The 71,719-nt window shown below is 44.5% G+C and overlaps 5 protein-coding genes across 5 annotated transcripts; 2 read left to right on the plus strand and 3 right to left on the minus strand.

Annotated features, from left to right (window-relative positions):
• Positions 1 to 1,085: 1,085 nt before the first annotated feature.
• LOC147980436 (uncharacterized) lies at positions 1,086 to 1,484 on the minus strand. Its single transcript, XM_087515611.1, has one exon. The coding sequence runs from the start codon at positions 1,482 to 1,484 to the stop codon at positions 1,086 to 1,088; it is 399 nt and encodes a 132-aa protein (XP_087371737.1).
• A 2,920-nt stretch (positions 1,485 to 4,404) lies between these two features.
• Positions 4,405 to 5,409, minus strand: LOC147980437 (uncharacterized). Its single transcript, XM_087515612.1, has one exon. The coding sequence runs from the start codon at positions 5,407 to 5,409 to the stop codon at positions 4,405 to 4,407; it is 1,005 nt and encodes a 334-aa protein (XP_087371738.1).
• Positions 5,410 to 31,577: 26,168 nt separating this feature from the next.
• Positions 31,578 to 34,153, plus strand: LOC125545002 (single-stranded DNA-binding protein, mitochondrial). Its single transcript, XM_048708825.2, has 7 exons — positions 31,578 to 31,844; positions 32,153 to 32,226; positions 32,318 to 32,454; positions 32,540 to 32,748; positions 32,872 to 32,972; positions 33,417 to 33,476; positions 33,796 to 34,153. The coding sequence occupies exons 2-7, from the start codon at positions 32,160 to 32,162 to the stop codon at positions 33,810 to 33,812; spliced, it is 591 nt and encodes a 196-aa protein (XP_048564782.1). The 5' UTR covers positions 31,578 to 31,844; positions 32,153 to 32,159; the 3' UTR covers positions 33,813 to 34,153.
• Positions 34,154 to 37,756: 3,603 nt separating this feature from the next.
• On the plus strand, positions 37,757 to 40,826 carry LOC125548702 (signal recognition particle subunit SRP54 2-like). Its single transcript, XM_048712254.2, has 9 exons — positions 37,757 to 38,084; positions 38,180 to 38,279; positions 38,934 to 39,087; positions 39,171 to 39,321; positions 39,408 to 39,556; positions 39,734 to 39,834; positions 39,912 to 40,069; positions 40,200 to 40,314; positions 40,411 to 40,826. Exons 1-9 carry the CDS (start codon positions 37,854 to 37,856, stop codon positions 40,704 to 40,706), a joined length of 1,455 nt encoding a protein of 484 aa, XP_048568211.1. The 5' UTR covers positions 37,757 to 37,853; the 3' UTR covers positions 40,707 to 40,826.
• Positions 40,827 to 44,060: 3,234 nt separating this feature from the next.
• On the minus strand, positions 44,061 to 46,954 carry LOC125548701 (pentatricopeptide repeat-containing protein At5g66500, mitochondrial-like). Its single transcript, XM_048712253.2, has one exon. The coding sequence runs from the start codon at positions 46,759 to 46,761 to the stop codon at positions 45,406 to 45,408; it is 1,356 nt and encodes a 451-aa protein (XP_048568210.1). The 5' UTR covers positions 46,762 to 46,954; the 3' UTR covers positions 44,061 to 45,405.
• Between the last annotated feature and the right edge of the window lie 24,765 nt (positions 46,955 to 71,719).

Genomic DNA, 71,719 nt, shown 5'->3' on the forward strand with positions numbered 1-71,719 from the left:
TCACATATAATTAGGGCCTTCTACCAATTTTGAGCTCATTTGGGCAAAGTTGCCAATGCAACTTTTGTAAACCCTAGAAATTAGCAGAAATGAACTTCTGCAGATCTAGTTGAGCAAATCACTTCCCCTTGATGCACCACTTAGTGTGGTAGCTTCATTTGGTCATGTGAACATGCTCAAAAAAGTTGGGTTCAAGGAGAGAAAGTTGGTAGTATAAAGTTGTTCAAATTTGAATCTGGACAAAGATGGTTTTGGGGCACTTTTGTGAACCAAAACAGTTTGGATTTAGCTGAAACTCTGAAATGTCATCATATTATGTATATGTGACTTGTTAGAATTTTCTTGTATTTTTTTATGAAAATATTTCCTGTAGAAATATTTCAAATCTTTGAAATGGGAAAAAATGGTTTTGGGAGGTTTTGTCCAATATTTTGAACATGACCATGTGTTGAAACTCTTATATATGGAAAATATATGTCCACAGAGTTTCCCTGATTTTTGTCAAATATTTTTGAAACAATAAAATAATTTTTCCCTATTAAAGACCATTTCTGGCCTTAAGAAAAAGCTTTTAAATAAAATAGGAAAATAACTTTTAAAATTATATTTTTGTGGTTTATGGGAATCCTATATCTATTAGGTTTCAAATATACTCTTTGAAATATTTTTCATACCCTAAATCAAGTACTTGTAGTGCAAGCCTCAATTCATGGGGTTTTGGAAAACTAAATTTTGAAAATACTTTTTGGCCAATTTATTTTTTGTAAGAAAATACTATATTGCACTATACACACGGCATGATCATTGGGCAGAAGTTTGGGGCAGGGAGATGAAGTATATAAAGTGGAGTAGTTGATTTTAAAGAGCACTTGAAAATCACAGAGAGAAAACCAACTCCAAATAAAAGCCAAATAATGCAAAAGTTTTTGTTGGTCCAAATTTTCATGTTTTATTAATGCAAATGACATGTTACAAAATGTAGGGTGTGACAGACCTACCCCCCTTACAAGAATCTCGTCCCTGAGATTCCTAAACTAGGCTTTAAAGAGATACGGAAACTCGGATCTAAGGTAGTCTTCACGTTCCTAGGTTGCTTCTGCTTCAGTGTGGTTGCTCCACTGGACCTTGAAGTACTTGATGGTGCGGCTTCGAGTGCGTCGCTCAGCCTCATCCAAAATGCAGATGGGCCTCTCACGGTAAGTCAAATCAGGCTGAAGGTCAATGGCTTGGTGATCGACGTCCTTGTAAAGATCAGGCTTGTCTGGAACTTGGAGACACTTCCGGAGTTGTGACACGTGGAATATGTTGTGCACATCGGATAGTTTAGGTGGCAGTTCCAACTGGTAAGCCACTTCTCCTTTCCGTTCAGTGATCTTGAAGGGGCCGATGTATCTTGGTGCGAGCTTTCCTTTGACATGGAAGCGCTGGGTCCCCTTGAGAGGTGTGACCCGGAGATAGACATGGTCTCCAACTCGGAAGATCATGTCTCTACGACGTGAGTCAGCGTAGCTCTTCTATCTTGACTTGGCAGTCTTCAAACGCTCTCCGACAAGCCGTACTTGCTCTTCTGCTTCACGGAGGATATCGGGCCCAAAGACTAGTCCTTCTCCCGTCTCTGACCAATTGAGGGGTGTGCGACACTTGCGTCCATACAACACCTCAAATGGTGCCATCCGGAGGCTTGACTGATAACTGTTGTTGTAGGAGAACTCGGCGAAAGGGAGGCAATCTTCCCACCTAGCTCCATATGCTAAGACACAGGCTCGGAGCATGTCTTCGAGTATCTGATTCACTCATTCCGTCTGACCTCTGGTCTGTGGGTGGAAAGCAGTGCTGAAGGACAACTTGGTCCACATGGCCTCTTGGAACTTCTTCCAGAACCTTGAGGTAAACTGGGTTCCTCGATCTGACACAATCTCCTTGGGAACACCAGGAAGGCTTACGATTCTGTTGATGTAGAGGTTGGCTAGCTGGTTTCCCTTGTAAGTCGTTTTGACAGGAATGAAATGGGCTACTTTGGTCAAATGGTCGACTATGACCCAGATGGAGTCATGTCCCTTATTTAACCTGGGTAATCCAGTGATGAAGTCCGTTCTGACTTTATCCCATTTCCATTCAAGCACCTTGAGAGGTTGTAACAATCCAGCGGGTCACTGATGTTTAGCTTTGACCCTTTGGCATATGTCACACTTAGCGACGAAAGTGGCTATCTCTCTCTTCATGCCATGCCACCAGAATCTTTCCTTTAGGTCTTGATACATCTTGGTTCCTCCGGGGTGGATGGAATATGGGGTGTCATGAGCTTCTTGCAAGATCAAATTCTTGAGCTCAATCTTATTGGGTACGCAAATGTGATTCCCAAACCACACAATTCCTTGCTCATCCTCTGAGGATCCTGGGGCCTTGCCTGCCTTGATCTTACTCTTGATGCCTTCAATGCTCTCGTGTCCCTTCTGAGCTTCCTTAACATCATCCTTCAAGGTGGGCCTAACTTCGAGGTTGGCCAAGAATCCTGGTGCAACCAATTCCATCCCGAAGCTTTCAAGTTCTTCATACAAGGCGGGTAGCCTTTCCTTAATCATAGTGTTCAAGGAACAAGCCTTTCTGCTTAATGCATCTGCTACCACGTTAGCCTTCCCAGGGTGGTATTGAACCCTGAGGTCATAATCCTTGATCAACTCTAGCCACCTTCTCTATCTCATGTTCAATTCCTTCTGAGTGAAAATATACTTTAGACTTTTGTGATCCATGTATATCTCACACTGCTTCCCTAGGAGGTAATGTCGCCATGTTTTCAGGGCATGAACTACAGCTGCCAACTCGAGGTCATGAGTAGCATAGTTCTCTTCATGAGGCCGTAGTTGCCTTGAAAGGTAAGCTACGACTCTGCCCTCTTGCATCAGGACACCTCCCAGTCTGGTTCTTGACGCATCACAATATATCACAAATTCCTTGTGTATATATGGTGTGGCCAGAACTGGGGCGGTGGTCAGTCTCTTCTTCAGCTCCTGGAAGCTTTCTTCCCACTTCGGCATCCATTCAAACTTCTTGTCCTTCTTCAAGAGCTAGGTCATGGGTCAGGCAATGCTTGAGAATCCTTCAACGAACTTGCGATAATATCCTGCGAGTCCGAGGAAGCTTCTGACTTCCTTCACATTGCTTGGGGATTGCCATTCAGTCACGGCTTCAATCTTAGCGGGATCGACCGGCAATCCTTCTTCAGTCAAAACATGACCCAAGAATCCAACTTCACGCAGCCAAAATTCGCACTTGCTGAACTTGGCATACAGTTGGTGCTCTCGAAGCTTGTCTAGGACCATCCTCAAGTGTTGCTTGTGCTCTTCTTCCGTCTTCGAGAAGACAAGAATGTCATCAATGAAGACAACGACAAACTTGTCCAAATACTCCATGAAGACCTTATTCATGAGATACATGAAGTAAGCTGGGGCATTGGTCAATCCAAAGGACATGACCGTGCACTCATACAGGCCATATCTGGTTACAAATGTCGTCTTCGGAATATCTTGGGGTCTGATTTTTAGCTGGTAGTACCCAGATCTGAGGTCGATCTTGGAGAACACCTTGGCCCCATTGAGTTGATCAAGCAGATCTTCAATCTTGGGAAGTGGATACTTGTTCTTGATTGTAACTTCATTTAGGGAGCGATAGTCAATGCACAAGCGGATGGTACCGTCCTTCTTTGCCACAAACAGAACAGGTGATCCCCAAGGGGAGGCACTAGGGCGGATAAATCCCTTCCTCAACTGCTCTTCTAGTTGCTTCTTCAATTCTGCTAACTCTTCCGATCCCATTCTATAAGGCTTCTTATAGATGGGTCCTGCTCCGGGTATGAGTTCGATGATGAACTCAATGTCTCGGTCAGGAGGCATTCCCGGTAGCTCATCAGGAAAGACATCGGGGTATTCACGTACTACCGGCACTTGCTCCAATCCAACTTCAGTCAGACAGTTGACTTGGGTGGCTTGAGTAGAGGAGGGGTTGGAGGCAAATTTAACTTCGACTCCTTGGTCATTGGTCACAGTGACAGTTTGGTTGGCACAATCTAACAAGCCTTGGTGCTTGATGAGCCAATCCATTCCTAAGATCACATCCAAGCCTTGTGGTCTTAAGATGATAAGGTCTGCTAGGGGAAGTCTACCCCATTAATGACAATCCCGACTCCTTTACATCCTATCTTGGCCCTCATCTCTGCTCCGAGGGTTTGTACCACCATAGGGTTATTCAGGGGTGTAGGGGCCATGCCACTTTTTAATGCAAACTTTTGGGTGACAAATGAATGTGTGGCTCCAGAATCAAACAAGACAGTTGCAAGTGCTGAGTTGACAAGGAAGGTACCTAGCACGATGTCCGGGTCTTCCTGGGCTTCTTCTGTAGTGACATGATTCACACGACCCTTGCCATTGTTGGGTGGGTTGCGGGGAGCTTGGTTCCTTGGTGGCATCCCACGGCCTTGGCCTTGGTTCTACGTATTGGGGTGTCGGGCTTCTTGTTGGGGCAATACTTGGAGTAGTGTCCTGCCTGACCACATCCGAAGCAAGTGACTTGATTGGGGTTGTTGCTCTTGCCGGCATTGTTATTGGGGTTGTTGAAAGCTGGCCTGGGGTTGGCATACTGTTGAGGCTGATAGTTGGTGCGAGGTGCAGGGGCTCTTGGCTGCTGATAGGTTGGCTTGACCGGGGCTGGCTGCCACGGGCGAGGCTTCTGGTTGCTGGAGCTACCCTTGCTGATCATCTTTCGCTTACGAGTATCGTCCAAAGCACGTCGCTTGTCCTCAATCATGAGTGCCTTGTTCACCAGATCAGGAAAGGTTGGGCAGTCACACACAACAAGCAAGTACTGCAGAGTCTGGTTAAGGCCTTCCATGAAGCGCTCTCTTTTGGCAGCATCAGTGCTGACATCTTCAGGAGCATATCTTGACAGGACACTGAACTTCTGCATGTACTCCTTGATAGTGCTACTACCTTGCTTCAGGGCTCGGAATTCACGCTTCATGGCCATGATTCCAGAAGTAATGTGGGCCTTGCGGAATTCTGCCTTGAAGTCATTCCAAGTGATGTTTTGCTCAGCATGCATGGCCTTGAATGCATCCCACCAAGCTCTGGAAGTTCCCCCGAGACAGTGAGCAGCATACGCCACCTTCTCATGGTCCTCAGTGCATCCGACTAGTTCCAGCAGATCCTCAATGGTGCGGACCCAATCGTATACATCCAGGGGTTCAGCAGTCTCGATGAAGGTGGGTGGTGCATGCTTCTTGAACTCCGCCAACATGGAACGTCCATTGCCGTTCCCCGCCGGCTGGTGATTGACAGCTTGAGCAATCATCTGGAGGGCTGCAGTGTTGGCTTGGCGTTCCTCTCGGAAGGCTTGGAGAAGCTGAGCCATGTCCATGTTTGGAGGCGGTGGCGGTGGTGGAGCTTGTCCTTGGGTTTGGTCCTAACTGGTTCCTGCTCCGGCTTCTTGCTGCTGGGTAGAGGGACCAGTACGTGTTACAACAGGCATCCTGTTGGAGCGGTCAAGGTCTCATGATTGGGAAAGATGAGGGAAAGCAATATAAATGGGATGCCTAGTAAGGGGGTCGGTATGACACCAATTGTTTTCATGCAAGGGCCAAAAGGCCAAACACATTCATTAAAATCCAAATGGGTGATGTAGTCGCTTACAAGTTCCCGAAGGAAAGTATGACGTTCACCAAACACATCAAAAACGAACAAAACACTACATGGTTTCATATGAACCATTACAAGGACTCGACTTCGCATAGGGGGTACACGACCTATCCTAGCTTAAGGGTTACGGACTGGCCTATCCTAGTCCCGAACGGTGTCTAAGTGGTGGAATGCTCGGTTGCATATTCCGATTCCTCTGGGTCTTCCTCCTCATCTTCATCTATCTCAGTTTCTTCGTCACTTGAGGGAGTGGGGGAGTGGAGGAGCTGAACACGGCGCTGCTTCGCCGGTGGCACCATGAAGAGGTTGCGATATTCCTTCATCGTCATACGGCGTGGCTGAGATGATCCCTTGGCATGCGTAACCTGTGGGGGTCGCCCGCCTCGATAGGCAACAACGGGCTGTCCAGGGGTGCACCATCCTTCTTGATCTTGTCTGCCCTTGCCTGAGCTAGGCGGAGGAGTTCCTTAGTCTCGTGGAGTTCCTTCCGGAGCTCCATCGACTCCGAGGCCAGATGTTGTGCCAGGCTATCAGCACACAAGCTGAAGTAGGTCTGGAAACGGAGGGGAAGCCCCTCGTCCATGGGTGGAGATGGTGCGCTGCTCTTGTCATCACCCTCCTTACGATAAGGCAGGTAATGAGTGGCTGGTTCACTTGCCATCTCTAGCAGAAGATCCCGAAGGCGAGTTAGCGCCTTGAGTGCAGCAGTCTCAACGGCAGGGAGCAGGGTCGCCATCTGGGGTCCTTCAAAGAACCACCTTGTCGGAGAGTCGTTCGCCCTCACGACTACCTCCACGTGATACTCCTTCTTGGCGTTGTTGATCCAATGTTCGTGATAGGAGAAGGTGGGGTCTCGAGTGAATTGGCACTTCTTGAGGCTGTCCTCAAGAAGCACGGGAAATCCAGTGGTCAGGAAGTCCTCGGGTACGACGACCATCTACAAAAGTGGAAGGGGAAGGGTCAATAGAGGAGATATGACCCATGTTTGGGATATTTTTAGAAAACGTAGGTATATATGTAGTTTTGTAGATAGTCTCACTCTAACTAACATCCATGCTAACTAAGGCTTCCTACAGTCAGGATGGCTCTGATACCAGCTCTATGGGGACCCTGACTCGTAAGTCATGATCACCAAATGCACGTGTACAGTGATCCCAAAGATCAATGCTCACTGACACACAGAAGCTGAATAACAAGTCTTACATCCATACATGCCGTCTTACACAAATTATGAGCATTATGGTCAAGTCTTACATAGATAAAGCCATAAGGGTTGAGTACCAAATAAACTTATGCAGCGGAAATCTTCGTCAACAAGTAGAACCCGTGCCATCTGCCTTAACCCTACAGGCATTCTGACTGGGAAACGTCCTAGTTCGCATGTTCGTCTCCAAAGAACTCTTCTTCAAACTCCTATTCTTCCATGCCTGGCCAATTAAATAACCAGTGGCAAGCCAATGAGTACTTTGAATGTACTCGCAAGCAACCCATGTTTTGGCTCAAGATACAACAATGCATGACATAGGTAAATTTTTGCAGAAAGCTAATTTTGTTGTGTTATGGCATGTTCAATAACTGGTAAATCATGCCTCGTATGAATTCAAGTAACCATAGGGACTGGTTACAGATATCAACATAAAGGGAGTGGGCTCCAACCCAACTCATCCATGTCAAGTCCTTGGACTTGACCCAAGTAGTTCTTCCCACTTATCCAAACACACACACACTGGTTTGTAAACATGTGGACGTAGCCCAAGAGCGGTTACCCAACTGTCCTTGACCGTGGACACGGCTATTCGAATAGTTTTACACTCTGCAGAGGTTGCACACTTTACCCACAAGATCCGGGGAACTTTCGTGTATTCCACGACCCGCAGTACCTCAAGTACCCGGGGTAAGCACCCGATCACTATCTTTCCCTAGACGACACTAACATAGAGTCCACTTGATTGGTAGTAACCCCCGTGCCCAACATTATCACATAACACTTTCGTGGAGCCATGCTCCATAATCATCTCACATCACAAGCACGGGGTACCAACGGTGTGTCCGGTGCCCTGTGAAAGCAGTCATGGCCGCCCTACCTGGCACGACCCCGTCTCGAGAGAGCGCAACAACAACTCTCCCATCACTAGTAATGCGGGCTCCAAGCTAGTATCGGCCTAGGTAATCAATAATGCCCTTCCCCATATAAGGGTAGAGTGGTTGCGCATGTAAGGTTGGAATAACGGTCGCAACTTAAACCAATCCGTTTTGAAAACAACACACACACTTGCCTCGGTACACCACTTCGTCATCAAGTGGTTACCCAACTCATTATCTCCCTCGGGCATAAGTGGCACCCGATGGGGTTTTCGAAAAGTTTTTTAAAACAATCTTGCTTCCATCACCATGCATATACCCAACCCATTTGCGTAGCAGCTACTTAGCATCCTAACTATGCCCACTCGCATAATCCTCATAGAAAGGTAGGGTCATCCATCATGCAAGTGTCAACGAGAAAAGCAACGGAGGCAAACCACCTCAAGTGGTCACCATTTTATCATGACTTCGATGCAAGCAATGAAAGTGACATATGACATGCATAAAAAGGGTTTCTTAGACATGGTCAAAGGGCTGCTTGCCTGGCTCAGCAAAGTCTTCTGGGTCTTCAAAGTCTTCTGGTCCAACTCCTTCGTCAGCAACGCAATCTATCGTCACAAAATAATAACGAGAAAAATAAGGCAATAATAAAACAGAAAAACCAAAGTACTCAGAAAAATGTCAACTTATTTTTGTTAAATACTAGGGTGAAAACTAAGAAGGGGGAAATTCATAGTTTCGGATTTGGAGTGGCAGAATAGGAGAAATGGATTTTCAGAGGGGTTTAAATATATTCATATTTGAATTTGAATATGAACAGTACATAAAAGTTGGTTGGACATGAATGAAAGTTATACCATTAAATAGGTGGGATTTTTAGAAAAATATGGGAGTTGGAATTATCGCATTTGGATGAATATTTAAACTTGTGAAATTTTTGCAAGTCTAATAGAAAAGAAAAAGGAAAAGGAGCACTGTGCAACTGGGCCAGAACAGCCGTAGCGCAGCAGGCCCAGAGGGGAAAAGGCCCAGGCGAGCCAGCGCGCACGCCAGATTTTCAAACCTGACGGGCGGGGCCCGGGCGTCAGCGGGAGGGAGAGGTGAGGATGACAAGTGGGCTCCACCTGTCATCTCTAACCTCACGGCAGAGAGGTCGGCGAGCTCACCCGCAATGCTACAGGGCACGACAGGTCGAGCGGGTAGCACCGTTGGACTCAAGGGGATGTCGCCGTTCGGGTGGTGGTGGAGGTGGTCGCCGGGGCAGCCTGGTTCACCGGCGACGACGTCACGCGGCGGAGGTGCTTCGGGCGTCGGTGGTTTTGGCCGTTGCCAGCTGCAAAAGAGTGGGGGAAAGGGTCAGTGATGCCGTGTCATTCCAGATCGAGAGAAAACGGGACGGAGGAGGCCTATACTGCGCGAACACCGACGAGCCGAGGCGGCGGAGCTCGAGCTCGATCTTGAGCTCAGGCGGCTCTGGAGGCAAATGGGTGGTGCGGGAGGTTGATTAGGAGTGTGGGGGAGCGATAGGGAGTGAGAGAGAGGCTCGGGGTCGCCTTATATAGGTTGCCCGAGGTCCACCGTAGGCGCGGCCTACGGGTGCCCGCGGGATCGGCCCAGGTGGCCGTTAGAGATGGAATGGAGGGCTCGGGGTGTTCGTGGGAGTGGTCTAGGGTGCCAGGGAGAGAGAGGAGGAGCGGGACGAGCTGCGGGTGGGCCACAGGGGCGGCGCGAGCATTGGCCGAGCGGGGCGGTGTTCTGGCGCGAGCTGCAAGAGAGAGAGGAGGGCGCGGGAGCAAGTGGGCGGCCTGCTGGCGTGGAGCGTACGTCGAGGGGCATCGACTGGTGCACGGGGGAGGCTCGAGGCGGTCGGGGGACGCGGCGTCAACGGTCGGGTGCTCTGCCAGGCGCTCCAGAGCGCGACTTTGGCCGGCATCCGCGGTTTTCCCGCGTCCTCGCGGGTCCACTTGCGTCTGGCAACTGCAGGGGGCGTGGGCAAAAGCTGGGGAGAGCCTTGGATGCTCTGGAAAGCTGAGGGGAGAGAAGGAGGCTGAGAGAGAGGGACAATTCCACTGTCCAGAGAAGAAAAATGGGGCTCTCCCCCCTTCATCATTGCTTCCTTGGGCAGCAAGGCACACAGGTGCTAGAGGGGGACTAGGAGGGGTCGTGGTAGAAAGTTGAGCCTACGGAGATTAGAGGAAGAGGCCAAAAATGGGATTTTGGTAAAGTGGCAGAAGGTGTTTGATGCTGGTTTGGGCAAGTAGATGATTTCCATTTGCCATGAGACTCCATAGGGTGAAATTTCACATATAATTAGGGCCTTCCACCAATTTTGAGCTCATTTGGGGAAAGTTGCCAATGCAACTTTTCTAAACCCTAGAAATTAGCAGAAATGAACTTCTGCAGATCTAGTTGAGCAAATCACTTCCCCTTGATGCACCACTTAGTGTGGTGGCTTCATTTGGTCATGTGAACATGCTCACAAAATTTGGGGTCAAGGAGAGAAAGTTGGTAGTATGAAGTTGTTCAAATTTGAATCTGGACAAAGATGGTTTTGGGGCACTTTTGTGAACCAAAACAGTTTGGATTGAGCTGAAACTCTGAAATGTCATCATATTATGTATATGTGACTTGCTAGACTTTTCTTGTATTTTTTATGAAAATATTTCCTGTAGAAATATTTCAAATCCTTGAAATGGGCAGAAATGGTTTTGGGAGGTTTTGTCCAATATTTTGAACATGACCATGTGTTGAAACTCTTATATATGGAATATATATGTCCATAGAGTTTCCCTGATTTTTGTCAAATATTTTTGAAACAATAAAATAAGTTTTCTCTATTAAAGACCATTTCTGGCCTTAAGAAAAAGCTTTTAAATAAAATAGAAAAATAACTTTTAAAATTATATTTTTGTGGTTTATGGGAATCCTATATCTATTAGGTTTCAAATATACTCTTTGAATATTTTTCATACCCTAAATCAAGTACTTGTAGTGCAAGCCTCAATTCAGGGTTTTTTGGAAAACTAAATTTTGAAAATACTTTTTGGCCAATTTATTTTTTGTAAGAAAATACTATATTGCACTATACACATGGCATGATCATTGGGCAGAAGTTTGGGGCAGGGAGATGAAGTATATAAAGTGAAGTAGTTGACTTTAAAGAGCACTTGAAAATCACAGAGAGAAAACCAACTCCAAATAAAAGCCAAATAATGCAAAAGTTTTTGTTGGTCCAAATTTTCATGTTTTATTAATGAAAATGACATGTTACAAAATGCAGGGTGTGACAAGTAGTGGTTCACGTGACGGTAGTTGAACTTGACGCTTGCTTTACACGGGTCTACGGCGACGGTGCCGTACATGGTTCGGAGTGGTACTTGCTTCTTCGGACTTATCGGTCCGGTCTAGGCGTAGATGTACATGGCAAACGTAGTGGTACTATGCGTCGATCGTCGAGGGTCCTGCCGATGGGGTACTTGGTGACATTCACGGGATCAGTAGTTGTACATGGTCTTCGTGTTGTAGTTTGTCTTGGCGATTCCAAAACATTCATCGGTAGTGGAACTTGGTGGTCTCGACGGTCGTCGTGGTACTTGACGTAATCTGCGCAAACGGTGCTTGTCCAAGCATCGGTCTTGACGAAGGTGTACTTGACGAGTTACCCGAACGCGTTAGTCCTCGGACTTGGGCTCCGGAGATGGTGTCGTGGTGGTCTTGCAGCAACAGCCTCCGCAAGGGCGTTGGGGGAGGAGATGGTCGCGACAAAGGACGAAGACAAGGAGCAGCAGCGCGAGGAGGGCCATGGTGGGCGTCGGGGTTGAACTGTGGCTGCTCGCGTACTCCGGCACGGGTGGAACCTGCAGCGAGGAGGAGAAGGGAGCACGGGCGCGCGACTAGAGGAGGTCGCTGAGGCAAGGCAGCAGCTTCAGCGGGTCCGGTGGTGGACTTGGAGCTCTGGACATCGGCGCGACTGGAGCACGGGGAGGTGAAGCAGACGTCGAGGCAGGGGCGACGGGAGCCAGTGGGGATGCGGGGTCGCGATGGTGGGGCAGGTCGGCCTGGTGGCGTTGGCGCTCCTGCAGGCATTCATGGCGACGGCGACGTGGTGAAGACGAGGGCGTGGCGCTGCTCTTTCTCTCCCTGCGAGTGGCAGCGCCAGGAGGAGAACGAAGGGAGAGAGCTGGGGATTGGGTCGAGAGAGAGCGAGATATCGAGAGATGGGGAATCGGGCACCCTAGCGCTGTCATTCCCTCTCTCTCTGGCGGCGCTGGAAGGAAAGATCGAGCGAGGGGAGAGGGAGACTGCTAGGGGATCGAGCGATGCGGGCCTCTAGCGGCGCGAGGGAACGAGGAGGAGGGGTGCGGATCAAGCTAGCTAGGGTTACCGCGGGGCGCGGTTGGGCCTTGGAGGCCGGCCCAGTAGAGAAGGGGGTTACGCCTAGGCGCAGATGGGCCTAGATCTTGGCCGGGCTCTCTCTCTCTCTCTCTCTTATTCCCTTTAGAAGAAGAGAAAAAATAGAGAGAGAGGTCAAAATAAATAAGAGAACAAGGCCATCAACAAGAATTAGATGGTGGGACATATTTTGTAGGGCTTAATGGATTATTTCCAACCCAGCAAACGTGGTTCCGACCAAATCGGGGAAGTTAAATCCAAAATTATTTAACTTGCCTCAAAGGAGTTGAATGTAGACTAGGATTTAGGAGTGGCCAAAAATGTTGAGAAATTAGACAGGGCCTCGATAAATGGAGAAAGAATTATCGGCAAGGTTTGGAGGCGAAACTTGAAGCAGAAGAGGCATGGAACTGAAATGCAAGTGTGTTATGGATAATTCCAAATTAATGGAATATTTTATAATAGCTCCCTAAATATCGGGAGGGTATGTTATAAAGAGAACTCACCATGTGAATTCCCTAGATTTAAATGGATCAAAGATCCATGCCATTTATTTAGTTGAGTTAAAAAAATGACATGATGGCATGATGACATGATGCAATGCACATGATGCAAAGATGAATGCAACAGACAAAACAAATTACCCGATGAAACTCAGAAAACCAAGGAAGGCATCTAAAGCTCCGGTCTTGGGGTGTCACAACACTCCACCACTACGAGAGGATCTCATCCCGAGATCTAGGAAGGCACCGGAGAGAAACGAAAGAGGAAGAGAAGAGGTAAAACTAAGTTGCTTCTTTGAAAAATAAGTGAAAACAAAGAACCTTGAGAGGCTGAACAACTGGAAAGAAAGAATACAACGGAGATGAACAAAGTTGAAAACACTCCGTTAGAAAAGGGTAACAAGGAACATTACGGAAAAACTGTAGGTTGAAAGGCATAAGAAAAGGGGTTGCAATGGACAAGAAGTACATGCAAGAACTCCAGCTGAATGGATAAGCACGAAAAGAGCATGGTCCTCACCATCCGAGATGATGAGTGAAGAGAGCAACATCACAATGCCTCCATAAGAAAGAATAGAAGATAGCTCATTGGAATAAAAGAATGTAGAAGAAAATACCAACTTCAGCCACAAATGAGCTTAAAAAGCATCCTTGCGAAGAAGGATTGCACGAGGTTGTTGGAAAATCAACAACGAAAAGAATAAGCTTGTAGTGGGCTTATGGAAACATCTCAACATTATGAGGTGACAAACGGCCACTAATGGAAACCATAGATTGGATTGATATCAGCAAGGAGACGAGAACCTTGTTTCACCGGGAGGATAAATGAAGAACTTGGGTAATTTATAAGCACCATAAATAGCAACAATCCTTAGGGAAAGCTTAAGGTGAAATATGACACAATATAACTCCAACGAAGAGATTGATGGATTGAGAAGAGCTCATGCTCGAAGAAATTGATGTGTTTAACTATCTCATTCCTGACAACTTTTGAATCATGAAACATGAAGGAAATTGTCAAAAATGACATAACACCATCTCAAAAGATGAGATACGAAAGAATTGCACTTCGGATGCAAGATGAAGAATGCTTGAACTCCTCAAAACAAACATGTGTTGAGCACCACATTTAATTTAGAGTATGACTTAGCAGATCATAACTTCGAGAGAAAATCTTGAGGACAATTGAAGAATGAAAGGAATCCTTGACGAACCACCATGTAGAGCCTCCATGAAGAACTCCGGTAATAAAAGGGAAGAGAGATTGAGAACACAAGGTGAAGCCTTGCGATGATTAGATGAAGCTTCGCGATGATATAATTGAGATATCTTGGAACTCCCGGAAAGAAAAGATGAAGCATCTCGAACCGACAAATTTGACATGTTGAACAACTCTGGAACGAATAAACTAGATCACTTGGATGAAACAATAATAAGAATTACATTATGCGTATCCTTCACCAATTTAAATTGATGACAAGCAACGGATTTGGCAAACTACTTATTCTCATAGAAAGGATAAGAGAGATATAGCGCAAACTTGAGAAGGACTTCAACGAACCACTGGTAGGATTGGAAAGAACGAATGAATTGATACGATAACAACGGAAGAGGAATATTGAACAAACCACCATAAGAATTGAAAACGAATGAAGAAAAGATAGCGAAACACCGGGAAGAATTGGAGAATGAACGAAGATACTTTAGGGGTTTTAGATACATGAGAACGAAGAGATCATGATCTGATTAGATCATACTTGAACGATGCACCGGTAAGATTTGGAGAATGAGAGCTGAAAATTGAAATGAATACTTCTGAGATGATGGGCTCCGGAGAATCAAACTGAAAAGACTCCTTAATTGCTCTGGATGGGTGAAAAGAATTCTCGCAATCGAAAACAATTATGAGAGGATGGCATAAAGCTAGCACCATGAATCTTTGAAATAATGGATAAGATTTGGAGGAAAACTCTTCTTCGGTCTTCAATTCTGAGAATGATGACGAGAAACACCACCATGCATTTGTTGACACACTCCGGAATGAAAATTAGAAAGGTTGAACCAACGATGAAAAGAATTTGAAAGATCTTGGAGAAATACATTTGACTGATGACAAATCATTCTTACATCAAACATTGAAATGAATTTGAGAATAACCCCGGAAAAAAATTAGAAGAGTCAGGTAAGATCCTGGAAAAAGACCTGTGGGTTAGGGCCCACTCAAAAGATACACCGTTGAACGATTACTTGAAAGGGAGATTGCGTCGGTTCAATTAAATGGCTCAAAAGAGATAACATCCTCGAAAGAGCTTGAATGAATGCAGAGTGGAAACACGAATCTTCAAGATATCCTCAGCACTCCGGAACAATGAATAGAGAGAAGTTAATGATTAAGAGGTGCACCAACATGAGGAAGCATTTGAAACGAGGCAAAGGTATGATCGACAAAGCTTGAATTGAACCCACTGGAGGAGAAATAGAACGAAGAATGATGAACTTGAAGCTCCGTTAGTATCTTCCTGAGAATCACCGGATAACAACATTGACGGAAAAGAATGGAGAGACTTCTCATTAATAAAAGGATATTTGATTAAGAAATCTGAGTCCTTGAAGAAAAAAGGATGGGAGGGTGGGAAAAACAAAGACAACTTGGCACGGATGAAACAAACAACGTTGAGAAGACTTGAGTTGATCTTGCGGATGTTGAAAAAGATCGGATCCACTTGAAGAGAATCGCACCGGTAGAAAAGGATTGACAAAACAATCTCGATGATCGAAAGGATTGGCACTCCCATAGAAATATGAGAACACCGTTTGGGAAAAGGTATGGAATCAACACTTGACATTGAAGCAACTCGAATACCACAAACCAAAACAAAGCAAAGATTGGCTTGCAGAATAAGCCGGAAACAAACATATGATAGATCCCATATCGTATCATGTGTCTGTTGGAAAGATATCCTACGAGATACTTGAATTCCCACTTATAGACTCCCGAAACTTTCTGGTTATGCAATCAGGTGTTGGGGATACAAGGGAAGCATCATATCTCACCCAAAACTAGCAAATCCTACATCCAGCTGTATCCATCCGTCAACACATAACCAAGAAACCTTCGGAAATCATTTACCTCAACCTTCGAAAAGCATCCGTTATACGAGTTATGGCAATACTCCCGAACTCCTGCCCCAGTACTGGGTGGCGTCGAGGTTATCTCACCAACAACTGCATAAAAGAGATTTTCAATGTCGGCGAACTCAGGTATTCTAGAACTGCAACGATAAAATTGTGATGACAACACCTCGGAGCTCAACTCCCCGGGACACTGCCACAACCCCTAAATGTCAGGAGGCACCAAGAACAATGTTCTCATCACAAAACCATCGGAATGATTCCAAGATACCCGTGTGATCCTAAATTTTTTTTCGTGAAATTTGAGAAGAGAAGAGTCAAAACTCTACGTCAGGAGGCCTCACCAGAGCGACGAAGGGACTGAGGAGTAAAAAGAATCCTACTCTCCGATATATATAATCCTAAGACTCAAAACATTTTGTTCTAGACTCAACAACATCAGCGATTTGATCAAGCAAAGGGCTCCTAAGTCGGGGATGGCTCTGATACCAACTTGTAACACCCACAATGCAGCTATATCTCCCACGTGTCGGGGCACGACTTAGAGGCATAGCCGCATGGTAGGCTTGTCGCAAGAGGGGTAATCTTTACACATCCCATGTACTGAATAAGAAAGGGATAAAGAGTTGGCTTACAATCGCCACTTCACATAATACATAAATAATCCATACATCATATGAAGTGCAACCAAAGGTCCGACTACGGAACCAAAATCAAGAAAGACAACCCCAATTGCTAGATCCCCGATCATCCCAACTGGGCTCCACTACTGATCAATAGTAAACGAAGCAAACAACGACTAAGATCTTCATCGAGCTCCCACTTGAGCTTGGTTGTGTCACCTGTACTGGTATCATCGGCACCTGCAACTGTTTGGAAGTATCTGTGAGCCACGAGGACTCAGCAATCTCACACCCGCGAGATCAAGACTATTTAAGCTTAAGGGTAGGAAAGGGTAGTGAGGTGGAGCTGCAGCAAGCACTAAGCATATATGGTGGCTAACATACGCAAATAAGAGCGAGAAGAGAAGCAACGCAACGGACGTGAACTAGAAGTGATACTGAAACTACTTACGTTCAAGCATAACTCCAAAACCGTGTTCACTTCCCGAACTCCGCCGGAAAGAGACCATCACGGCTACTGATACGTCTCCAACGTATCTACTTTTCCAAACACTTTTGCCCTTGTTTTGGACTCTAACTTGCATGATTTGAATGGAACTAACCCGGACTGACGTTGTTTTTAGCAGAATTACCATGGTGTTATTTATGTGCAGGAGCAAACGATCTCGGAATGACCTGAAATTTCACGGAGCCACTTTTTAGAAAATAAGAAAAATACCTGCCAAAGATGAAGGCCATGGGGCCGCCACCTTGCCACGAGGGTGGGGGCGCGCCTGCCCCCCTAGGGCGCGCCCCCTACCTCGTGGGCCCCCTGTTGCCTCTCCGACTCCAACTCCACCTCCATATATTGAGTTTCGATGAGAAAAAAAATCAGGGAGAAAGAAATCATCACGTTTTACGATAGGGAGCAGCCGCCAAGCCCTAAAACCTCTCGGGAGGGCTGATCTGGAGTCCGTTCGGGGCTCCGGAGAGGGGAATCCGTCGCCATCGTCATCATCAACCATCCTCCATCACCAATTTCATGATGCTCACCGCCGTGCGTGAGTAATTCCATCGTAGGCTTGCTGGACGTTGATGGGTTGGATGGGATCTATCATGTAATCGAGTTAGTTTTGTTAGGGTTTGATCCCTAGTATCCACTATGTTCTGAGATTGATGTTGTTATGACTTTGCTATGCTTAATGCTTGTCACTAGGGCCCGAGTGCCATGATTTCAGATCTGAACCTATTATGTTTTCATCAATATATGAGTGTTCTTGATCCTATCTTGCAAGTCTATAGTCACCTATTATGTGTTATGATCCGTTAACACCGAAGTGACAATAATCGGGATACTTACCGGTGATGACCGTAGTTTGAGGAGTTCATGTATTCACTATGTGTTAATGCTTTGTTCCGGTACTCTATTAAAAGGAGGCCTTAATATCCCTTAGTTTCCGTAAGGACTCCGCTGCCACGGGAGGGTAGGACAAAAGATGTCATACAAGTTCTTTTCCATAAGCACGTATGACTATGTTCGGAATACATGCCTACATTATATCAATGAACTGGAGCTAGTTCTGTGTCACCCTAGGTTATGACTGTTACATGATGAATCGCATCCGGCATAATTCTCCATCACCGATCCATTGCCTACGAGCTTTCCATATATTGTTCTTCGCTTATTTACTTTCCCGTTGCTATTGCTATCATCACTACAAAATACCAAAAATATTGCTTTTACTATTGTTACCTTTTCCTACCGTTATCACTACTATCATATTACTTTGCTACTAAACACTTTGTTGTAGATATTAAGTTTCCAGGTGTGGTTGAATTGAAAACTCAACTGCTAATACTTGAGAATATTCTTTGGCCCTCCTTGTGTCGAATCAATAAATTTGGGTTGAATACTCTACCCTCGAAAACTGTTGCGATCCCCTATACTTGTGGGTTATCAAGACTATTTTCTGGTGCCGTTGCCGGAGAGCATAGCTCTATTCTTTGAGTCACTTGGGATATATATCTGCTTATCATTATGAAGAACTTGAGAGATCCAAAAATCAAGATCTATCCCTCAACTACGAGGGGAGGTACGGAACTGCCATCTAGCTCTGCACTTGATTCACCTTCTGTTATGAGTAAGTTTGCGACACCTACACCTGCTTCTGCTATTCGTTCTGATATGTCGCATGTTATTGATGATGCCACTTCTGCTATGCATGATACTTATGATGAAACTACCTCTATGCCTGATACTACTGTGCCACTTAGTGATTTTCTTGATGAACAAATTGCTAGGGCTAGAGAAATTGAAAATATTGAATCTGATGATACTGATGAAAGTGATGATGAAGAATCACTTGTTATTGCTAAGGGTTATGTTTTTGATCAAGAAGCTTCTTTCGCTATTCTAGCTTGCGAAAATAGAAATGAACTCAAAAGGTTATTAGCTAAATGGAGTAAGCAATCTTTAAATGCTAGAATGAAACCTGACCCTGCTTTTGCTACTTCACCTATCTTTGTTACTGATAAGGATTATGAATTCTCTGTTGATCCTGATATAATTACTTTGGTTGAATCTGATCCTTTTCATGGTTATGAATCTAAAACTATTGTGGCACATCTTACTAAGTTTAATGATATAGCTATCCTGTTTACTAAAGATGAGAGAACTCGTTACTTCGACATCCTTAAAATATGTCCATTCTCATTAAAGGGTGATGCTAAGATATGGTTTAATTCTCTTGATCCTGGTTGTGTGCGTAGTCCCCAGGATATGATTTATTACTTCTCTGCTAAATATTTCCATGCTCATAAGAAACAAGCTGCTCTAAGGGATATATATAATTTTGTGCAAATTGAAGAAGAGAGTCTCCCACAAGCTTGGGGAGGCTTCTCCAATTACTTAATGCTTTGCCTGATCATCCTCTTAAGAAAAATGAAATATTTGATACCTTCTATAATGGACTAACTGATGCCTCCATAGATTACCTGGATAGTTGTGCTGGTTCTGTTTTCAGGGAAAGAATACCGGATGAAGCTAAAATTCTATTGAATAATATGTTGACAAATGAAAATAATTGGACACCTCCGGAGCCAATTCCTGAGTCTATTCCTAAACCAACTCCGAAGAAGAGGGGTATTCTATTTCTTAGTCCTGAAGATATGCAAGAGGCAAAGAAATCTATGAAAGAAAAGGGTATTAAAGCTGAAGATGTTAAGAATTTACCTCCTATTGAAGAAATACACGGTCTTAATTTACCGCATGTTGAAGAAACATATGATCTTGATCCATCACCTATTGAAGAAACTAATGGTCTTGATAACTCGACACAGGTAGTAAAGGTAAATTCTCTCAATAGATATGATAAAGTTGAAATCCCATTTACTAAATTTGCTAGCCCATGCTTAGATGAGTTTGATAAATTTATGGCTAAGCAAGAATACTTTAATTCTTATTTTGGTAGACAATTGAAATACAATTCAAATATGCTTGAACACTTGGGTGATTATATGGCTAATGTTAAAGGTGAACTTAAACTTATTAGTAAACATGCTTCTATGGTTACCACTCAAGTAGAACAAGTACTTACAGCTCAAAATGATTGCTCAATGAATTGAATAATAAGAATAATGATTATGCTGTTAGAGTGGCTACTAGAACTGGTAGAATGACTCAGGAACCTTTGTATCCTGAAGGCCACCCTAAGAGAATTGAGCAAGATTCTCAGAGAAATAATATAGATCCACCTAGTTCTTCTAAAAAGAAGAAAAAGAAAAATGATAGGACTTTGCATGCTTCTAGTGATCCTATTGTTGAAACACCTGAGAATCCAAATGATATTTCTATTTCTGATGCTGAAACACAATCTGGTAATGAACCTGAGACTAGTGATAATGTTAATGATAATGTTCATAATGATGCTCAACCTAGTAATGATAATGATGTAGAAATTGAACTTGTTGTTGATCTTGATAACCCACAATCAAAGAATCAACGTTATGATAATAAAGACTTTGTTGCTAAGAAACATGGTAAAGAAAGAGAGACTTGGGTTCAGAAACCCATGCCTTTTCCTCCCAAACCATCCAAGAAAAAGGATGATGAGGATTTTGAGCGCTTTACTGAAATGATTAGACCTATCTTTTTGCGTATGCGATTAACTGATATGCTCAAAACCAATCCTTATGCTAAGTACATGAAAGATATAATTACAAATAAAAGAAAGATATCGGAAGCTAAAATTTCCACCATGCTTGCTAATTATAATTTTAAGGGTGGAATACCAAAGAAACTTGGAGATCCTGGTGTACCAACTGTACCATGCTCCATTAAAAGAAACTATGTTAAAACTATTTTATGTGATCTTGGAGCCGGTGTTAGTGTTACGCCTCTCTCTTTATATCGTAGACTTGATTTGAATAAGTTGACACCTACTGAAATATCTTTGCAAATGGCTGATAAATCAACTACTATACCTGTCGGTATTTGTGAGGATGTGCCTGTTGTAGTTGCAAACGTTACTATTTTAACGAACTTTGTTATTCTTGATATTCCCGAGGACGATAGTATGTCTATTATTCTTGGAAGACCCTTTTTGAATACTGCAGGGGCTGTTATTGATTGCACTAAAGGCAATGTCACTTTTCATGTTAATGGTAATGAGCACACGGTACACTTTCCGAGGAAACAACCTCAAGTTCATAGTATCAACTCTATTGGAAAAATTCCATCGATTATATTTAGAGGTTTTGAATTTCCTCTTCCTACTGTCAAGAAGAAATATGATATTCTTATTATTGGGGATGTGCATATCCCCGTTGAGGTAACATAGTGTTATTCGAAATTTCTCCGGTTCCATGTTATTCGGAATGAGTTCGTTAACAAAACTTGATCAACCTTGTTAGAGGATTCCTTTTGATGATCATGAGATGGATGAAACTAGAAGGCACAACCTTCTGTACCCCACTTTTACTTTCTGTTATTTATATTAAATAAAATAAAAATAAATATTTTTCTGTCTGTTATCTGATTATTCGTGCAATATAAAAATACCTCAAAAATAAAAGTTCTCCAAATGCCCTGAATTTAAATATGATTTTTATAGAATATTTGAGGATTTATAGAACTGAGAACACACCAGGGGGGCCAACCACCTGCCCACGAGCGTGGAGGGCGCGCCCACCCCTCTAGGGCACGCTCCCCTGCCTCATGGCCCCACGGTGGCCCTCCTCCACTTATTCCTGCACCCACACACTTCATCTTCCTCCCACAAACACGAATAACCAGCTCAAACCCGAGTTCTAGCTCATCTTGTTGCCATTTTCGATCTCCTTGCTCAAAGCACCTCTCACAAAATTGCTTGGGGAGATTGTTCCTTGGTATGTGACTCCTCTATTGGTCCAATTAGTTTTTGTTCTAATGCTTTATTCATTGCAAATATGTGTTGCTTAGGTGACCCTGTTCTTGAGCTCGCATGTCAAATTTATATGGTCAAAAGTAGTTTTGATGCATGATATAGGCCCTAGGCACTTGTAGGAGTAGTTACTATCAATATTATTGAGTTTGGTTTACTTTTATTTTGAAGTTACTAAAAAATTTCAGAATTTTTCAGAGGAAGAAAAAAATGCTTAGGAAAATGTTCCAAGGTGATTCCTCAAGGAAGCAAGGATCCAGGCTTACAATGCGTGATGCTAATGAACAGCCACCAAGAGACGCTCCAGTGCGTCCTTGTGAGTGGGCTTCTGAAAATTTTATGGATCGAGTAGGAATTAAAGAAGAATTTAACACATATATGCGTAACGCCGATCTCGTGAGCTTCGAGGAGGAGAAGTGCAGCCAGTATCACAACCTCACCAGTACCTTCATGAGGAGGTTTGAATTTTCAACTTCACGTAATTCTCCAACTGTCCTGTTTGATCTTTATGATAAATCTTACACTATGGACTTAGAGGATTTCACCACTGCATGCAAACTTCCACAATGGGGTAGTATAAGGGATCCTCGCAAATCTGAATTTAGAGATTTTCTTGCTAGCATAACTGTGGGAGAATCTAGAGATATTACACAAGCTACCATAGGGAGCATTCACTTTCCTGCTATACATTATTTTGCTCTCTTCATAGGTAGGTGCATTAATGGTAAAGATGAGGCCTGTCACATGTGTGTCCCCGATCTCAGTATTCTTAGGAGTGCTGTGTTAGGAGACCAATCATATAATTTGGGAGCCATTGTTGCACATAGGTTGCACCTTAATAGATATAATGGAGATTTCTTTGGAGGAATTTATGCAACCTGCATAGCTAATTTTCTTGGTATAGACATACACGAAGATGATATTGAATTACCACCTGCTTACCTAGACTTTAATGCTATGGTTCATCACCAGTTTGTTGAGAGGAATGAATCACCTCTCCAGTACCGACTAATCTTTGACAGACATCGTGCTGTCCGTATTACTCTCCCAGCCCCTGCCTTTTTTGATTATCAGGCAAGAGGAGGATATACTATTACCAGAGAGGAGGCAGATGAGTACGAGAGGAGAGAGGAGGCTGCTCGTCGCCACGCTGCAGCTCAGCAGGCGATAGCCGCTGCATCGCAGTACGACCCCAACTACTATTATGGATATCCGCCAGGCCAGCCGTGGCCATAGACCAACTTAGGCCAAAAGCCTAAGCTTGGGGGAGTACGTATTTCCCACCGACATTACATTTATGTTCACACACTCATTGCTAGATGTCGGTGCTCATACTTTTTCATTGTATCATCCATGCTAGTTTATTTTCCTTTTTATGCTTTCTTCTTGTGTGCTTAATAAACCTTAAGAAAAACAAAAAAATACTTGTAGCTTTTAATTAGTTTACTTTCCATGCTTGTAGTAGTAATTAAAAAGAAAACCCAAAAATATTTCATGTTCTTCTTTTGCTTGTTGGGAGCTTTCCCGTGTAAATAGTTTTGTTTCTTTTCTTTTCTTTGGGGGTCGATAGGAGAAGACCATAATTAAATTGTTGAAGTGGCTCTTATATGCATTATTATTGATCTGACAAAAGAGCCCATATTGCCTTGTCTTCTCATGTTTATTGAATGCTTGCAGATTCCATCTTAGTCCAATGCACGTGCACTATTATTATTATTATTATTCACACTATTCGGTCGTGCAAGTGAAAGGCAATTATGACGATATATGATGGACTAACTGAGATGAGAAAAGCTGGTATGAACTCGACCTCTTTTGTTTTTGTAAATATGATTAGTTCATCATTCCTGATTCAGCCTATTATGAATAAACATGTTTGCAATGACAACTAGAGATCATAGTTTCTTATGCCATGCTTGATTAGCTATGAGTTATAATGGTTTACCTTGCATGCCAACATGCTATTAAAATGGTTATGATGTGGTATGATAGGGTGGTATCCTCCTCTGAATGATTTAAGTGACTTGACTTGGCACATGTTCACGCATGTAGTTGAAACAAAATCAACATAGCCTTCACGATATTTATGTTCATGGTAGATTATATCCTACTCATGCTTGCATTCGGTGTTGATTAATTTTAATGCATGTTCATGACTGTTGTCGCTCTCTAGCTGGTCGCTTCCCAGTCTTTTGCTAGCCTTCACCTATACTAAGCGGGAATACTGCTTGTGCATCCAAACTCCTTAAACCCCAAAGTTATTCCACATAAGTCCACCATACCTACCTATATACTGTATCTACCTGCCGTTCCAAGTAAATTTGTATGTGCCAAACTCTAAACCTTCAAATAAATATCTTGGTTTGTATTCTCGAATAGCTCATGTATCAACTAGGGTTGTCCGTATCTTCCATGTTAGGCGGGTTATTCTCAAGAGGAGTGGACTCCGCTCCTCACTCACGAGATAAATGGCTGGTCATCGGGATTCCCAGTCCCATGCTTTATGCAAACTAAATCAAAATAATTGCAAACAAAACTCCCCCTGAGACTCTTGTTAGTTGGAGGCACTCGTTGTTTCGAGCAAGCCATGGATTGATGCTTGTTGGTGGAAGGGGGAGTATAAACTTTACCATTCTGTTTGGGAACCGCCTATAATGTGTGTAGCATGGAAGATATCGCCATCTCTTGGTTGTTATGTTGACAATGAAAGTTTACCGCTCAAAATATTATTCACCTCTATTTCAAAACCGAGCTCTGGCACCTCTACAAATCTCTGCTTCCCTCTGCGAAGGGCCTATCTATTTACTTTTATGCTAAGTTGTCATCTTCTTATTAAAAAGCACCAGTTGGAGAGCACCACTGTCATTTGAATTCATTACTGTTAGTTTACATTGAGTATGACTTGACTGGATCTCTTTTACCATGAATTACAATGTCTAGTCAGTCCTTGGTCTTTAAAGGTGCTCTGCATTTATGTTTTGCAGTCTCAGAAAGGGCTAGCGAGATACCATCTTGTTATATCATATTATGATTGTTTTGAGAAAGTGTTGTCATCCGAGATTTATTATTATTGCTCGCTAGTTGATTATGCTATTGATATGAGTAAACTTGAGACCTAAGTGTTATTGTGAATGTGGTTAGTTATAATCTTTGCTGAAAACTTGAATGCTGGCTTTACATATTTACAACAACAATAGCCAATAGAATTTGTAAAAGTTTTTCTTTATCACTTTCATTTTGTCAACTGAATTGCTTGAGGACAAGCAAAGGTTTAAGCTTGGGGGAGTTGATACGTCTCCAACGTATCTACTTTTCCAAACACTTTTGCCCTTGTTTTGGACTCTAACTTGCATGATTTGAATGGAACTAACCCGGACTGACGTTGTTTTCAGCAAAATTACCATGGTGTTATTTATGTGCAGGAGCAAACGATCTTGGAATGACCTGAAACTTCACAGAGCCACTTTTCAGAAAATAAGAAAAATACCTGCCAAAGATGAAGGCCAGGGGGCCCACCACCTTGCCACGAGGGTGGGGGGCGCGCCCCTCTACCTCGTGGGCCCCCTGTTGCCTCTCCGACTCCAACTCCACCTCCATATATTGAGTTTCGATGAGAAAAAAATCAGGGAGAAGAAATCATCGCGTTTTACGATACGGAGCCGCTGCCAAGCCCTAAAACCTCTCGGGAGGGCTGATCTGGAGTCCGTTCGGGGCTCCGGAGAGGGGAATCTGTCGCCATTGTCATCATCAACCATCCTCCATCACCAATTTCATGATGCTCACCTCCGTGCGTGAGTAATTTCATTGTAGGCTTGCTGGACGGTGATGGGTTGGATGGGATCTATCATATAATTGAGTTAGTTTTGTTAGGGTTTGATCCCTAGTATCCACTATGTTCTGAGATTGATGTTGCTATGACTTTGCTATGCTTAATGCTTGTCACTAGGGCCCGGGTGCCATGATTTCAGATCTGAACCTATTATGTTTTCATCAATATATGAGTGTTATTGATCCTATCTTGCAAGTCCATAGTCACCTATTATGTGTTATGATCCGTTAACTCCGAAGTGACAATAATCGGGATACTTACCGGTGATGACCGTAGTTTGAGTTCATGTATTCACTATGTGTTAATGCTTTGTTCCGGTACTCTATTAAAAGGAGGCCTTAATATCCCTTAGTTTCTGTAAGGACCCCACTGCCACGGGAGGGTAGGACAAAAGATGTCACACAAGTTCTTTTCCATAAGCACGTATGACTATGTTCGGAATACATGCCTACATTATATCAATGAACTGGAGCTAATTCTGTGTCACCCTAGGTTATGACTGTTACATGATGAACCACATCCGGCATAATTCTCCATCACAGATCCATTGCCTACGAGCTTTCCATATATTGTTCTTCGCTTATTTACTTTCCCGTTGCTATTGCTACCATCACTACAACATACCAAAAATATTTCTTTTACTATTGTTACCTTTTGCTACCATTATCACTACTATCATATTACTTTGCTACTAAACACTTTGCTGCAGATATTAAGTTTCCAAGTGTGGTTGAATTGACAACTCAGCTGCTAATACTTGAGAATATTCTTTGGCTCCCCTTGTGTCGAATCAATAAATTTGGGTTGAATACTTTACCCTCGAAAACTGTTGCGATCCCCTATACTTGTGGGTTATCAGCTACACACGCGGTTGATGCATTTTAATTAAGTCAAGTGTCAAGTTCTCTACAACCGGACATTAAAAAATTCCCATCTTCCCATAACCGCGGGCACGACTCTCGAAAGTTTATACCCTGCAGGGGTGTCCCAACTTAGCCCATCACAAGCTCTCACGGTCAACGAAGGATATTCCTTCTCCCGGGAAGACCCGATCAGTCTCGGAATCCCGGTTACAAGACATTTCGACAATGGTAAAACAAGACCAGCAAAGCCGCCCGATGTGCCGGCAAATCCTGATAGGAGTCGCACGTATCTCGTTCTCAGGGCACACCGGATGGGCAAGACGTCGGGTTGGCATAGACCCTGGTTGTCCAGGGGGCGCCGGACATCACCCAGTTTGGACCAACACTCAGAGGAGCACTGGCCCGGGGGTTTAAAATAAAGATGACCCTTGAGTCTGCAGAACCCAAGGGAAAAAGGCTTAGGTGGCAAATGTTAAAAATCAAGGTTGGGCCTTGCTGGAGGAGTTTTATTCAAAGCGAACTGTCAAGGGGTTCCCATAACACCCAGCCGCGTAAGAAACGCAAAATCAAGGAACATAACACCGGTATGACGGAAACTAGGGCGGCAAGAGTGGAACAAAACACCAGGCATAAGGCCGAACCTTCCACCCTTTACCAAGTATATAGATGCATTAAATAATTAAATAAGAGATATTGTGATATCCCAATATATCCATGTTCCAACATGGAACCAACTTCAACTTCACCTGCAACTAGCAACGTTATAAGAGGGGCTGAGCAAAAGCGGTAACATAGTTAAACAACGGTTTGCTAGGAAGGTGGGTTAGAGGCTTGACATGGCAATATGGGAGGCATGATATAACAAGTGGTAGGTAGCACGACATAGCGATAGAACGAACAACTAGCAAGCAAAGATAGAAGTGATTTCAAGGGTATGGTCATCTTGCCTGAGATCCCGCAAGGAAGAAGAACGAGTCCAAGAAGAAGACAAACAGACGAAGTCGAACGGATCCTCACAAATGCGACGTTACCGAAACTAACAAGAAGAAGCAACACCGGAAAGAAGCAAACAACATGGTAAACAACCATCACATAAACATGGCATGATGCACAACCAAGTATGATGCATGTCCGGTTTAATGAGGTATGGCATGGCAAAGTGCACAAACAATACTACAAATTAAGTGAAGCTCAATATGCAACGAGTTGCATATTGACGAAACACCACATGACTTATTTAGTTCCCTCTCGGTTATGTACTCAACAATATTAAATGTTGTTAACATGGCAAGAGGTGAAACATGAGTAAAATACACAGTTAGGCATTTTAAATGAGGCCGAAAACATCAAACAACAATTCCGGTAAATCCTCATGTGCATTAGAAATTGCAAACAACAATTTTAACATTTTAAATGTTATTAACATGATGCGGATGACATATGCAAGTTTATGCAATTTTAATGAAAAAGTTGATAAGAGCGTTATGAAGCATTTGTCACCGTGGTGGAAAGAAAGGGTGCCACGACGACGAATCCGAAAATGATGCCACGGCACCATATCGGTTCCGTTAGCTCACGGAGATACCGGTGCAAAGGAAGTGTGACGGGAGCGTGCAAAAGATGGTGGGGTGATCCCAGCTACCGGGTTCCCACGGGTGGACGGCATGGCAACAAGGAGGAACAACTAACGTTCATGGGCGAATACAACAACCAACCATGCATCTCATACAACACAATCATTCATCCACAGGCAGTCGTTCTCGGCAATTATACCTCCAAAGCGTGCGTTTCGAAGCGGGTCGGTTCAATGGGATGTCGGCGGAAGTAGACGTTCACGCGATGTAGTGGAAGTAGTCGTTCACGATAGTAGAAGTAGTGGTTCACGCGATGGTAGTTGAACTTAACGCTTGTGTTACACGGGTCTACGGCGACGGTGCCGTACATGGTTCGGAGTGGTACTTGCTTCTTCGGACTCATCGGTCCGGTCTAGGCGTAGATGTACATGGCAAACGTAGTGGCACTGTGCGTCGATCATCGAGGGCCTTGCCGATGGGGTACTTGGTGACATCCACGGGATCAGTAGTTGTACATGGTCTTCGCGTTGTAGTTTGACTTGGCGATTCCAAAACATTCATCGGTAGTGGAATTTGGCGGTCTCAACGGTCGTCATGGTACTTGACGTAATCCGCTCAAACGGTGCTTGTCCAAGCATCGGTCTTGACAAAGGTGTACTTGACGAGTTACCCGAACGCGTTAGTCCTCATACTTGGGCTCCGGAGATGGTGTCGGGGTGGTCTTGCAGCAACAGCCTCCGCAAGGGCGTTGGGGGAGGAGATGGTCGCGACAGAGGACGAAGCCAAGGAGCAGCAGCGCGAGGAGGGCCATGGCGGGCGTCGGGGTTGAACTATGGCTGCTCGCGTACTCCGGTGCGGGTGGAACCAGCAGCGAGGAGGAGAAGGGAGCAGGGGCGCGCGACTGGAGGAGGTCGCTGAGGCAAGGCAGCAGCTTCAGCAGGTCCGGTGGTGGACTTGGAGCTCCGGATGTCGGCGAGACTGGAGCACGGGGAGGTGAAGCAGACGTCAAGGCAGGGGCGACGGGAGCCGGCGAGGACGCGGGGTCGCGATGGCGGGGCAGGCCGGCCTGGTGGCGTTGGCGCTCCTGCAGGCGTTCATGGCGACGGCGGCGTGGTGAAGACGAGGGCGTGGTGCTGCTCTTTCTCTCCCTGCGAGTGGCGGTGCCAGGAGGAGAACGAAGGGAGAGAGCTGGGGATTGGGTTGAGAGAGAGCGAGATATCGAGAGATGGGGAATCGGGCACCCTGGCGCTGTCATTCCCTCTTTCTCTGGCGGCGCTGGAAGGAAAGATCGAGCGAGGGAAGAGGGAGACTGCTAGGGGATCGAGCGATGCGGGCCTCTGGCGACGTGAGGGAACGAGGAGGAGGGGTGCGGATCGAGCTAGCTAGGGTTACCGCGGGGCGCGGTTGGGCCTTGGAGGCCGTCCCAGTAGAGAAGGGGGCTGCGCCTAGGCGCAGATGGGCCTAGATCTTGGCTGGGCTCTCTCTCTCTCTCATTCCCTTTAGAAGAAGAGAAAAAAATAGAGAGAGGTCAAAATAAATAAGAGAAAAAGGCCATGAACAAGAATTAGATGGTGGGACATACTTTGTAGGGCTTAATGGATTATTTCCAACCCAGCAAAAATGGTTCCGACAAAATCGGGAAGTTAGATCCAAAATTATTTAACTTGCCTCAAAGGAGCTGAATGTAGACTAGGATTTAGGAGTGGCCAAAAATGTTGAGAAATTAGACAGGGCCTCGATAAATGGAGAAACAATTATCGGCAAGGTTTGGAGGTGAAACTTGAAGCAGAAGAGGCATGGAACTGAAATGCAAGTGTGTTATGGATAATTCCAAATTAATGGAATATTTTATAATAGCTCCCTAAATATCGGGAGGGTATGTTATAAAAAGAACTCACCATGTGAATTCTCTCGATTTAAATGGATCAAAGATACATACCATTTATTTAGTTGAGTTAAAAAAAATAACATGATGACATGATGCAGTGCACATGATGCAAAGATGAATGCAACAGACAAAACAAATTACTCGACGAAACTCGGAAAACCAAGGAAGGCATCTGAAGCTCCGGTTTTGGGACGTCACACATGAGAAAGATAAATGATAATGCTTATGTGATAGATCTACCAAGCGACATGGGCATATCCAACATTTTCAATATTGCGGACTTGACTCTCTACCATCCAGAAGAAGCGCTCTATGAAGATAACTTAAGAGCGAGTTCCAAACAACCAAGGGAGAATGATGAGGAACACTAGATGAGAAAAAAAATCGTATGTCAGATTTGTTTGACTACTTCTAGATGCTTCCACTCTAGTATAGTATTTTTTTTCTTTTATTTTCTATCCTACCTACTGTTTTCTAGAGTCTTCTAGTTGTGATACACTTACACGTGCATTAAGGCATGAATATGATGACATATGAATAAAGATGCTTCATGAGAAAAAGTAGCTTAAGCCATCTACGTTGATTTTTTTTCTTCTCAGCGCAAGCCACCACTAATGGGCCTCGTCAAACAATACACATGCATGCCATGCATCTGTACTTTCCACTTCAGTTTTTCAGCTTTTTCACCGGACCATACTTTCTCTCCCCAAGCACCCACCTCATGTTGCTACACCATCCAAACATACTTTTCCTGACATATGATTCTACGTGGCATGCGGGGCATCACCTTGGGGCTATGTATTGACCATGCCCTTAGAAGCCTTTTAATGGTTCGTGGTCCCAAAAGGGTTTAGGATTTAAGCATGCGCACGCGTACCCCTTCGGTTGCGCTCTAGCGACTTAAGGCGATTAGGATTGCTCGTCTCCTGCCAGCACCGCCGCAGGTCTACCCCGTCTCTTGTGGCCTTAGGCCATGAAGGAGTGGTAGATCTCGGCCCTTGCCGCGCGGGAGGGATCCAGTTTCGTTTTTAGGTGTCTTTTTGTGTCCACTTAAGGTTTGTGTTCTGTTCAAGAAGGTGAGATGGTAGCGGCTCCCTGAAGATGGAATAATGTTCTCCCTGCCTAGGCCTCGTTTCGATGATGTGTCTAGCCTCATCGGAGAGCGCGTGGAGGTATATCTCTAGCGGATCTCGTGGGATTCGGTCGGCGCTTGTCTTTGGTGGATCCGGTCTTCTTTCGTGTGTGTCCGTGTGTCTGCAGATTAGATCTTTCCGATCATGCTTCTCTTCATCGTTGGCGGTTGCTGTTTTGGTGCGCTAATTCTATGAAGTCTTAGCACAACGACTTCCCGATTGTCGATTACAACAATGTTTGTACGGCTTTGATGAGAGAGGTGCGATGATGGCAGCGCGTCTTCGGCTCGCCCTAGGTAGTCTAGACACCTGAATGTAATTTTTATTTTTGATGTTCTATAAGATATTATTACATCTATCTTATACAGTATATATGTTTAAAAAGAAGGTAAAATCAAACCTTTACTTTCCATCCGCGAAAATCCATTTCATCCACCCCGATTTTCTCTCTTGACTTACTCAGCCCGTCCCTTCTTCGATCTTCCTCGCCTGACCTAATGCTTTGACCTAACGAAGTTTCAACCGGGCCAATTGCGGAGTAAACCCACCCTAAAATCTTCCGCCGGTGCCCCTGAGCTGCCGCCGCCGTAGCTTGGCGTCAGCGCGGAGGCCCGCTCCCGCTCGCCCACCCAACCCCTCCGCCTCTCACGCGCGTCGCCGTCGTCGCCGTTTCCGTTCTAGCCCGTCGCGTCCCTGCTGTCTCCACCCCCGTCCGCGGTCCTCGACATCCATTTTTGAGGTATGACCGCCGCATAGTCACCCACCCAGTGATCAATTGAACCGACCTCTACAAGTTCCAGGATGAGATTAGTACATCTAGATCCGACCCTGTCAACAGAGGATTAGATTTTGAGAGATATATAGTGCCCCCTAAGGGCAAATCAAGCAATAAGTAGTTAACATTTTGCTGTGCGTTCGTGCTACATCACTGGCTTTCCGATGAGAAGCTTTTAGGAATTACACACAAGCTAGCCGCATTCCTTTGTTATTGAGGTTGTTTAATTATGTGATTATGTCATTTCACCCCTTTCCCCTTTATGTATGTAGACCTACCATGAGCACGAAATTGCTCAACAGCTTGAGCCTGACGAGGCTCTTAGGACTGCGAAGAAACCCAATTGGTGGGTACAGCGTATTTATTTTGTCTTATTTGATCATGGAAGGTGCTCATCACATATATGACTCCTTGCTTGTGTATTTTTTTCTTGCTAGACTTATACACAGCATCGCGAGCATGGATCTCTAGCACATCATTTTCTGGTGTTCATGAGAAGAATGGCATGGGCGTCGAGGCAGATGGTGATCTTGCAGATTCTTGGAAAGATGCTGACTTCCGTGGTGTTTATCGGGTACTTGCTTGATATATCCTATTAGAATAACTACCCGTATTTTGGTTCTCATGTTGACACTCGGTTGACTTGTTTGTTTTGTTAGGCCATTATTTGTGGCTGCGTTGGACAAGTGCCTGTGCAGAAAAAATTGAGGAACGGGCATACTGTGACTGTATTTACTGTCGGGACTGGGGGCATGTTTGACCAGAGGAGGGTAGGTGCTGAAAACTTGCCAATGCCAGCTCAGTGGCATCGCATAGCTGTTCATAATGCGCAGCTTGGTGCATATGCTGTTCAAAAGTTGGTTAAGAAGTATGTGCTTTCTACTCTATAGCACGTGATTCTGTTTTTTTCCTTGTGATGTGAAGTCAAAACTAAAGTTCAGATTCTTAATTCACCAAGGATATACCGTGCTTATTATTATGTCTTATTCAGTGCTGCAGTGTATGTTGAGGGTGAGATTGAGACTAGAGTCTACAATGATGACATCAATAATCTAGTGAAAATCGTACCTGAGATCTGTGTGCGGTATGATGGTAAGTTAATCTGAGGTTCAAGTATTTTCTCTTTCCTTTGGCAATCTGTTTTGTTGTAAACATTCGTTAGCCAAATAAACTAATGCAAATGTCTTAGCTGAGCACAAGCTACCTGAGTTATTTCTTGAAGAATTCCCTGCTGATTTTTGTTTTCTTGCGGTACCCCACCCATCCCTACCAAATGCAGCTTAGTTAGAAAACAGACCTACCTAAAGGGAGTGGGACTAGCTCTCCTGTTGCTTTTCAATAAAAGGAGAGACAACTCTGCCTGTGGAAACAAGGACTAGATGTAGTTCTTCATGCAGCTTAATTTGGACTCCCCTCGCTCTCAGTATATTGTGCTATCATCTCTGAATTCATGTCATTTTCATTATTTACAGAATTTTTGGTTTTGTTCATTTCCATTTGTATGATTTTGATGTATGGGAAATTTAATCTTCTCAGGCAAGATACACTTGGTTCAATCTGGGGGCAGTGATGTCAGCAAATCATTGGAAGAGTTAAGTAAGTGCAGTCTGTATCTCATTTTTTTTTCTTATATAAGGGAAGGCATCATGGCATATACTCCCTCCGTTCGGAATTACTTGTCGCAGAAATGGATGTATGTAGACGTATTTTAGTTCTAGATACATCCATTTCCGAGACAAGTAATTCCGAACGGAGGGAGTAGTAAATAAGTGCAGACCATCGGACAGGCCGTGTTGTTGTTCTTTTCAGTGCTCTTCGCTATGTCCGTGAACAGACTTGTGTGCATAAAGAATCACATTAACCTGTAACATGTGTTCATCACATAAGATCGTCATAACAGCCTTCCTTTTGGCAGGGGAGGGGCTATTTTAGTTGCGACCTGAGGAACAATGAGCAGCAGGAGGAGTTGGCCAACTGGAGTGTTAGATTCAGGGCAACTTTGCCAAAGCACTTTTATTAGGTCCATTGATAATAACTGGACTGGAGAACTGAAAGCCCTTGTAGATGCAAGCGGTGCTTTCTCTGCCTTTTTGAGCGTATGGGGGCCTCTTCTGGTTGTTGAAATCGAGTTTGTAATGAGCTGCAGGAGAGAAACGGTCTATTGAGACCTCTGAAGATGCTTTTATTTTTCACAGCTACTAGTACTGATGCCCCGTGCTCGTAACAATGACCGGTCTCAGTGTCTATTCATAAACTTGGCATCTTTGTTTCAAGCCCTACGTGCTAGCATACCATATCGAAGTTAGTTCGCTCATATCTGAATTTACTTCTCTGCTGCAAAAATACAGATCCTGATGCCCCTGTCTCTTTTTGTGTTGGTCTGACTGGCCTGTCTAGAGCGTTTCCATTTTCTGGTTGCTCTATCTTTTATTTTCAGTTTTCTACGAGGTAAATACACTGGGAGTCATACAACTTACACGTGACAGTCAGTTTGGTGTATAAATTTATAAAATACGTGATTGCAGTCATTAAACTTGCGTGGACGTGCAAATATGGTTACATTTGCTTGAGTTGCATGCCAAGGCCCACTGTCAGTGACAAAACCCTCAGATTTTCTTTGAACTACGAACAAAAGCCCATGGGGCCCACATGTCAGTGTACAGTATAAATAAATTTCGCTGGAAAAATATGAAGAGCGGGAGTTTTCTTTTAACTACGCAGAAAAGCCATGGGGCCCACATGTCAGTGTACAGTATAAATAAATTTCGCTGGAAAATGTAAAGAGCGGGAGTTCAAACCCACGACCAGATGCAGAAATGCGGCCGTCCTTGCCACCGAACCTGATGATTCTTGATGCCAGGACTGCTAAATTATATATATCCTTTAGTTTAAGATCACTTTTTTTTGAATCCAAGTACACATTTAAGATGGGGCTTAGACTAGCAAACTGACTTGGACTTCCGAACTAATCAAACTAACCGTACTACACTAGCGCAAAAGGTCTTGAATTCCGAAATGGCAAAAAATAGATCGACAAATCAATGATTTTTTTAGTTCAAATAATTTTTAAACTTAAAATTTATATAAAATAAAATATAGTGTGAAATGATTATACATATTTTTTTGGACAAATCAGTGAATTTTTCATTTAAATTCAAGTAATTTTAAATTTAAAAATCTATATAAAAGGAAATATAGTGCAGAATGAATGTATGTATTTTTTCTAACAAATCAACTAAAATTTTGTTTGAATTTAATAATTTGAAATTAAAAATCAAGATAAAAGAAAATATTAGTGCAGAATGAATGTACATAAGTTCTTTTGGACAAATGAAACATTTTTTGTTCAAATTTGAATAATTTTAAAATTTGGAACTCTAGATAAAAGAAAATATAGGTCAGAATGAATGTACGTAGAACTTTCTAACAAATCAATGAATCTTTTTTGAATTTGAATAATATTAAATTTAACAATCTAGATGAAATAAAACATAGTTAAGAATGAATGTATGCTAATTTTTGGACAAATCGGCATTTTTTGAATTTGAATCAATTTAGGTTTAATAATCTAGATAAAAATATAGTTCAGAATGAATGTACATAAATTTCTTTTGGACAAATCAATGAAAATTTTAATTGAGTTTGAAAAATTTTAAATTTTAAAATATAGATAAATGAAAATATAGTTCGGAATAAATGTAACATTTTTTTAAGTGAATTGAGAAAATTTCACTGACCCTCATTTAGAAAATAAATTTATCTTCACCAGCTGACATTTTGTTTGTTGGTTAGACTAGCCATAGTGGAGAGTAAGTTACACTAGTAACATAAACGCTTTTCTAGACTATGTTACTATCTTCATAATGGGTAGTAACATATGTGTGGTGTCATGCAAAGCTTTATTTATTAGGTTATAGACTCATATTGTATTGAGATATGTGATTGTACGGTAACTAGCTAAGTTACTCAATTATCTCCATCCTCATTAACTGAGTGTCACATAAGCAAATCTACTGAGTTGAACCCAATATTACTCCCGAAGTTAATCCCACTATGGTCAGTCTTAGCCCGGCTCTCATTTATTCGTTTAAAACCAACTTTAATGTGTATACTGCTTAAAAGAGAAATAATCCTTAATGTGTGCTTCGGTCGTAAAACATACTATAAAAGAGAGCCGTCCACATTGTGCACCAAGCATCTTCTGATTGGGTGGCCATGTCGTCAGCTATAGACCAACAGGTTACGGGTTGCACGCGACTTAATTTACACCGTCTGCTGACACATGGGACCCAACAGGCTTTTGTATGAGGTTAAACAAAATCCAATTGTGTTTTTGCAAAAAAAATATCACGTGCATCCGCACCTCAGCTGGTACCAACCACTGACAGTGGGGCCTCATCATGCTGGCGTGCTGTGCAGGCAACGTCCGCATACGGGAAATGTGATCGTATTTGCACGCTCGAACAAGTTTGATGACTGCAATCATGTATTTTACAAGTTTGTGTGTCAAACTGACCGCCAGATGCAATTTCTAAGACTTCCGATATATTTAGCTCTTTTTCTATGTACTCCCTTCGTCCTAATTTACATGCCATCTTTCTTATTTCATGATTTAGCTTACTGCCAATTTGACCAATAATGTAAGAGTCATGTGTCATAAATATCATACTATTAGAAATAAAAAAAAATTGGGGGGGGGGGATAGAAATTCAATGGTATAGCTTTTTTGGTACTTAATAAATGTTTTATTGGTCAAAGTGATGGTCAAACTTAAATATGAAATGCGTGGGTTCCACACAAACTTGGACGGTGAAGTACACAAACTGGAACAAATCCATACGTTCAATGAACATTTTTATATAATATGTACATGAATAGTTTTAATATATAATAGAATGAAAAATAGGAAAAATTTGTAGCCTTTTTGTTTTCTTTTCATATTAGGAACGATTTTGTACATATTTTTGCATAATATACATAATGATATAATTTTAAAATTTTGGAAAATATAAAAGTTAAGAAAATAGAGCAGCCAGTTTAGAAAACTGACCCACATGGTACCCCTACGAGTGCTTGGCTATAATCAAGGATATCATTTGCACTTTTCCACTCAATCATCTCTCTCGCTAGTGCAATATCCTTTCCTTCCCGCTTCCCCTATGTTCCTTCTCTTCTTCTTTGCGGACTTGAGAGGAAGGGGAAAGTGCTTGGTGCCATTTTTGTGTGTATATCTCCTCATTGTTGCACCCCTAGTGGTAGTTGCTGCAATGTAACATGGAGCTGCTCATTGGCTTGGAGGTTCCGGTGCCTAGCTTGCCTTTTTTGTGTCCCGGTCCGTGCCTTTCTCTTTGTTGGCCTAGAGCTCCCGGTCTATACCTTTCTCTTCGTCGGCCTAGAGCTCCTGGTCCGTGCCTTCCTCTTCATCGGCCTAGAGCACCTCCTAGTCATGCTCGCATCTGCTCTCTCTCGCTTTATGATAGTTTGTCGAGGTTTGGGTGGAGCAGATTCTGGGCCATACATCATTTCCTGCTCCTTTTTTATTGCTTCTTTGCTCGCATGGCGTATTCACGGCATGCTGTTCACGGTACACAGCAAACGCCATACACGTTTGCAGCATGCCGAAACACCGTGTGCAACATCTCAAAATCTCGATTTAACCAGAGGAACGCTCATGGCGAAGAGCGACCGGACTAATCTTTCCCTCAAACAATTCACAAAAGAAAAATTCCCTAAAAAAGTCGCAAAAGGAGAAAACTCATATCTCCACATGGACACGGGAAGGCCAAACCGCAACGGACTACGTGAAAGGCACATCATACATACATAGCCCCGCGGCCTGCCCTCGAAACCCACCCCCAGCATTGCCACACCACCGCGGTCCGCGTCTTGCCCCGGTTCAGTTCGCCCCGAGCCCTAGCCAACCGCTCGCCGCAGAGAGGAGAGGAGAGCCCCCGCCCCCGCGAGTCCGGCGAGATGGTGCTCGCGCAGCTCGGCGGGAGCCTCTCCCGCGCGCTGGCGCGGATGACGAGCACCACGGTCGTCGACGAGAGGGTCCTCGGCGACTGCCTCAACGAGATCACCCGCGCGCTCCTGCAGGCCGACGTCCAGTTCGACATGGTCCGCGGCATGCAGGCCAGCGTCAAGCGCGCCATCGACCTCGGGACGCTCGCCGCCGGCACCGACAAGCGCCGCGTCATCAAGGGGGTAATGTCCCTTCTCTCGTGTGATTTCGGGGAGAGGTTTTGCATGCGCGGTCATCTTGATTGAATCGCCTTCCGTGTGTGTCGTTGTTGCTGTAGGCCGTCGTCGATGAGCTGTGCAACATGTTGGACGCCGGGAAGCCCGCCTTCGCTCCCAAGAAAGGGAAGCCGTGCGTGGTTATGTTTGTTGGTTTGCAAGGTCAGTCTACCCTGCCTGCTGCTTCGTTATTCTGTCCAAATTCTGTTTTGTGGTATATATACCTGATGTTTAGCAATTGCATCCGCACAAATGAACATATATATGCAGCATCTGTTATTCCTTTGGAGGACATTATTTCACGGTAAAATTTTAGGAGAACAATATTAACTTTCATAGTGACTTGATTAATTCTGATTAAGCTGTTTACCAACTTGTTTATACGTTCATTTAACGGGGGGCAAGCCATGGAAGCAAATTATCATAGGTCAAGCTTTAGTCACCTTCATGTTACGTTTACTTTGTCGAGCTACAGCTACTGGCATATGATTCTCTCCAGCTGATTTTTTTGGTGATGCAAGAAGCCATGTAAATGGAGTTGTAGTGATCAAACATTCTTATGTTGCTTTGGGGTGGATACCTGATATGTTGCAAAAGAAATATATACTATTGCAAGTTTTATCATCTTGGATGGGCAGTTTGTAATTAGTGAGACATTTTGGTGATTAGATTGCATTCTTATCGTACTATTTGGCTTCGGTGTGGGGCTTCTGTTGTTTAGTTGACTGACTCACTAATGATCGGCTATACGTCTTCTGCACGTTGGTTGCAATGATTACAATATCCTGTTCACAAGGCAGCATCTTGTTCATGGAGGTTCTGGGAAAACTACCACTTGTATGAAATATGCTCATTATCATCAGAAGATAGGATTCAAACCAGCACTGGTTTGTGCTGATACATTCAGGGCTGGTGCTTTTGATCAGTTAAAACAGAATGCGACAAAGATCATGGTTCCTTTTTATGGAAGGTACACTAGTACCTCTTATCACTTCAACTGCTAATATTATGATTTGTTATCTCTTGTTTTAACTAATTGTTGTGTCACTGCAGCTACATGGAATCTGATCCAGTAAAAATTGCTGCTGAGGGCGTGGAGAGGTTTAGAAAAGAAAATTGCGATCTCATAATTGTAGATACAAGTGGAAGGCACAAACAAGAAGCAGCCCTCTTTGAAGAAATGCGCCAAGTTTCAGAAGCAACGGTAATACGCTCAGAACTCTTACTTTCAGTTATAACCTGAACCAAATGAAAAAAAAATCTCACCTGCATTGTGACGATATCATGCAGAAACCAGACCTGGTAATATTTGTGATGGACAGTAGCATTGGTCAGGCTGCCTTTGCTCAGGCCCAAGCATTCAGGCAAAGTGTTCCGGTTGGTGCTGTAATTGTTACAAAAATGGATGGCCATGCGAAAGGAGGTGGCGCACTTAGCGCGTTAGTATTCACTTCCCTTTTCTTACACTACCCTCTTGGTGCCATTTGCTCTTTCTTAGTTTATGAATTGAATAACAAATTAACAACATTAACATATCAGAACCTGAGAGCACTGTAGCGTACATAACATCATTAACATTTCAGAATAGTACACCTAACGTTCTTGTTTCTCTTCAGTGTCGCAGCAACGAAAAGTCCAGTGATATTTATTGGAACTGGAGAACACAAAGACGAGCTAGAAGATTTTGATGTGAGACCATTTGTTGGTCGCCTATTAGGTCAGTGTAAATATTAGGTGTGGCGTCTTACCTGTGTTTTCCCTTTAGCTGGCCTCCTTACATTGTGCAATTGGCAGGTATGGGAGATTTGCCGGGCTTGATGAAGAAGGCTCGTCAAGTCGTACCCGCTGATCAACAACCTGACCTTATGAAGAGACTGATGGAAGGAAACTTTACTCTGAGACTTATGTACGAGCAATTCCAGAACCTTGGTAAAATTGGCTCTATTGACCAGGTAAGCTTGCTTTAGTCTTTCAGTTTTCTTGGATGTATGGTGAAATGTAATACCGCAGTAAATCAAGGGCTCGATTGCTGTTTGATATAGCGAACAACATATCAAATGTTGACTATTTTTATCTTTGTAGATCTTCTCCATGTTGCCTGGATTTAGTTCTGAATTGATGCCACAAGGACATGAGAAGCAGGGTGAGGCCAAGATAAAGCGGTATATGACGATGATGGATTCCATGACAGACGCAGGTAAGTTGGGTTGGTGGGCCGACCCATGCGTATTTATATATTACTAAGACCAACACCCTGGTGGTTTATTGTGCTTACGTCCAAATATCATTGTAGAGCTTGACAGCGAAAATCCGAAGCTGATGAAGGAATCCCGAATTATTCGGATTGCTCGGGGATCTGGTCGGCCTGTCAAGGATGTCTTGGACATGCTGGAAGAATACAAACGGCTTGCGAAGGTGTGGACCAATGTAATAAAACGGCTAAGGAAGTCAAACAAAGGAAACACGAATCCTCAGCACATCAGCAAGTCTCTCCCTCCAGAGCTACTGGCTCAGATAGGCGGCATTGGTGGATTACGGTCTCTGCTGAATCAGACGGTCTCAAAAGAAATGGGCGGTGGTGATAGGTAACTTGAACGGATTATAAGTAGGTTGCAACTGTCAAATCTTCGAGACTCTACATGCAGAGTTTTGAACTAGAGGGTACACGCGCGCTAAATTGTAAATTGGTTTGTTCATGGTAACACTGTAGCCCCCAATGGTTCTAATATAAAGTTATTGAATGAATTATCTGTTGGTAAAGGCAAATCGGGAGATATTTTTCCAGATTGATCCACTTAAAAAAGATTTTGTGCTAAACTTAAAGCACTTGAATTAACCTAGTTTTGTTTTGTTAATACCTGGACTACATATGTAATTGTTCTGCCCGTTGATAGTCATTGATGGTCATCCCAAAGTTTCCGGTAAAGAACAATCCCACATTATCTGCAGTTCAGTATAGAACTAAACAAAACTAAGCTAAAGGAGTGTAAAAATAGACTATTATGTAAGTGCAATGGTTGGCTATCTCTATAATATTTCATCAGTAAGCTTGATTTTTTTAAATTCGGAGCTAAATATCAATTTATCTACATACATTCAAGTCGGACGATTCTGCAGTCAAATGTTAGTTGATTCAAGTTGTGGAATATATACTTTCTGCGTATGTTTTGCAGTCCGTGTCAATGTACAATCTTTGTCCAGTAGTATAACTTATAATTGTCTCAGCAGAGACAAACATGAAAAATGATACCACTAAATATGACCAAAACATGAAGAGCTTAATTCATGGAAATTGAACAGACTATCTACATGAAGCAATGTTTTCTTACCACCTTTTGGATCTCTGTTAAGTAGGCATGAGAAGAAATATCACATTGTGAAACGGTACACGAGCATCTGAGAATTTGACAGAAGCATCACTTTAATATTTTAACGAAGGCTACAGAATTTGGAAATCTCAGTTAAACTTCTCCTCTCCATGATTCCCTCCATAGACTGACAATGTTGCGGTTAATTTTTGAAAATGTAGACAGATAAGAAAATCTTAATTATCCCTACACCTTTTCATTAGCACTGACATTCATTTCTTCTTGTGTGGCAGATCGAAAAATTTCCAAATTCCCTTGGTGCGAAATCTAAAAGAGTGTGAAACATGTTGCTCCTTGCAATCAACATCATTGGATGCTTTGCAGGATATCATGAATCACCACACAACATGTGTAGAAGAAGCATCAGTTTTTATATTTTAACGAAGGCCACAAGATATTGAAATCACAGTTAAAACTTGTCTTCTCCATGATTCCCTCCATAGACTGACAATGTCAAGGTTTTGTCGAGGTTAATGTTTAATTTGTGAAAAAGGCAGTACAGATAAAAAAATCTTTATTTTTCCTAGACCTTTTCACTAGAAAAAAAGGGAAAACAGAAAGAACAGTAGACGACGAGCCTCTCCTTCTCACCACAGTGCCAATGCTCACCAGAACCCAAGCTTTGGTGGTGGCGTGGTGCCATGGCTGTGAGTCTGTAACTTAGGAAGGTCAGGTACTAAGGAGTAGGAAGGAGAGACCACAAGATCACAAGGGGAAGAAAAGAGATTAGCTAGAGATCGCTCAAGTTCGGGACGGCCAACCCCACGGCAATTCATTGGTGGTGGCAACAGCAAGCAGCAGGCAGTGCGTGGTCGAGATGAAGGACCGTGAGCAGCAAGAGGCACACAAAAGGGGTGCTGTAACACCATATCGCCATAGGAGCATACCAGGACTGAGACCGTCGCCACCTGCTGACCACATCGATGCCTGCGAGGATAAATTACACGGAGCTACGCAACCAAAATTGATCCCAAACCAATAAGGTAGAACCTTGTATTTGAGGGCAGCATGCATAGGTTCTTGCGTTTGCTTGTGTCTTGTTCTGCTGCATGATAAGGGCATCTCCAGCCGTTTGCCTCCCAGGAGGCACCTTTTTTCGCCTCCTGGGGGGCTGCCGGCGAGAACTTAGGCCTTGGGGGCCAAACCACTTCCACTCGTTGCCTCCCCACGAGCAGCGTTGGACTCCCACAATCGGAGCGTCATTTCGTCGAGCACCTTGACCGCGGCGGCGTCGACGACCTCCAGCCAGCGAAGGAGCGCGAGCGTCGACGGAGGCCTGGCGGAAGACCACACGGACATGAGCACGAGCAGCGCTGGGCTCCCACGGAGGCAGCATCATTTCATCGAGCATCTTGACCGCGGCCGCGCCCGCTGCTCGCCGCCTCGACGCGCCCCGTCAGCGGGCTGCACGGGGACGGGGCGGGCGCCCAGGACGCGGTGGCCGGCGGGCATAGTAGACGCGTCCCGCCCGCGCCGCGCCGTCCAGGCCACAGCTGCGCCCTACCTCATCATGGCGTCCTCCACTGTCTCCTGCTCCTTCCCGACGACGGCGTCGCCGAGGCACCGCGCGAGGACGACGGCGTGAGCAACAAGGAGGAGGAGGAGGTTGCTGGTCGCTTGCCTTGTAGACGGGGCCGAAGCCTCCTCCTTGTTGCTCTCCCGACGACGAGGGCGAGGACAATCGAGCCCACAGCCGCGCCCGTCCGCCCAGGCAGCGCCGCGCCCGCTCGCCCGCCCGCCCACACGCCATGGCCACACACAGCGAGCTCCGGCCCGGCCACGCCACAGCCACACGCCGGCGGACGAGCTGCCGCGGCTCCGGCATGCCGCGGGGGCGGAGTCGGGCGCCCGCCCATGCCGCGGCGCCATGCAGTCCAAGCAAAGCCTTCCACCCGAAGCAAGCAACACAGCCGCGAGAGCGCGAGCCAGAGCACGGCGGGGGAGGCGACCTGGCGGAAGGGGCAAGCGCGAGCCAGAGCGAGGCGGGGGAGGCGACCTGGAGGAGCAGAGGAGGGCGCGAGCGCGAGCCGGCGGGGGAGGCTGCGGGGGCGGAGGCGAGCGCGCGGGCGGAGCAGGCGGGGCGGCGAGCTCGGCGGGGCGGGATGGAGAAGGCGGGGCTGGGCGAGGGAAAGATTCCCACATGCACGGGTGCGCCTAGCAGGAAAAAGAGGAGAGAGAGTGAGGAGAGAGGCCGACATGTGGGGGTTTTGCATGCAAAAAGGAGCGCCGGCGCCCCCAAGTGCCCCCCGGCTTTTTGGGTTTGGATCGGGATCGCCGAACGTAACTTCGGCCAAATCCGGCGCTATTTGAGCTCTTGGGGTCCCGGCTAGGAGAAAAATTAAGCGCCGGCGTCCAAAAAGTGCTCGTGGGGGGCATCCGGGGGGCCGGCTGGAGATGCCCTAAGGAAGCACCAGCAGCAAGAGTACAATGATATATCGTAAACTATCATGATCCATTGCATAAATGTTACTTCAGAGACAAGTTTAGTGAGGTGTGGTGAGAAATAGCATGAAGATTAGCCCGAACTCACTTAAATATGTAAACCAGCAATGGTATAATTAAATTACATTGACCTGCAACTTCAAATAGTTGATTGCATCATACTCCCTCCGTCCCATATTAATTGACGCTGAAATGGATGAATAATTAATATGGGACGAGGGAGTAGATTATTGTGTGGTTGTGGATACTGAAATATCCAATTTCATATCCATCGTAAAATCTTCTAGGAGCAGATTACATTGCATCTGTTCTCATATTTTTCACCTTTTCTTCTCAAGGCATCACATAGAAGTAAACTACAGGCCAAGGACAATATTATATTATCATGTGTTTTGTGTTTCAGTTCAATAGACTGATCAAAGAAATACATAACCATGTAATTTCTAAACTGTCATAGCAGTAGGCTAAAGTCAAGAATAGCCAAGTTGCATGTCATGTAAGCCACGATCATGTAGTATCTTGTTCTTGTCAACATGCATGAGGATAAAATTAGACAATTAGTTCATCTTGTCATGCAAAGTAGGTAGTGATTCACAGCATGTTCAAATACAAGGTGTACTCGTCATGATATTGATTTGTAGACTACAGAAGCATCTATAGGGAATTATTTCAACCAAGATCACTACCTGTTAGCACATGTACCTTTACGCTGATTTAACAGGTTCACATGCACCCTATCTATGAAAATACTAACATGTCCTGAAACTTAAAGCCTCTGTGGTGTTGCTCTGTCATGTGTATTGTTAGATGCTTGTTCTGAACAAAGGGATAAATGGAGTAATTATACTGCTAGGAGGACCAGGGAAACTTGTAAAATGAGGCTTTTGTCAGATAAATGACTGCACTTTAGGATCCAAATTTTGATTACACTTCACCATTATATTCAGAAAAGGACATGTACTTCAGTTAGTACCACCAATATTAAATTTGACGATTAATTTCAGAATACTGTCATAGCCTATATTCATGTACCAGCAGAACTTGATCTCCAGGAACCATCAAGCTAAGCAGATGTTGAAATTGGTTATTTCACCTCTGTTTTGGTGTGCAAGTTACACATGCTTAAAACCTAAACTAATCTGTGCAGGATAGAGTTTTGCTGAAACAATTTTTGACAATTCCAGATGATGATCATGTGACCTCACTATGCTGGTTCACATTTAGTCCTTGTACACGTATCAAATAATCGCAACTGTCGTAGGACCCAGTTAAGCACTTAAGAACCAAGATAAACTGAATGTTTCAGGCTGGGTTCAAGCAATAATAGATTTTAAATATAAAAAAAGGCCCCGCCACGAACCAGTTAGCAACATTGATTTGTAGGTTTGTTTTAAAAGAAAAAGCAATTGTTGATTACACTCTTATAGTGTATGCAGGTAAGTCGATGAACTGTACCTCCATATTTGTGTAAATTAATTTTAGCCAATGGAGACATGACTACTAGCTGCTTCTTTATTGAGACCCTTGTCCATTATAACCTTCCTTGATCCATCTGATATAGACCATTGTTCAGCAGCAGCGTGAAAATTTGATATTAACACAAGATTTCGAGGATTCTGTGGATCAACCTCCATAATATGCTCAGCAACCATGTTTCCTCTTGCCACATCCATGTTAGCCATACATGCATTCAGCATAGCCACACAGATTGCACCATGGAGCTGACTTTTATTCGAATGTAAACAACAGTAGAGATCCCATGCCTCATCAATCAGTCCTGCCCGGCCTAACATGTCAATAAAACATGCGTAGTGCTCTGGTCCTGGATCAATTGCATACTTTCTTTTCATCAGATGTAACTTGGACCGGCCTTCATCCACAAGACCAGAGTGTCCACAAGCTGAGAGAACAGCAAGAAATGTAATAGCATTAGGCAAGACAATGGGTACAGCTTTCTCCATCCCCTCAAACAAATCCAAAGCCTCTTTGCCATGCCCATGGCGACTATAACCATCAATCATGCTAGACCAGGAAACAATGTTTCTGCAAGTCATCCGATCAAACACCACACGTGCAGCCGTTGTCCGCCCACACTTTGCATACATGTCAATAAGTGCATTGCATAGGACAGTCTCAGAATCAAACCCGCATCGGAGAACCTTGCAGTGCACTTGAAGGCCGTATGCCAGATTTGCTGCGGCTGAGCAAGCTGTGAGAGCGCAAGTCAGTGTGATTCCATTGAGTTCAATTCCCCTCAGCATCAAGAAAGCCTCCCGGAACTGGCCATTCTCCACGCATCCTGAAAGAACAGAGTTGCACAGCGCCACGTCCTTGGGGCAGTCCGTGTGGATAAACAGCCTCTTCGCCTCCTCGACACAGCCGCAGCTCATGTAGAGATCAACAAGAGCTGTCGTCATAATGACATCACCGTGGCATGCAAGAACTGTCCGCGCATGAACCTGGCGGCCGGGGCGGACTGCGCGGGAGGAAGCACAGGCCTTGAGCATGGTGCAGAGGGTGGCGGCCGTTGGCGCGAACCCGGCAGCCGCCATGCCGCGGAAGACTTCAGCGACGGCACCGCAGCGCGCATGACGGACATGGCATGCAAGGAGCGCGTTCCAGGCAACGGCGTCGCGCACGGGCATTTCGTCAAACAGGCGGGAGGCGGCGCCTGGGAGGCCGGCTTTTGCGTAGGCGGTAAGGAGGGCGGTGGCCGGGATGGGGCTGGAGAGGGAAGATGACTTGAGCAGCGCGGCGTGGAATGCGGGGGAGTGGGAAGGGCGGGAAGAGAGGCCGCGGAGCAGCGCCGAGAGCGGAGTGGTCGTGCGAGCCATTTCCTGCCCTGATTAACGGAGCAACGGCCGACGTAGAGGGTGAAAATTGAACCCTATCAGAAATTTCAGCTGGCTGGGGCGAGGTGGCGATGGGCGCCGGGCGGGGAGGAGCGGCGAGGCAGGCGGCGACAGCGACCGACGAGCAGGTAGCGAGCCGTCGTGATCAGAAGCGGCGGAGGCAGTGGCGCGCAGCCCAAATCCTAATTGGCGCCTTATGCGCTACTTACATCCACAGCACTACATATCAAAATGGGCCAGCCCATGTAGGTCTTTTTGTCACCGTTTTTTGGGGAACATTCTGCCGGTTTTTCTGGGCGGGTTTTCTCGTTTTTTCCCAGCATGAGTTTTCCGGTCTCCTCCTTTTATTTTCGTTTATCCTTTTTATTTATTATTATTTCATTGTTCGCTTTATTTCGTGAACTTTTCAAGAATTTGAAAAAAAAATCAAATTTGCGAACTTTTTTTTTTCAAATCAGTGAATTCTTCTTTGATCCTTTTTTCCAAATTTTGTGAAAATTTTCAAATTACAGAATTTTTTCAAATCTTGTGAACCCATTTTACAATTCATTTTTTTATTTTTGTGAACTTTTAAAAAAATCTGAACTTCTTTCAAATTCACGAACTTTTTTTTTCTAGATTTAACATTTTGTTACCTTTTCTTTCTTTTTGTAAAACTCAATAGTCAACTCTTCTTGGTCAAGGGATGATAGGTGACGGTCAACGATCACTGGGCCACCAGTCAATGGATTTAACAAAAACATAGTTGGGCCAATCCATAAGCTTTCGCGTGCGAGTGCCAGTTGGTTCAACCGGCGCCAAGGGCGTTGCATAGGAGCTTCTAGCGCGCAGGCGCAATGTGATTGTTCGTGCGTTTTTGTTGGGCCAGAAGTTAAGGTCGGACGAGATTTGTTCGGCATTTCTTTTTCTCATCCAGCCCGTCATTTTTAATTTCCATGAGCCGATCTAATTAAAATCTTAGGGTGGACAACAACCCACATTGTCCATTTTGTAGATCCACCCCTGCCTAGTGCCTCCCCGCAGTGACTATTCAACGAGTACCCCTAAAAAAGACTATTCAACGGGTACTCCTGCGAGGGGGTCCCGGCAGATGCGTGAGGCCATATGGAGGCCGCCGCATGGTGCGCCAGTCACAGCCAAGTGTCACGCGTTGGGCGCATCCACATGATCATGTTTATTTTCACGTGTTTTTTCTGTTTATTTAGGTTTTTGGATTTTCTTTGGTTTTCCCTATGTTTTTGTTAAAAAAATGTATTTTATTTCTGTTTTTGTCACGTGAAGCATACCTTGTGAAAAGAGATAGTTGCGCTTCACGGAAAAGCAGAATTGTGCTTCGGCGAAAAGCACATTTGTGCTTTCCATGCCTGTACTTTCCAGAAAATAATAAGCACAATTGTGTTTCACGGTGAAGCACAATTATGCTTCCCAGAAAGTGAAAAACACAGGTGTGCTTCCAAAAGATGAAAAACACATATGTGCTTTCGGTTTCTTTTTCTGTTTCCAGGTTTTTTTAGGTTTTCGGGGTTTTCATTTTTTTTTCAATTCTCGGCCTTTAAAAAATGTCTACAACTACTAACATGAGGTCTAGTTTCGAAGATCTTGATCATAAGAAACACAATAGTGAAAATGATTTGTGATTTGGACGTACAGTTCAAGAGATAAAAATATTTTTATGAAACGAATGAACGAAAAAAGCACAAAACTCTCAGGTTGTGACAAGTGTAACACATGTAGTGCGCCACATCGCCACGGGAGAAGGTGAGAGTGACCTTTGCAAGGGATACCCTCTAACTAGTGATTTCGAGTGGCTCTAGCCACCGGCGACAGTCAACAACAATGTCGGCGTTTGTGATGCCCCACACATAAACATAAAGTCGGCGACATATTGTGATGATGTCCCGGCTAGAGGATTCCTGACCACGTTGTCTCCCGCCAGGTGGGTCGGGCCTAAGACCCCAATGGTGGTTCAGGAGCGGGCCACGTCAGGCGGTCCATGGGGAATAAATCGTCTACAACTCATTCTCCATGTATGTAGTCGAGTAGGAGGTAACCCTAGACCCCTGCCCCCGATATTTGTATAAACCGAGGAGAGTGGACTCGTAGGAGACACATAGAATCTCATGGTAGATCATCTGTACTTTGTACTCGACCCAAAAGAAATAAACACAAGCAGTGCGTATGGTTCTCCGAAGAGCCCGTACCTGGGTAAAAACTTGCGTCCTCGTTACCATCATCTCTAAACTCTCAGTTCGGGACCCCCTACCCAAGATCCGTCGGATTTAGCTTCGTCATTGGTGGCCCATATAGGTCCCGCTAAGTAGCCGCAACGATTCAATGTGGATCAGGATCGACGAGCAAATCGACACTGGCATGACCTTTGTGACAGGACATATCATTTTTGGCCACATCACCCTCTTCACTGACTCGACTGGTCACCAAGGCCAGGTCGAAATCTTTACTCTGGGCTGAATTGTTAGATCGGCAATTTGGAGTACACCATGGGTTCCCGCAGAGAGTTGGTCTTCACGAGTTAGGTATGAAACCAGACCAAGGATCAACATGAGATGCGTGCCCCGCCCTCGATGTCAAATCTGGCTCAAGACGAAAGTAAGGGCTCCTCATCGGATCCCACTTTAAGACATGGTTCGGGTTCGCCCCCCGAGGGCCCGATGTCAACTAAGGCCATCTTTGTCGCCAACGTTGATGACTTAACTCAAATCCCTACAAGCGCCTCCAACAAGGTCGACGGCATGGACCAGGAGGTCAGCGCGTCCTCAGACAAGCCACCTACAGCCACCATGCATGCGATTAAGTAGACGACAACCTTCACCTACGAAATCTACATGGTAGGCACCCCAAGCGATAACAACGGTGGAGACAACAACAATGATGGGGGAAAGCAATAATGGCAATAACTGAAGGAAATATGCCCTAGAGACAATAATAAAGTTGTTATTTATATTTCCTTATATCATGATAAATGTTTATTATTAATGCTAGAATTGTATTAACCGGAAACTTAGTACATGTGTGAATACATAGACAAAACAGAGTGTCCCTAGTATGCCTCTATTTGACTAGCTCGTTAATCAAAGATGGTTAAAGTTTCTTGACCATAGACATGTGTTGTCATTTGATGAACAGGATCACATCATTAGAGAATGAGGTGATGGACAAGACCCATCCGTTAGCATGCCATAATGATTGTTAAGTTTTATTGCTATTGCTTTCTTCATGACTTATACATATTCCTCTGACTATGAGATTATGCAACTCCCGAATACCGGAGGAACACCTTGTGTGCTATCAAACGTCACAACATAACTAGGTGATTATAAAGATGATCTACAGGTGTCTCCGAAGGTGTTTGTTGGGTTGGCATAGATCAAGATTAGGATTTGTCATTCCAAGTATCGGAGAGGTATCTCTGGGCCCTCTCGGTAATGCACATCACTATAAGCCTTGCAAGCAATGTGACTAATGAGTTAGTTACGGGATGATGCATTACGAAACGAGTAAAGAGACTTACAGGTAACGAGGTTGAACTAGGTATGATGATTCCGACGATCGAATCTCGGGCAAGTAACATACCGATGACAAAGGGAATAACGTATGTTGTTATTGCGGTTTGACCGATAAAGATCTTCGTAGAATAGGTAGGAACCAATATGAGCATCCAGGTTCCGCTATTGTTTATTGATCGGAGATGTGTCTCGGTCATGTCTACATAGTTCTCGAACATGTAGGGTCCGCACGCTTAACGTTCGATGACAATTTGTATTATGAGTTATGTGTTTTGGTGACCGAAGTATGTTCGGAGTCCCGGATGAGATCACGAACATGACAAGGAGTCTCGAAATGGTCAAGAGGTAAAGATTGATATATTGGAAGATGGTATTCGGACACCGGTGTCGGCGTTCTGGATGGGTACCCCCTCCGTGGTCTCCAAGCGCGCGGAGCCAGGCCTGGTGACGGCCACCTGGTAGATGGTGGGGGTGCACAGCATCGGGAGCGTGCCCGAACCAATGGGGTTGAAGGGGTGGTCCTCCGAGTCGAAGGTTAGATCGGCCTCGGGCGCCACCCAGCCCGGGGGGCTTCTCGGCGCTTGGGGGCGGTGCCGATCCGGCGGGCGAACGGCTTGACGTGATTACTTGAGGGTGGTGCCTGGGAGCCACCCAGGAGAGCTGCGACGACGGGCGGCGCTGGTGCGGCGAAAAGGGCGAGGAAGAGGTCGCACAGCTCCTCCCAGGAGGTGATAGAGGCCGCCGGCAGGTGGAGGAGCCACGCGCGCGGGATGCCGGTGAGGGCCATGGGTAACCAGTTGGCCATCACCCGATCGTCGCCCCCGACTCTAAGGACGACCTCCTCGTACGCCAGCAGGAAATCATCGGGCCCGTCGCGCCGTCGTAGCGCGGCGACATCTCGGGCCTAAACTTGCGCGACCACTTCACCTGTCGCAAGGCAGGGGCCAAGGCCCGGAGCCCCCTGGCCCCAGTGTCGGCATCCGTTGCTGGAGCGGGCGGCGCGTTGTCCGCCATGAGGGCGAGATGCGATGTCGGGGGAGAGAGGGTCGTCAGGAGGGAGGACTCCGACGCACCCCTACCTGGTGCGCCAAATGTCGGATTTCGGGTTCTGGCAGACCCTTGAGGTTCGAACACTGGGGTGCGCGCGGAGATCTCTCCCCTACCGATCTATGTCCAATCTCCTCGCGTGATTTGAGCTGGAAACAACGAACAATGCAAGGGACACAAGGTTTATACTGGCTCGGGCCACCATTGTGGTGTAATACCCTACTCCAGTGAGTGGTGTGGTGGATTGCCTCAGGGGCTGATGAGGATCGGTACAAAGGAAGAACAACCTCGCGAGAGGTGTTCTTGAGCTGGTGCGATGAACTGCTAGGGTGAGTTCAGTCGCCTCTCTCTCTCTCTCTCTCTCTCTCTCTTTGCTAGGGTTCTACCAGATTTCTAGATGTCCTCTCCATTGTGGTGGCTAGCTATATTTATAGAGGCCCTGGGCCTCTCCCCAAATAATGAGCGGGAAGGGCGCCAACAATTGGCCATTTTGAAGGGGAACATATAGTACAAATTATCCTGACCAAAGGTGGTCTTCGGCTGCCAAAAGTACTGGTGATGACGCCGTCTTGGGCTCCATGGTGACCTCTGTCCTGCCGCTCTGCTGGTCTTGGCCTCGTTGCACCAGAATGGCAACCTTTGCCTGATGCCTTGGCCTGTGCTTGCCCCCTTTGCACCAAAGGGGAAACAAGGACATTGCGCAGGCCGGCGCTCGCCTGGTCTCGATCGTCATGGCTTGCGTCATGGGTTCCTCGCGAGGTACCCCTGCCTTGATCTCTCCGCCTCCTCGCGAGCCTGCCTGATGAGGCTGCCTCTGAGGAAGCTTCCTGTCGTCCGCCCCGCGAGGCTTGGCCCCTCGCGAGGGTCTTGAGCTTGAGCTAATGAAGATGGGCCGCGCTGGGCCCCCACTTGAGCAACGCCGCAGGCCGCAGGCAGACAAGTCTGGGGACCCCCGTTCCCAGAACACCAACAACCGGAATGGTTTCGAGTGGTTCGGGTATTTTTTTGAAGTACCAAGGGGTTACCAGAACCCCCCGGGGAAGTCATGGGCCTCATAGGCCACGAGAGAGAGAGGGGACAACCCATAAGGGGTGGCCGTGTGCCCCCCATGGGAGTCCGAATTAGACTAGGGGAGGGGTGGCACCCCCGTTTCCCTCTCCTACTCTCTCTCCCTTTCCCCCTTTCCCACTCCGGAAAAGGAAAGGGGAATCCTACTAGGACTAGGAGTCCTAGTAGGACTCCCCCATGGCGCGACCCTCTAGGATGGCTGCCTCCTTCCCTCCTCCTTTATATACCGGGGTAGGGGCACCCCAAAGCACAACAGTTGTTTTCTTAGCCGTGTGCGGTGCCCCCCTCCACAGTTTACTCCTCCGATCATCGCGTCGTAGTGCTTAGGCGAAGCCCTGCGCAGATCACGTCACCATCACTGTCACCACGCCATCGTGCTGACGAAACTCTCCCACGACCCTCTGCTGGATCAAGAGTTCGAGGGACGTCAGCGAGCGGGACGTGTGCTGAACTCGGAGGTGTCGTACGTTCGATACTAGATCGGTTGGATCGTGAAGACGTTCAACTACATCAACAATGTTAACCTAATGCTTCCGCTTCCGTCTACGACGGTATGTGGACACACTGCCCCCCTCTCGTTGCTATGCATCTCCTAGATAGATCTTGCATGATCGTAGGAATTTTTTTGAAATTGCATGCTACGTTCCCCAATAGTGGCATCCGAGCCAGGTCTATGCGTAGATGATATGCACGAGTAGAACACAAAGAGTTGTGGGGGATAATAGTCATGCTGCTTACCACCAACGTCTTATTTTGATTCGGCAGTATTGTTGGATGAAGCGGCCTGGACCAACCTTACATGACCACGTTCATGAGACCGGTTCCACCGACAGACATGCAATTTGTTTTGCATAAAGGTGGCTGGCAGGTGTCTGTTTCTCCAACTTTAGTTGAATCGAATTTGACTATGGCCGGTCCTTTTTGAAGGTTAAAACATCACACTTGACGAAAAATTGTTGTGGTTTTGATGCGTAGGTAAGAACGATTCTTGCTATAAGCCCGTAGCAGCCACGTAAAACATGCAACAACAAAGTAGAGGACGTCTAACTTATTTTGCAGGGCATGTTGTGATGTGATATGGTCAAGCATGATGTGATATAAGTTATTGTATGAGATGATCATGTTTTGTAAAAGTTATCGACAACTGGCAGGAGCCTTATGGTTGTCGCTTTATTGTATGAAATGCAATCACCATGTAATTGCTTTACTTTATCACTATGCGGTAGTGATAGTTTTAGAAGCAATATTTGGTGAGACAACAACGACGCTATGATGGAGATCAAGGTGTCAAGCTGGTGACAATGGAGATCATGACGATGCTTTGGAGATGGAGATCAAAGGCACAAGATGATGATGGCCATATCATGTCACATATTTTGATTGCATGTGATATTTATATTGTATGCATATTATTTTGCTTAGTACGGCGGTAGCATTATAAGATCCCTCACTAAATTTCAAGGTATAAGTGTTCTCCCTGAGTATGCACCGTTGCTACAGTTTGTCGTGCCGAGGCACCACATGATGATCAGGTGTGATAAGCTCTACGTTCACATACAACGAGTGTAAGACAGTTTTGCACATGCAGAAAACTCAGGTTAAACTTGACGAGCCTAGCATATGCACATATGTCCTCGGAACACTGAGACCGAAAGGTCGAATGTGAATCATATAGTAGATATGATCAACATAGAGATGTTCACCATTGAAAGCTACTCCATCTCATGTGATGATCGGACATGGTTTAGTTGATATGGATCACATGATCATTTAGATGACTAGAGGGATGTCTATCTAAGTCGGAGTTCTTAAGTAATATGATTAATTGAACTTTAATTCATCATGAACTTAGTCTTGATAGATTTTACCTATCTATGTTGTTGTAGATCAATGGCCCGTGCTACCGTTCCCTTGAATTTTAATGTGTTCCTAGAGAAAGCTTGGGGCTGCGATGCTTATGTGAAAAAGCTTCAACCTCATAAGCTCGAACCCAAATCGGAGAAATGTGTCTTCATAGGATACCCAAAAGAAATTGTTGGGTACACCTTCTATCACATATCCGAAGGGAAAATATTCGTTACTAAAAATGGATCCTTTCTAGAGAAGGAGTTTCTCTCAAAAGAAGTGAGTGGGAGGAAAGTAGAACTTGATGAGGTAGTTGTACCTTCTCTCGAATTGGAAAATGGTTCATCACAGAAATCAGTTCCAATGATGCCTACACCAATCAGTGAGGAAGTTAATGATGATGATCATGAAACTTCAAATCAAGTTACTACCGAACCTCGTAGGTCAACTAGAGTACGATCCGCACCAGAGTGGTACAGTAATCCTGTTCTGGAAGGCATGTTGCTACACCATGATGAACCTATGAAATATGAGGAAGCGATGATGAGCCCAGATTCCGCAAAATGGCTTGAGGCCATGAAATCTAAGATGGGATCCATGTATGAGAACAAAGTATGGACTTTGGTTGACTTGCCCAATGATCGGCAAGCCATTGAGAATAAATGGATCTTCAAGAAGAAGATTGACGCTGACGGTAATGTTAGTGTCTACAAAGCTCGACTTGTTGCGAAAGGTTTTCGACAAGTTCAAGGAGTTGACTACGATGAGACCTTCTCACCCGTAGCGATGCTTAAGTCTGTCCGAATCATGTTAGCAATTGCCGCATTTTATGATTATGAAATTTGGCAAATGGATGTCAAAACTGCATTCCTTAATGGATTTCTTAAAGAAGAGTTGTATATGATGCAACCAGAAGGTTTTGTCGATCCTAAAGGTGCTAACAAACTATGCAAGCTCCAGCGATCCATTTATGGGCTGGTGCAAGCCTTTCGTAGTTGGAATATACGCTTTGATAGTGTGATCAAAGCATATGGTTTTATACAGACTTTTGGAGAAGCATGTATTTACAACAAAGTGAGTGGGAGCTTGTAGCATTTCTAATATTATATGTGGATGACATATTGTTGATTAGAAATAACACAGAATTTTAGGTTAGCATAAAAGGATACTTGAATAAGAATTTTTCAATGAAAGACCTCAGTGAAGCTGCTTATATATTGGGCGTCAAGATCTATAGAGATAGATCAAGACGCTTGATTGGACTTTCACAAAGCACATACCTTGATAAAGTTTTGAAGAAGTTCAAAATGGATCAGTCAAAGAAAGGGTTCTTGCCTGTGTTACAAGGTGTGAAGTTGAGTCAGACTCAATGCCCGACCACTGCGGAAGATAGAGAGAAAATGAAAGTCATTCCCTATGCCTCAACCATAGGTTCTATCATGTATGCAATGCTGTGTACCAGACCTGACGTGTGCCTTGTTATAAGTTTAGCAGGGGGGTACCAAAGTAATCCAGGAGTGGACCACTGGACAGCGGTCAAGAACATCCTGAAATACCTGAAAGGACTAAGGATATGTTTCTCGTTTATGGAGGAGACAAAGTGCTTATCGTAAATGGTTAAGTTGATGCAAGCTTTGACACTGATCCATATGACTCTAAGTCGCAAACTGGATACGTATTTATATTGAATGGTGGAGCTGTCAGTTGGTGCAGTTCCAAGCAGAGCATCGTGGCAGGATCTACGCGTGAAGCGGAGTACATAGCTGCTTCGGAAGCAGCAAATGAAGGAGTTTGGATGAAGGAGTTCATATCCGATTTAGGTGTAATACCTAGTGCATCGGGTCCAATGAAAATCTTTTGTGACAATACTGGAGCAATTGCCTTAGCAAAGGAATTCAGATTTCACAAGAGAACCAAACACATCAAGAGACGCTTCAGCTCCATCCGCGATCAAGTCAAGGAGGGAGACATAGAGATTTGCAAAATACATATGGATCTGAATGTTGCAGACCCGTTGACTAAGCCTGTTCCACGAGCAAAACATGATCAGCACCAAGACACCATGGGTGTTAGAATCATTACAATGTAATCTAGATTATTGACTCTAGTGCGAGTGGAATACTGAAGGAAATATGCCCTAGAGGCAATAATAAAGTTGTTATTTATATTTCCTTATATCATGATAAATGTTTATTATTCATGCTAGAATTGTATTAACCGGAAACTTAGTACATGTGTGAATACATAGACAAAACAGAGTGTCCCTAGTATGCCTCTACTGGACTAGCTCGTTAATCAAAGATGGTTAAAGTTTCCTAACCATATACATGTGTTGTCATTGAAGGAAATATGCCCTAGAGGCAATAATAAAGTTGTTATTTATATTTCCTTATATCATGATAGATGTTTATTATTCATACTAGAATTGTATTAACCGGAAACTTAGTACATGTGTGAATACATAGGCAAACAGAGTGTCACTAGTTTGCCTCTACTTGACTCGTTGAATCAATGATGGTTATGTTTCCTAACCATAGACATGAGTTGTCATTTGATTAACGGTATCACATCATTAGAGAATGATGTGATTGACTTGACCCATCCGTTAGCTTAGCACGATGATCGTTTAGTTTGTTGCTATTGCTTTCTCCATAACTATACATGTTCCTATGACTATGATATCATGCAACTACCGAATACCGGAGGAACACTTTGTGTGCTACCAAACGTCACAACGTAACTGGGTGATTATAAAGGTGCTCTACAGGTGTCTCTGATGGTGTTTGTTGAGTTGGTATGGATCAAGATTAGGATTTGTCACTCCGATTATCGGAGAGGTATCTCTGGGCCCTCTCGGTAATGTACATCACTATAAGCCTTTCAAGAAATGTAGCTAATGAGTTAGTTACGGGATGTAGCATTACAGAACGAGTAAAGAGACTTGCCGGTAACGAGATTGAACTAGGTATTGAGATACCTACGATCGAATCTCGGGCAAGTAACATACCGATGACAAAGGGAACAACGTATATCGTTATGCGGTTTAACCGATAAAGATCTTCGTAGAATATGAAGAACCAATATGAGCATCCAGGTTCCTCTATTGGTTATTGACCGGAGACATGTCTCGGTCATGTCTACATAGTTCTTGAACCCGTAGGGTCCGCACGCTTAACGTTTGGTGATGATCGATATTACGAGTTTATGTGTTTTGATGTACCGAAGGTAGTTCGGAGTCCCGGATTAGATAACGGACATGACGAGGAGTCTCGAAATGGTGAAGACATAAAGATCAATATATTGGAAGCCTATGTTTGGGCATCAGAATGGTTCCGGGTGAAATCGGGAGTATACCGGAGCACCGGGAGGTTACCAGAACCCCCGGGAGGTATATGGGCCTTATTGGGCCTTAGTGGAAGAGAGGGAAAAGAAGCAAAGGAAGGGAATCCCCCCCCAAGCCCAATCCGAATTGGGAAGGGGGTCGCCCCCCTTTCCTTCCTTCTTCCTCCTCCTTCCTTCTCTCCTAGAACCAACAAAGGGAAGGGGGGAATCCTACTCCCGGCGGGAGTAGGACTCCCTTGGGGCACGCCTAGAGAGGCTGGCCCCCTCCCCCTCCTCCACTCCTTTATATACGGGGGAAGGGGGCACCCCATAGACACACAAGTTGATCATTGATCTTTAGCCATGTGCGGTGCCCCCCTCCACCATAATCCACCTCGGTAATATCGTAGCGGTGCTTAGGTGAAGCCCTATTCCGGTAGCAACATCATTACCGTCATCATGCCATTGTGCTGACGAAGCTCTCCCTCGAAGCTCTACTGGATCGTGAGTTCGCAGGACGTCACCGAGCCGAACGTGTGCAGATCACGGAGGTGTCGTATCTTCGGTACTAGATCGATCGATCATGAAGACGTACGACTACATCAACCGCGCTGTCATAACGCTTCCACTTACGGTCTACGAGGGTACGTAGACGATACTCTCCCCTCTCGTTGCTGTGCATCACCATGATCTTGCGTGTGCGTAGGAATTTTTTTGAAATTACTGCGTTCCCCAACAGTGGCATCCAAGACAGGTTCATGCTTAGATGTTATATGCACGAGTAGAACACAAAGGAGTCGTGGGCGTGGGTATATACATATTGCTTGCCGTCACTAGTTGATTCTTGATTCAGCGGCGTTGTTGGATGAAGCGGCCCAGACCGACATTACGCGTATGCTTACGCGAGACTGGTTCTACCGACGTGCTTCGCACACAGGTGGCCAGTGGGTGTCTGTTTCTCCAGCTTTAGTTGAATCGGATTCAATGAACATGGTTCTTTCTGAAGATCAAAAAGCAATCACTATACCGTGTTGTGGTTTTTTGATGCGTAGGTAGGTTCTTGCTCAGCCCGTAGCAGCCACGTAAAACTTGCAACATCAAAGTAGAGGACATCTAACTTGTTTTTGCAGGGCATGTTGTGATGTGATATGGTCAATACATGATGCTAAATTTTATTGTATGAGATGATCATGTTTTATAACACAGTTACCGGCAACTGGCAGGAGCCATATGGTTGTCGCTTTATTGTATGAAATGCAATCGCCATGTAATTGCTTTACTTTATCACTAAGCGGTAGCGATAGTCATAGAAGGAATAGTTGGTGAGACGACAACGATGCTTCGATGGAGATCAATGTGTCAGGCTGGTGACGATGGTGATCATGACGGTGCTTTGGAGATGGAGATCAAAGGCATAAGATGTTGATGGCCATATCATATCACTTATATTGGTTGCATGTGATGTTTATCCTTTGTGCATCTTATTTTGCTTAGTTCGGGGGTAGCATTATAAGATGATCTCTCACTAAATTTCAAGGTATAAGTGTTCTCCCTGAGTATGCACCGTTGCTATAATTTGTCGTGCTAAGACACCACATGATGATCGGGTGTGATAAGCTCTACGTTCACATACAACGGGTGCAAGCCAGTTTTGCACACGCGGAATACTTGGGTTAAACTTGACGAGCCTAGCATATGCAGATATGGCCTCGGAACACTGGAGACCGAAAGGTCGAGCGTGAATCATATAGTAGATATGATCAACATAGTGATGTTCACCATTGAAAACTACTCCATCTCACGTGATGATCGGACATGGTTTAGTTGATATGGATCACGTGATCACTTAGATGATTAGAGAGATGTTTATCTAAGTGGGAGTTCTTAAGTAATTTGATTAATTTAACTTTAATTTATCAAGAACTTAGTACCTAATAGTATTTTTCATGTCTATGTTGTTGTAGATAGATGGCCCGTGCTGTTGTTCCATTGAATTTTAATGCGTTCCTAGAGAAAGCTAAGTTGAAAGATGATGGTAGCAACTACGCGGACTGGGTGCGTAACTTGAGGATTATCCTCATTGTTGTATAGAAGAATTACGTCCTGGAAGCACCGCTAGGTGACAAACCCACTACAGTAGCAACGCCAGATGTTATGAACACCTGGCAGAGCAAAGCTGATGACTACTCGATAGTTCAGTGTGCCATGCTTTACGGATTAGAACCGGGACTTCAACGACGTTTTGAACGTCATGGAGCATATGAGATGTTCCAGGAGTTAAATTTAATATTTCAAGAAAATGCCCGGATTGAGAGATATGAAGTCTCCAATAAGTTCTATAGCTGCAAGATAGAGGAGAATAGTTCTATCAGTGAACATATACTCAGAATGTCTGGGTACCACAACCACTTGACTCAACTGGGAGTTAATCTTCCTGATGATAGTGTCATTGACAGAGTTCTTCAATCATTGCCACCAAGCTACAAGAGCTTTGTGATGAACTATAATATGCAAGGGATGGATAAGACGATTCCTGAGCTCTTCGCAATGCTAAAGGCTGCGGAGGTAGAAATCAAGAAGGAGCATCAAGTGTTGATGGTCAGCAAGACCACCAGTTTCAAGAAAAAGGGTAAAGGGAAGAAGGGCAACTTCAAGAAGAACAGCAAGCCAGTTGCTGCTCAAGTGAAGAAACCCAAGTCTGGACCTAAGCCTGAGTCTGAGTGCTTCTACTGCAAAGGAACTGGTCACTGGAAGTGGAACTGCCCCAAGTATTTGGCGTAGAAGAAGGATGGCGAAGTGAAAGGTATATTTGATATACATGTTATTGATGTGTACCTTACTAATGCTCGTAGTAGTGCCTGGGTATTTGATACTGGTTCAGTTGCTAACATTTGCAACTCGAAACAGGGGCTACGGATTAAGCGAAGATTGGCTAAGGACGAGGTGATGATGCGCATGGGAAATGGTTCCAAAGTCGATGTGATCACCGTCGGCACGCTACCTCTACATCTACCTTCGGGATTAGTTTTAGACCTGAATAATTGTTATTTGGTGCCAGCGTTGAGCATGAACATTATATCTGGATCTTGTTTAATGCAAGACGGTTATTCATTTAAATCAGAGAATAATGGTTGTTCTATTTATATGAGTAATATCTTTTATGGTCATGCACCCTTGATGAGTGGTCTATTTTTACTAAATCTTGATAGTAGCGATACACATGTTCACAGTATTGAAGCCAAAAGATGCAGAGTTGATAATGATAGTGCAACTTATTTGTGGCACTACTGTTTAGGTCATATTGGTGAAAAGCGCATGAAGAAACTCCATTCTGATGGACTTCTGGAATCACTTGATTATGGATCACTTGGTACTTGCGAACCATGCCTCATGGGCAAGATGACTAAAACTCCATTCTCCGGAACAATGGAGCGAGCAATAGAGTTATTGGAAATCATACATACTGATGTATGTGGTCCAATGAACATTGAAGCTCGCGGCGGATATCGTTATTTTCTCACCTTCACAGATGATTTGAGCAGATATGGGTATATCTACTTGATGAAACATAAGTCTGAAACATTTGAAAAGTTCAAAGAATTTGAGAGTGAAGTGGAAAATCATCATAACAAGAAAATCAAGTTTCTACGATTTGATCGTGGAGGTGAGTATTTGAGTTATGAGTTTGGACTTCATTTTAAACAACGCGAAATAGTTTCGCAACTCACGCCACCTGAAACTCCACAACGTAATGGTGTGTCCGAACGTCGTAACCGCACTTTTATTAGATATGATGCGATCTATGATGTCTCTCACTGATTTACCGCTATCGTTTGGGGGTTATGCTTTATAGACGGTTGCATTCACGTTAAATAGGGCACCATCTAAATCCATCGAGATGACACCTTATGAACTGTGGTTTGGCAAGAAACCCAAGTTGTCGTTTCTTAAAGTTTGGGGCTGCGATGCTTATGTGAAAAAGCTTCAACCTGATAAACTCGAACCCAAATCAGAGAAATGTGCCTTCATATGATACCCAAAGGAGACTGTTGGGTACACCTTCTATCACAAATTCGAAGGCAAGATATTCGTTGCTAAGAATGGATCCTTTCTAGAGAAGGAGTTTCTCTCGAAAGAAGTGAGTGGGAGGAAAGTAGAACTTGACGAGGTAATTGTACCTTCTCCCTTATTGGAAAGTAGTTCATCACTGAAATCAGTTCCAGTGATTCCTACACCAGTAAGTGGGGAAGCTAATGATGATGATCATGAAACTTCTGATCAAGTTACTACCGAACCTCGTAGGTCAACCAGAGTAAGATCCGCACTAGAGTGGTACGGTAATCCTGTTCTGGAAGTCATGTTACTTGACCATGATGAACCTACGAACTATGAGGAAGCGATGATGAGCTGAGATTCCGCAAAATGGCTTGAGGCCATGAAATCTGAGATGGGATCCATGTATGAGAACAAAGTATGGACTTTGGTTGACTTGCCCGGTGATCGACAGGCCATAGAGAATAAATGGATCTTCAAGAAGAAGACTGACGCTGTCGGTAATGTTACTGTCTACAAAGCTCGACTTGTTGCAAAATGTTTTCGACAAGTTCAAGGAGTTGACTACGATGAGACCTTCTCACTCGAAGCGATGCTTAAGTCCGTCCGAATTATGTTAGCAATTTCCGCATTTTATGATTATGAAATTTGGCAAATGGATGTCAAAACTGCATTCCTTAATGGATACCTTAAATAAGAGTTGTATATGATGCAACCAGAAGGTTTTATCGATTCAAAAGGTGCTAACAAAGTGTGCAAGCTCCAGCGATCTATTTATGGACTGGTGCAAGCCTCTCGGAGTTGGAATATATGCTTTGATAGTGTGATCAAAGCATATGGTTTTGTACAGACTTTTGGAGAAGCCTGTATTTACAAGAAAGTGAGTGGGAGCTCCGTAGCATTTCTGATATTATCTGTAGATGACATATTGTTGATCGGAAATGATACTGAATTTCCGAATAGCATAAAAGGATACTTGGATAAGAATTTTTCAATGAAAGACCTCGGTGAAGTTGCTTATATATTGGGCATCAAGATCTATAGAGATAGATCAAGGCGCTTGATTGGACTTTCACAAAGCACATACCTTGATAAAGTTTTGAAGAAGTTCAATGTGGATCAGGCAAAGAAAGGGTTCTTGCCTATATTACAAGGTGTGAAGTTGAGTCAGACTCAATGCCCGACCACTACAGAAAATAGAGAGAAAATGAAAAGTGTTGCCTATGCTTCAGCCATAGGCTCTATCATGTATGCAATGCTGTGTATCAGACCTGACGTGTGCCTTGCTATAAGTTTAGCAGGGAGGTACCAAAGTAATCCAGGAGTGGATCACTGGACAGCGGTCAAGAACATCCTAAAATACCTGAAAAGGACTAAGGATATATTTCTCGTATATGGAGGTGACAAAGAACTTGTCGTAAACGGTTATGTCGATGCAAGCTTTGACACTGATCCGGATGACTCTAAGTCACAAACTGGATACGTGTTTCTATTGAATGGTGGAGCTGTCAGTTGGTGTAGTTCCAAGCAGAGCGTCGTGGCAGGATCTACGTGTGAAGCAGAATACATAGCTGCTTTGGAAGCAGCAAATGAAGGAGTCTGGATGAAGGAGTTCATATCTGATCTAGGTGTCATACCTAGTGCATTGGGTCCAATGAAAATCTTTTGTGACAATACTGGTGCAATTGCCTTGGCAAAGGAATCCATATTTCACAAGAGAACCAAGCACATCAAGAGACGCTTCAATTCCATCCGCGATCAAGTCAAGGAGGGAGACATAGAGATTTGCAAGATACATACGGATCTTAATGTTGCAGACCCGTTGACTAAGCCTCTCTCATGAGCAAAACATGATCAGCACCAAGACTCCATGGGTGTTAGAATCATTACAATGTAATCTAGATGATTGACTAGTACAAGTGGGAGACTGAAGGAAATATGCCCTAGAGGCAATAATAAAGTTTTTATTTATATTTCCTTATATCATGATAAATGTTTATTATTCATGCTAGAATTGTATTAACCGGAAACTTAGTACATGTGTGAATACATAGGCAAACAGAGTGTCACTAGTTTGCCTCTACTTGACTAGCTCATGGAATCAATGATGGTTATGTTTCCTAACCATAGACATGAGTTGTCATTTGATTAACGGGATCATATAATTAGAGAATGATGTGATTGACTTGACCCATCCGTTAGCTTAGCACGATGATCGTTTAGTTTGTTGCTATTGCTTTCTCCATAACTATACATGTTCCTATGACTATGATATCATGCAACTCCCGAATACCGGAGGAACACTTTGTGTGCTACCAAACATCACAACATAACTGGGTGATTATAAAGGTGCTCTACAGGTGTCTCCGATGGTGTTTGTTGAGTTGGCATGGATCAATATTAGGATTTGTCACTCCGATTGTCATTGAGGTATGTCTGGGCCCTCTCGGTAATGTACATCACTATAAGCCTTTCAAGCAATGTAGCTAATGAGCTAGTTACGGGATGTAGCATTACGGAACGAGTAAAGAGACTTGCCAGTAACGAGATTGAACTAGGTATTGAGATACCGACGATCGAATCTCGGGCAAGTAACATACCGATGACAAAGGGAACAACGTATATCGTTATGCGGTTTGACCGATAAAGATCTTCGTAGAATATGTAGGAACCAATATGAGCATCCAGGTTCTGCTATTGGTTATTGACCGGAGTCATGTCTCGGTCATGTCTACATAGTTCTCGAACCCATAGGGTCCGCACGCTTAATGTTCGGTGATGATAGGTATTACGAGTTTATGTGTTTTGATGTACCAAAGGTAGTTAGGAGTCCTGGATTTGATCACAAACGTGACGAGGAGTCTCGAAATGGTCGAGACGTAAAGATCGATTTATTGGAAGCGTATGTTTGGACATCGGAATGGTTCCGGGTGAAATCGGGAGTATACCGGAGCACCGGGAGGTTACCGGAACCCCCCGGGAGGTATATGGGCCTTATTGGGCCTTAGAGGAAGAGAGGGAAAAGAAGCAAAAGAGGGGGCGTGCCCCCCAAGCCCAATCCGAATTGGGAAAGGGGGCGGCCCTCCTTTCCTTCCTTCTTCCTCCTCCTTCCTTCTCTCCTAGAACCAACAAAGGGAAGGGGGGAATCCTACTCCCGGTGGGAGTAGGACTACCTTGAGGCACGCCTAGAGAGGCCGGCCCCTCCCCCTCCTCCACTCCTTTATATTCCGGGGAAGGGGCACCCCATAGACACACAAGTTGATCATTGATCTTTAGCCGTGTGCGGTGCCCCCCTCCACCATAATCCACCTCGGTAATCACTACAAAAAAATACACTTCCGTGATGATACGTGTTTGTCACAGTAGGTTGCGTTTTTTGTCATGCATGTACATCCATGACTATTTTATGACAGAATCAAGATAGTCATACCTGTGCTGTCGTAGAAGTGTTCCATGACATTACCAAAATTATCATCACGGAAGTGTGCACTTCCATGACGATAAATCGCGCGTCACAGAAGTGCTTTCGTCAAGGGCGACCGACACGTGGCATCCACCATAACGGAACACCGTTAAGCTATCAGGTCGGGTTTTGGATCCGATAACCCGTTAACAGCCCCGACCAATGGGGATTTTCCACATGTAAAATCATCATTGGCTGGAGGAAACACGTGTCGGCTCATCATTGGGACAGATGTCATCCACTCGTTAGACAGAAGGCGCCTATGATACGTCAACACGTGGCACGACCCAACAGCGGCCCATTCCTGTGAAAAGGCCGGCTCGTTTGACTTGGTCAAAAGGTGGCGGGCCGGCCCATGGAAAGCCTGTTAACGGCCTGTTCACATATAGCCCATTTACAGCCCGCTAACCCAAGGCCCGTTACGCCCTATCCGAATTAGGCCCAGTAGCGTCATCTGGGCCATCCAATATGATTCCAACCCGTTTTCACTTCTGGCCCATGACGTCTTTCGGCCCATATGAGGCCCTATGTAACTCTTGGCCTATTAACGGCCCGTGGTGAAACTGGCCCGTAATGAACAGTGTATCACTTTACACCCATTAATGGCCCATGGTGAAACTGGCCCGTAATGAACAGTGTATCACTTTATACCCATTAACGGCCCGTTATTCCGTTGGGCCGTTTCTAGCCCATGTTATCTTTCGGCCTTCTCAGAGCCCATTTATTCTTGGGCTCATTTCCAGCATTCGTTTACTTACGGCCCATTACTGTCATTTTCTGCTTGTGGGCCAAATTCAGCCCGTGGTTATAGTCGGCCCATTTGTTTTCCGTTAATACGTTGGGCCGTTTTCATAGCGTCATCAAATACGGCCTATTAACGATGGCCCGTTATGGTCGGCCCATGAATGGATGATTCCAACTCTAGCCCATTTATGGCCATAATGCGGCCTGTTATTGGCCCATGTTTGGCCAATCGATCATACGGCCCGTATAAGGCCCATTGATGATATGGCCCGTAGAAGGCCCATTGTTTCTATGGCCCGTAGAAGGCCCATTGTTTCTATGGCCCGTAGAAGGCCTACTATTTCTACGGCCCGTAGAAGGCCCACTGTTTCTACGGCCTGTAGGAGGCCCAGTGTCACTACAGTAAATATTAGCCGATGGTTATTGTGGCCTAGTTTTAAAAAATAGGTTATTACAGCCACTAGCAAACCGCGGAAAAAGAACTGCATTGACTACAAGCAAATAAATAAACAAGACAACAAGGAAATAAATAAGCAAGCAACTTATGCTAGGCTATCATGGCTATTACACATATTACATCCATTGGGCATCAAAGTTCGCCTCGGGTGTCTTCATTCAAGCGAGGGTACAGAGGAAGAACGAAACGAAGTGAGAGGCCAGGGGGCAGGGAAACTTCAGCCTTAGATTTCTAAGTTCTGTTTCCACCATTACTAGTGTTTCCTTGCTTTTCATAATAGAAAAAGATCAACTAAACTAAACCAGAGATTGTCATAGAGATTGGATGCAAGTTCTTCAATATTTAGAGAGTATGTGTTAGTACGAGATCACGCTATCCAAAGACTTAAAACACCAATGCAGCACAAAGCTTTCCTTCCTGACATTAAGAAAGTTTAAAACAAGGTCCTTCAAGAAGAAAGGACTAGTGTCAGTTCTGTTAAGAGAAGTCATCAACATATTACTAGTGTCAGTTCTCTTCTTCCTCTCTACCAATTGAAAGTAAGTATTGATTCCAGTGCAAATATAGGGAACAAAGCAGCATATAAACGCCACAGCAAAACAAGTCCAGAACTGAAACCACTTCAGAAGAGTTCAACAAACAATATCCTGGGTACCCATAATGCTGGCAAGATGCTTAGCAAGCTTATTAACTTTCTCTTGTTTGGCGCTTAAATCCTCCAGCGCTTGCTGTTGCACAAGAAAGTACGCATCTGAATTCTGCAGGGACTTCCTCAGTCCTTCAGCTTCTTGCCGCAGCACAGCTGACTGATGCCTTTCAGCTTGTAGCTGAGACTGAAGAAGCCGAAGTGATTCAGGCAGCGAGTTCGAAGAGCTTGTGCCAGCGGTACTGGCCAGTAAGTCGAACACTACATCAACGCAGGACTGTGGGGTTTTCTCACTGTCTACAAGATCGTTTTTATCACCTTTCTTGGAGACCAACAGGGTTGTCTCACTATCTTGAACCTTATCTGCATTACTTTCTCTACCATTTCATAGTGGGGTCCTCTTCTCCAATATTCTGTTTGCATACTACAAGAGAAACAAGCAGACACATCACAGGTTTAGCTTGTAGTATACGAAACTCATTTTGGTAAACCGGTTCAGTAGTAAGGTGGACAGGATAACAGCATTAAACAAACATATATCTATGTACTATGGTCACTGTATTGTCCATATCATTCTAGTTTATGTTCCCTAATCAAGATAGAGACACAGTTCAACTCATATATTTTTAAGACACAGCAGCATAGACAGAATATAAGTGTGAGAAACTACACAGCATTGGCAGCACTTGTAATGTGCATCACATGAGAACATAACTGTTTATACAACTTAAATTGAAATCAACATAGAGCAAGAAGTTAGAACAACAATCCAGTTAAAGAAATAGGTTTAAAACATACTTGTTGCGCCATTGGAGTTTCAATTGGATCCTTCAAATTTGAAAGTAGTTGGTATGAGTAAATACAGTGATGCAACAGCAAAGGAGTATGGACCATAGCTACGGAATCTGACCCGAGAACAATTGCTCTTCTGCTTTAAACGTGGAGTTTGGTTAGCTGTGGCGGCCTTCGTGCTTTGGGCACTGCAGTAGCTTTACAAACTGCTCGTGTGGGGGTACTCTATGGTGGACATGGTGCTTTGTCAACTATAAGTGGGTTACTATCCGCTGGGGTTACGGTTAGATGGGTTGTAGCTGGTTCTCTGTCCAACGGTGTAAGTGTGCAATCTGGAAGAGTCTCAATTATGTGTGGTGGGGCTAGTTTGTGGGCCAGTACAACCATGGTTCTATCTGCATCGACGGGTAGTACTATCTTTTGTGAAGAATGGGTTTTTGCTCCCTTAGATACTGCCATCACCCCCTCCAATTCAAATGGTTGATAAACAAGAAAAGAAATTGAACGTACATACATTGTATGATAGACAGATGTGGTAATTCACATATATGTTGTCTAACCAAACAGGACAACATGACACAATTTCACATATATGATGCCTAACTAAACATGATAGCATGACACAGTTTCAGATATATGATGGATAACTTAACAGGATATAATGGCATAATTCAACATATGATGAGTACCTAAACAGGATGACATGACAAAACTATATGATGTCTTTCTAAAATAGGCTGGGATGAAATAATTCACATACATGTTGTCTAAGTATACAGGATGGCATGATATAATTGACATAATTGATTCATATACTAAGCAGCTGGCACTCGCATGTATGATCTCTAAACTAAGCAGATAGAATTCAATATTGTGCATATGATGTCTAAACTAAGCAATGCAAGACACCATATGCATCATATGAGAAATATAAACATATAGGACTGGTCATCTGTCTCTGAATCCTCCTCTGAGGAGCTCCCTGTAACCATCGAGATATATGCTTCAACAAGTACCATTGCCTGCTCTGAAGACCTTGTTTTCACTCCAGATTTTTTCCATAACCGGCTCAAATGGCTGATACACATGAAGAGTAGTTCAATATACACAGATTGTCGACAAATGGAATACGTAATGAAAAAAAAAGATGGCATGAGATAATTCACATATATGATGCCTGGCTCCATGGCGGTGCATAATTCACATATATGATAACTGGCTGAAAAACATGGCATTGCATAATTCACATATCTGATATAGAAAGCAAACATGAGGCATTCACACAAAGCATGTCTAATCTAAGCAGATGGCATGGCAATGCAAGACACCATATGCATGATATGAGCAATATAACCCAGCCAAGTTAGAGCATGCACCTCGGGGGGGGGGGATACGACTGGTCATCTCTCTCTGAATCCTCCTCTGAGGAGCTATCTGTAACCAGCAAGAAATCTGGATCGACAGGTAGCACCGACTGCTCAGAAGACCTTGTTTTCACTCCAGATTTTCCCATGACCGACTCAAAATAGCTGATGCACAGGAAGAGTAGATGAATGTATAAACATTGTTGACAAATGGAATACATTATGGAAAAATATGGCATGATACAATTCACATATACGATGACTGGCTAAACAGGATGACATTGCATGATTCACGTATATGATGCCTGGCTAAAGAAGATGGCATTGCATAATTCCCATATACTCCCTCCGTTCCTAAATATTTGTCTTTTTAGAGATTTCAAATGGACTACCACATACGGATGTATATAGACATATTTTAGAGTGTAGATTCACTCATTTTGTTCCATATGTAGTCACTTGTTGAAATCTCTAAAAAGACAAATATTTAGGAATGGTGGGAGTATGATATAGAAACCAAACAGGGGGCATTCACACAAAGCAAATCTAAACTAAGATGATGACATATAAGATGTATAATGTAAGCAATGCAAGGCACCATATGCTTGATATGACCAACATCAGCATGCCAGGTTAGAGCAAACACCTCAGGTGGTAAACAGGCGTGGTCGGCTCCTTCTGAATCTCCATCTAAAAAGTTATCTTCCTCTGGAATACAATCTGGAAATGCAGGAGGGGGAGGGGGGCACTTCGCCCACCATGGAGCGGCGTCTGCATGACAATATATTCGCACGAAACGGTCTTCTCTTTTTCTCTACATGTTCAGTACGATTGTGTACAATATCTGACATGCATAATAAAAAAAATAGTTAGATTTTGTAAGGCCTAAGGGGTGCATGAAAAAATCAAGACTGATGGTAGCAAATGAGTGGATGGATCCAAAACTAATGATAGCAGGTAGATTATAGCTTCAGTTTAAAAAGATCGATAATGGATCATCTATTGTTTGTTGCCCACCCAACATGAACAACATAGAAGACCCCAGATGAACCAGATAGTAGACAGATACTATTCGTTGCTGGCTCGATATGAGACCCATGGGCAATTCAAAACTCAAGATTGAACGATAAAGTAGCAGGTAATAATAACAGATGTATAATGTAAGTAAACACGAAAGACTGCGACCTCTCTTCCGGAACTATGTAGTCCTCAGGTTCATCTGCTCAGTCGATGATGGTAATGCAGTTGGCGTGGCTGCCGGCAACAGGGAAGATGATCTGAGGCGGCGAAAGGAAGTCTGCAGGGGGGATCTCTGCTGCAGTGAACGCTTCTGTCGATGGTGCACCTCAGGTGGGGTGGATGATGGCACAGCAGGAGCAGGACATAACACACAGAGTTTTCTTTGACGCCTATCTGAAAATGAAGTAAATCTGTAAGGGCTCCTTAGAATTGGAGGATTCTATAAATGCAGGGATAGGAAAAACACAGGAATATGATAGGAATGCATGTGCAAAACAGAGCATTTGGAAACATAGGATTTCAGTCAACCTGGGTGTTTGGCTCACATGAATTGGAAGAACAGAGGAATGGAGAAACAAAGTGATGCGACGAGTGTACAACCTCTTTGGCATAGCCTTGTGGACCTCAGCATCATTGGGTTGGACGTGGAGGATGGTGATGATGTTGATGTGACTGTCGGAGGCGGGGAAGAAGATCCGAGGCCTCTGGAAACGGCGCCGAGGGTACTGCTCCACTGTGATGGACAGTTCCGTCGTTGGAGCAGCTCCGCTAAGGTGTACGGCGACGAGGCTGAAGCATGACAAGACAGACAACCTTAATCTGAAGTGGGACCCTAATATCATCTGCAATAGATGGTGTAAAATACATCACCAAAAAGTGCTAGATGTAAAACGCATCAGCCGCGCCACGGCCGCTCCGACAGATGCTGTAAGTACTGTTCACTCTGAACTTAACTGAAGAAAATGAACTTCACAGTCGAAACTGAATTTTACTATTGAAACTGATTGAACTAGTAATAGAGCATTGCAATAGATGTTTAGGGCGTTCGAGCACTAGTAGCAGAGAAGTAGTGATCTAAATCAGCAGACGCTTGAGCAGGGAACGCACTAGCAGAGAGCAAGTCGTGCAGTAGCACCACGAGCGAGTGCTAAAGTAGAAACTCCTGTAGCTGCCGGAGGTCGTGCAACAGCAACAGCAGTGCAAGCGAGAGCAAGAGGAGAGCAGCAGCATGAACGAAAGCAGGAGCAGTGCAGCAGCGCGACCGACAGCAAGAACAGAGCCGCAGCGCGAGCGAGAGCCGGAGCAGTTGCAGCTAGTGCCGTTGTGGAAGTCGCCGCCGAGGAAGCAACGACATGGGGGAGAGATGCCCTGGATGATGTGGCCGGCGACGGTGCCGTCGATGGAGACACGCCATGTCTGCTCAGTATCGAGCACCGGCAGCCCCGTGAGATCGAATAAAAGATAAAATGTAGCGGTGAGTGTAGAACCTCCTTGGTGGCGCCTAGTTGGCCTCGGCTTCATCGGAGGAATTGGTGAGGGTGCTGCGGTTCTGGTGGGGCAGGTCAAGACGACGCTGTGGGAATTGAGGTGGCGCGA

This window comes from Triticum urartu, chromosome 3A (assembly GCF_056163025.1).
Source record: "Triticum urartu cultivar PI428250 chromosome 3A, HENAU_Tu73, whole genome shotgun sequence".
NCBI classification, from domain to species: domain Eukaryota; kingdom Viridiplantae; phylum Streptophyta; class Magnoliopsida; order Poales; family Poaceae; genus Triticum; species Triticum urartu.

Excerpts from the sequence above, each read along its gene's own strand:
- LOC125548702 (XM_048712254.2), top strand. The coding sequence starts at position 37,854 with ATGGTGCTCGCGCAGCTCGGCGGGAGCCTCTCCCGCGCGCTGGCGCGG. Across the intron at positions 39,322-39,407 it reads GCCAAGTTTCAGAAGCAACG|AAACCAGACCTGGTAATATT; the intron begins GTAATACGCTCA and ends GATATCATGCAG. Across the intron at positions 39,835-39,911 it reads ATTTGTTGGTCGCCTATTAG|GTATGGGAGATTTGCCGGGC; the intron begins GTCAGTGTAAAT and ends TGCAATTGGCAG.
- LOC125545002 (XM_048708825.2), top strand. The coding sequence starts at position 32,160 with ATGAGCACGAAATTGCTCAACAGCTTGAGCCTGACGAGGCTCTTAGGA. Across the intron at positions 32,455-32,539 it reads ACTTCCGTGGTGTTTATCGG|GCCATTATTTGTGGCTGCGT; the intron begins GTACTTGCTTGA and ends TTGTTTTGTTAG. Across the intron at positions 32,973-33,416 it reads GATCTGTGTGCGGTATGATG|GCAAGATACACTTGGTTCAA; the intron begins GTAAGTTAATCT and ends TAATCTTCTCAG.
- LOC147980436 (XM_087515611.1), bottom strand. The coding sequence starts at position 1,484 with ATGATCTTCCGAGTTGGAGACCATGTCTATCTCCGGGTCACACCTCTC.
- LOC147980437 (XM_087515612.1), bottom strand. The coding sequence starts at position 5,409 with ATGGACATGGCTCAGCTTCTCCAAGCCTTCCGAGAGGAACGCCAAGCC.
- LOC125548701 (XM_048712253.2), bottom strand. The coding sequence starts at position 46,761 with ATGGCTCGCACGACCACTCCGCTCTCGGCGCTGCTCCGCGGCCTCTCT.